At 50.5% G+C, this 72089-nt stretch overlaps 1 protein-coding gene across 1 annotated transcript; it reads left to right on the top strand.

Annotated features, from left to right (window-relative positions):
• The first annotated feature begins 11893 nt into the window (after positions 1-11893).
• Positions 11894-50605, top strand: GCH1 (GTP cyclohydrolase 1). Its single transcript, XM_040333755.1, has 6 exons — positions 11894-12766; positions 36978-37087; positions 40085-40140; positions 45515-45546; positions 48269-48353; positions 49777-50605. Exons 1-6 carry the CDS (start codon positions 12427-12429, stop codon positions 49901-49903), a joined length of 750 nt encoding a protein of 249 aa, XP_040189689.1. The 5' UTR covers positions 11894-12426; the 3' UTR covers positions 49904-50605.
• The last annotated feature ends 21484 nt before the right edge of the window (positions 50606-72089 follow it).

The raw sequence follows: 72089 nt of genomic DNA on the forward strand, positions 1-72089 counted from the left end.
GACCCCTTTACATTACACAGCACCCTGCACCCCCTTACATTACACAGAACCCTGCACCTCTGGACCCCTTTATATTACACAGCACCCTGCACCTCTGGGTCTCTTTACATTACACAGCACCCTGCACCTCTGGACCCCTTTACATTACACAGCACCCTGCACCTCTGGACCCCTTTACATTACACAGCACTCTGCACCTCTGGACCCTTACATAGCACCCTGCACCTCTAGACCCCTTACATTATACAGCACCCTGCACCTCTGGACCCCTTTACATTACACAGCACCCTGCACCTCTAGACCCCTTACATTATACAGCACCCTGCACCTCTGGACCCCTTTACATTACACAGCACCCTGCACCTCTAGACCCCTTACATTATACAGCACCCTGCACCTCTGGACCCCTTTACATTACACAGCACCCTGCACCTCTAGACCCCTTACATTACACAGCACCCTGCACCTCTGGACCCCTTTACATTACACAGCACCCTGCACCTCTAGACCCCTTACATTATACAGCACCCTGCACCTCTGGACCCCTTTACATTACACAGCACCCTGCACCTCTGGATCCCTTTACATTACACAGCACCCTGCACCTCTGGACCCTTACATAGCACCCTGCACCTCTAGACCCCTTACATTATACAGCACCCTGCACCCCTTTACATTACACAGCCCCCTGCACCTCTGGATCCCTTACATTACACAGCACCCTGCACCTCTGGGCCCCTTTACATTACACAGCACCCTGCACCTCTGGGCCCCTTTACATTACACAGCACCCTGCACCTCTGGGCCCCTTTACATTACACAGCACCCTGCACCTCTGGGCCCCTTTACATTACACAGCACCCTGCACCTCTGGGCCCCTTTACATTACACAGCACCCTGCACCTCTGGGCCCCTTTACATTACACAGCACCCTGCACCTCTGGGCTCCTTTACATTACACAGCACCCTGCACCTCTGGGCCCCTTTACATTACACAGCACCCTGCACCTCTGGGCCCCTTTACATTACACAGCACCTTGCACCTCTGGACCCCTTTACATTACACAGCACCCTGCACCTCTGGACCCCTTTACATTACACAACATCCTGCACCTCTGGACCCCTTTACATTACACAGCACCCTGCACCTCTGGGCCCCTTTACATTACACAGAACCCTGCACCTCTGGACCCCTTTACATTACACAGCACCCTGCACCTCTGGGTCCCTTTACATTACACAGCACCCTGCACCTCTGGGCCCCTTTACATTACACAGCACCCTGCACCGCTGGGCCCCTTTACATTACACAGCACCCTGCACCTCTGGGCCCCTTTACATTACACAGCACCCTGCACCTCTGGCCCCCTTTACATTACATAGCACCCTGCACCCCTTACATTACACAGCACCCTGCACCTCTGGACCCCTTTACATTACACAGCACCCTGCACCTCTGGACCCCTTTACATTACACAACATCCTGCACCTCTGGACCCCTTTACATTACACAGCACCCTGCACCTCTGGGCTCCTTTACATTACACAGCACCCTGCACCTCTGGACCCCTTTACATTACACAGCACCCTGCACCTCTGGACCCCTTTACATTACACAGCACCCTATACCTCTCTCGCTTTGATATGCAAGTGCTTTGGATTACGAGCGTTCTCCTGGAACGGATTATCCTCGTAATCGGAGGATCCCCTGTACTGGATACAAGAAGGGCAACCCAAGGTCAGGTGATGGGTTTATGGGGTGTCCCAGCCAATGGGAGGGGTTTTCTTGAATCCCTCGGCCTGCTGCTGGGAGAACCTTTATATTGGGGTGAGGTCAGGTGATCCCTGTTCTGGATGGACGGGTTTTGTAGGCCGATGATTAGACCAATCCCGGGGGCATCCGTCTGCCAGGCTGTCTGAGGGCCAATCCAGAAGAGCGGCGCGGGGACTGTGGCTTGCAGTCCAACCAGAAATGCCGGTTCTGCCCGATGGAGAATCTGTCAGAGTTCAGAGTTATAAAGACACAAGTTCATAACACTGGGAAGGAGAAACACCTGACAGAGGGTCTGACCCCCCCCCCCATAAGTCTCTATAACCCTGGGAAGGAGAAACACCTGACAGAGGGTCTGACCCCCCCCCCCATAAGTCTCTATAACACTGGACACAGGGATGGAGAAACACCTGACAGAGGGTCTGACCCCCCCCCCATAAGTCTATAACACCGGGAAGGAGAAACACCTGACAGAGGGTCTGACCCCCCCCCCCCCATAAGTCTCTATAACCCTGGGAAGGAGAAACACCTGACAGAGGATCTGACCCCCCCCCCATAAGTCTATAACACTGGGAAGGAGAAACACCTGACAGAGGGTCTGACCCCCCCCCCCATAAGTCTCTATAACCCTGGGAAGGAGAAACACCTGACAGAGGATCTGACCCCCCCCCCCATAAGTCTATAACACTGGGAAGGAGAAACACCTGACAGAGGGTCTGACCCCCCCCCATAAGTCTCTATAACACTGGGAAGGAGAAACACCTGACAGAGGATCTGACCCCCCCCATAAGTCTATAACACTGGGAAGGAGAAACACCTGACAGAGGGTCTGACCCCCCCCCCCCATAAGTCTCTATAACACTGGACACAGGGATGGAGAAACACCTGACAGAGGATCTGACCCCCCCCCATAAGTCTCTATAACACTGGACACTGGGAAGGAGAAACACCTGACAGAGGATCTGACCCCCCCATAAGTCTATAACACTGGGAAGGAGAAACACCTGACAGAGGGTCTGACCCCCCCCCCCCCATAAGTCTCTATAACACTGGACACCGGGAAGGAGAAACACCTGACAGAGGATCTGACCCCCCCCCCCATAAGTCTCTATAACCCTGGGAAGGAGAAACACCTGACAGAGGGTCTGACCCCCCCCATAAGTCTCTATAACACAGGGAAGGAGAAACACCTGACAGAGGGTCTGACCCCCCCCCCCATAAGTCTCTATAACACTGGGAAGGAGAAACACCTGACAGAGGGTCTGACCCCCCCCCCATAAGTCTCTATAACACTGGGAAGGAGAAACACCTGACAGAGGATCTGACCCCCCCCCCCATAAGTCTCTATAACACCGGGATGGAGAAACACCTGACAGAGGATCTGACCCCCCCCCCCATAAGTCTCTATAACACTGGACACTGGGAAGGAGAAACACCTGGCAGAGGATCTGACCCCCCCCCATAAGTCTATAACCCTGGGAAGGAGAAACACCTGACAGAGGATCTGACCCCCCCCCCATAAGTCTCTATAACACCGGGAAGGAGAAACACCTGACAGAGGATCTGACCCCCCCCCATAAGTCTCTATAACACTGGACACCGGGAAGGAGAAACACCTGGCAGAGGATCTGACCCCCCCCCATAAGTCTCTATAACACCGGGAAGGAGAAACACCTGACAGAGGATCTGACCCCCCCCCCCCATAAGTCTCTATAACACCGGGAAGGAGAAACACCTGACAGAGGATCTCACCCCCCCCCCCCCATAAGTCTATAATACTGGGAAGGAGAAACACCTGACAGAGGATCTGACCCCCCCCCCCATAAGTCTCTATAACACCGGGAAGGAGAAACACCTGACAGAGGGTCTGACCCCCCCCATAAGTCTCTATAACACTGGGAAGGAGAAACACCTGACAGAGGATCTCACCCCCCCCCCATAAGTCTCTATAACACTGGGAAGGAGAAACACCTGACAGAGGATCTGACCCCCCCCCCCATAAGTCTCTATAACACTGGGAAGGAGAAACACCTGACAGAGGATCTGACCCCCCCCCCCATAAGTCTCTATAACACCGGGAAGGAGAAACACCTGACAGAGGATCTGACCCCCCCCCCCCCCCCATAAGTCTCTATAACACTGGGAAGGAGAAACACCTGACAGAGGGTCTGACCCCCCCCCATAAGTCTCTATAACACTGGGAAGGAGAAACACCTGACAGAGGATCTCCCCCCCCCCCCCCATAAGTCTATAATACTGGGAAGGAGAAACACCTGACAGAGGGTCTGACCCCCCCCCCATAAGTCTCTATAACACTGGGAAGGAGAAACACCTGACAGAGGATCTCACCCCCCCCCCCCCATAAGTCTCTATAACACTGGGAAGGAGAAACACCTGACAGAGGGTCTGACCCCCCCCCATAAGTCTCTATAACACTGGGAAGGAGAAACACCTGACAGAGGATCTCACCCCCCCCCCCCATAAGTCTCTATAACACCGGGATGGAGAAACACCTGACAGAGGATCTGACCCCCCCCCCCATAAGTCTCTATAACACCGGGAAGGAGAAACACCTGACAGAGGGTCTGACCCCCCCCATAAGTCTCTATAACACTGGGAAGGAGAAACACCTGACAGAGGATCTGACCCCCCCCCATAAGGAAATCTCATCTTTATCAGTTCAGCACCCTGGACAGAGCAGAAGATTCCCAACCCCCCCCTACAGGGCCCTCCTAGGGGGACGGGCTGCAGACTATCACACAATGCTCCCCCCTCCTAGGGGGACGGGCTGCAGACTATCACACAGGTTTTCCCTCAGCAGGATGTACTGCAGACTATCACACAGACAGGAGTCAGAACGAAAACAGAAGCTTCCTTCTGCCCTCCAATCACACTGTACCCTCCCCTCCCCCTCCCATCATGGGGTTCCCCACATTGCACAACCGGCTGACACTCCCCCCCCCCCCACTCTGGTGATCTCTGAGGATTGGAAGGGATCTCTCTCCTCTCCAGGTATGGGGGGATCTCTCTCCTCTCCAGGTATGGGGGGGATCTCTCTCCTCTCCCAGTATAGGGGGGATCTCTCCTCTCCCGGTATGGGAGGGATCTCTCTCCTCTCCCAGTATAGGGGGGATCTCTCCTCTCCCGGTATGGGAGGGATCTCTCTCCTCTCCCAGTATAGGGGGGGATCTCTCTCCTCTCCCAGTATAGGGGGGATCTCTCTCCTCTCCCAGTATAGGGGGGGATCTCTCTCCTCTCCCAGTATAGGGGGATCTCTCTCCTCTCCCAGTATGGGGGGGATCTCTCTTCTCTCCAGGTATGGGGGGGATCTCTCTCCTCTCCCAGTATAGGGGGATCTCTCTTCTCTCCAGGTATGGGGGGGATCTCTCTCCTCTCCCAGTATAGGGGGATCTCTCTCCTCTCCAGGTATGGGGGGGATCTCTCTCCTCTCCCAGTATAGGGGGGATCTCTCCTCTCCCGGTATGGGAGGGATCTCTCTCCTCTCCCAGTATAGGGGGGGATCTCTCTCCTCTCCCAGTATAGGGGGATCTCTCTCCTCTCCCAGTATAGGGGGGGATCTCTCTCCTCTCCCAGTATAGGGGGGGATCTCTCTCCTCTCCCAGTATGGGGGGATATCTCTCCTCTCCCAGTATAGGGGGGATCTCTCTCCTCTCCCAGTATAGGGGGGGATCTCTCTCCTCTCCCAGTATAGGGGGATCTCTCTCCTCTCCCAGTATGGGGGGGATCTCTCTCCTCTCCCAGTATAGGGGGGATCTCTCTCCTCTCCCAGTATAGGGGGATCTCTCTCCTCTCCAGGTATGGGGGGAATCTCTCTCCTCTCCCAGTATAGGGGGGGGGGATCTCTCTCCTCTCCCAGTATAGGGGGGATCTCTCTCCTCTCCCAGTATAGGGGGGGGGATCTCTCTCCTCTCCAGGTATGGGGGGGGGATCTCTCTCCTCTCCCAGTATAGGGGGGAGGGGGTCTCTCCTCTCCCGGTATGGGGGGGATCTCTCTCCTCTCCAGGTATGGGGGGGATCTCTCCTCTCCCAGTATAGGGGGGGGATCTCTCTCCTCTCCAGGTATGGGGGGGGATCTCTCTCCTCTCCCAGTATAGGGGGGATCTATCCTCTCCCAGTATAGGGGGGGATCTCTCCTCTCCCAGTATAGGGGGGGGATCTCTCTCCTCTCCAGGTATGGGGGGGATCTCTCTCCTCTCCCAGTATAGGGGGGATCTCTCCTCTCCCAGTATAGGGGGATCTCTCTCTTCTCCCAGTATAAGGGGGATCTCTCTCCTCTCCAGGTATGGGGGGGGATCTCTCTCCTCTCCCAGTATAGGGGGATCTCTCTCTTCTCCCAGTATAGGGGGATCTCTCTCCTCTCCAGGTATGGGGGGGATCTCTCTCCTCTCCCAGTATAGGGGGATCTCTCTCTTCTCCCAGTATAGGGGGGATCTCTCTCCTCTCCCAGTATAGGGGGGGATCTCTCTCCTCTCCCAGTATAGGGGGGATCTCTCTCCTCTCCCAGTATAGGGGGGGATCTCTCTCCTCTCCCAGTATAGGGGGGATCTCTCTCCTCTCCAGGTATGGGGGGGGAATCTCTCTCCTCTCCAGGTATAGGGGGGATCTCTCTCCTCTCCAGGTATGGGGGGGAGGGGGTCTCTCCTCTCCAGGTATGGGGGGGGGATCTCTCTGCTCTCCAGGTATGGGGGGGGGATCTCTCTGCTCTCCAGGTATGGGGGGGATCTCTCTCCTCTCCCAGTATAGGGGGGGGATCTCTCTCCTCTCCAGGTATGGGGGGATCTCTCTCCTCTCCCAGTATAGGGGGGATCTCTCTCCTCTCCCAGTATAGGGGGATCTCTCTCCTCTCCCAGTATAGGGGGGATCTCTCTCCTCTCCAGGTATGGGGGGGGATCTCTCTCCTCTCCAGGTATGGGGGGATCTCTCTCCTCTCCCAGTATAGGGGGGATCTCTCTCCTCTCCCAGTATAGGGGAATCTCTCTCCTCTCCCGGTATGGGGGGGGGATCTCTCTCCTCTCCAGGTATGGGGGGGATCTCTCTCCTCTCCCAGTATGGGGGGGATCTCTCTCCTCTCCCAGTATGGGGGGGATCTCTCTCCTCTCCCAGTATGGGGGGGATCTCTCTCCTCTCCCGGTATGGGGGGGATCTCTCTCCTCTCCAGGTATGGGGGGGATCTCTCTCCTCTCCCAGTATAGGGGGGGATCTCTCTCCTCTCCCAGTATAGGGGGGGATCTCTCTCCTCTCCCAGTATAGGGGGGGGGGATCTCTCTGCTCTCCAGGTATGGGGGGATATCTCTCCTCTCCCAGTATAGGGGGGATCTCTCTCCTCTCCCAGTATAGGGGGGGATCTCTCTCCTCTCCCAGTATAGGGGGGGATCTCTCTCCTCTCCCAGTATGGGGGGATATCTCTCCTCTCCCAGTATAGGGGGGATCTCTCTCCTCTCCCAGTATAGGGGGGGATCTCTCTCCTCTCCCAGTATAGGGGGATCTCTCTCCTCTCCCAGTATGGGGGGGATCTCTCTCCTCTCCCAGTATAGGGGGGATCTCTCTCCTCTCCCAGTATAGGGGGATCTCTCTCCTCTCCAGGTATGGGGGGAATCTCTCTCCTCTCCCAGTATAGGGGGGGGGATCTCTCTCCTCTCCCAGTATAGGGGGGATCTCTCTCCTCTCCCAGTATAGGGGGGGGGGATCTCTCTCCTCTCCAGGTATGGGGGGGGGATCTCTCTCCTCTCCCAGTATAGGGGGGAGGGGGTCTCTCCTCTCCCGGTATGGGGGGGATCTCTCTCCTCTCCAGGTATGGGGGGGATCTCTCCTCTCCCAGTATAGGGGGGGGATCTCTCTCCTCTCCAGGTATGGGGGGGGATCTCTCTCCTCTCCCAGTATAGGGGGGATCTATCCTCTCCCAGTATAGGGGGGGATCTCTCCTCTCCCAGTATAGGGGGGGGATCTCTCTCCTCTCCAGGTATGGGGGGGATCTCTCTCCTCTCCCAGTATAGGGGGGATCTCTCCTCTCCCAGTATAGGGGGATCTCTCTCTTCTCCCAGTATAGGGGGATCTCTCTCCTCTCCAGGTATGGGGGGGGATCTCTCTCCTCTCCCAGTATAGGGGGATCTCTCTCTTCTCCCAGTATAGGGGGATCTCTCTCCTCTCCAGGTATGGGGGGGATCTCTCTCCTCTCCCAGTATAGGGGGATCTCTCTCTTCTCCCAGTATAGGGGGGATCTCTCTCCTCTCCCAGTATAGGGGGGGATCTCTCTCCTCTCCCAGTATAGGGGGGATCTCTCTCCTCTCCCAGTATAGGGGGGGATCTCTCTCCTCTCCCAGTATAGGGGGGATCTCTCTCCTCTCCAGGTATGGGGGGGGGAATCTCTCTCCTCTCCAGGTATAGGGGGGATCTCTCTCCTCTCCAGGTATGGGGGGGAGGGGGTCTCTCCTCTCCAGGTATGGGGGGGGGGATCTCTCTGCTCTCCAGGTATGGGGGGGGGATCTCTCTGCTCTCCAGGTATGGGGGGGATCTCTCTCCTCTCCCAGTATAGGGGGGGGATCTCTCTCCTCTCCAGGTATGGGGGGGATCTCTCTCCTCTCCCAGTATAGGGGGGATCTCTCTCCTCTCCCAGTATAGGGGGATCTCTCTCCTCTCCCAGTATAGGGGGGATCTCTCTCCTCTCCAGGTATGGGGGGGGATCTCTCTCCTCTCCAGGTATGGGGGGATCTCTCTCCTCTCCCAGTATAGGGGGGATCTCTCTCCTCTCCCAGTATAGGGGAATCTCTCTCCTCTCCCGGTATGGGGGGGGATCTCTCTCCTCTCCAGGTATGGGGGGGATCTCTCTCCTCTCCCAGTATGGGGGGGATCTCTCTCCTCTCCCAGTATGGGGGGGATCTCTCTCCTCTCCCAGTATGGGGGGGATCTCTCTCCTCTCCCGGTATGGGGGGGATCTCTCTCCTCTCCAGGTATGGGGGGGATCTCTCTCCTCTCCCAGTATAGGGGGGGATCTCTCTCCTCTCCCAGTATGGGGGGATCTCTCTCCTCTCCCAGTATAGGGGGATCTCTCTCCTCTCCAGGTATGGGGGGGATCTCTCTCCTCTCCAGGTATGGGGGGGATCTCTCTCCTCTCCAGGTATGGGGGGGATCTCTCTCCTCTCCCAGTATGGGGGGATCTCTCTCCTCTCCCAGTATGGGGGGATCTCTCCTCTCCCAGTATAGGGGGATCTCTCTCCTCTCCAGGTATGGGGGGGATCTCTCTCCTCTCCCGGTATAGGGGGGATCTCTCCTCTTCAGGTATGGGGGGGGGGATCTCTCTGCTCTCCAGGTATAGGGGGGGGATCTCTCTCCTCTCCCAGTATAGGGGGGATCTCTCTCCTCTCCCAGTATAGGGGGGGGGGGATCTCTCTCCTCTCCCAGTATGGGGGGATCTCTCTCCTCTCCCAGTATAGGGGGGATCTCTCTCCTCTCCAGGTATGGGGGGGATCTCTCTCCTCTCCAGGTATGGGGGGGATCTCTCTCCTCTCCCAGTATGGGGGGGATCTCTCTCCTCTCCCAGTATGGGGGGATCTCTCCTCTCCCAGTATAGGGGGATCTCTCTCCTCTCCAGGTATGGGGGGGGGGATCTCTCTCCTCTCCAGGTATGGGGGGGATCTCTCTCCTCTCCCGGTATGGGGGGGATCTCTCTCCTCTCCCAGTATGGGGGGATCTCTCTCCTCTCCCAGTATGGGGGGATCTCTATCCTCTCCAGGTATGGGGGGGGGGATCTCTCTCTTCTCCCAGTATAGGGGGGATCTCTATCCTCTCCAGGTATGGGGGGATCTCTCTCCTCTCCCGGTATAGGGGGGATCTCTCTCCTCTCCAGGTATGGGGGGGATCTCTCTCCTCTCCAGGTATGGGGGGGATCTCTCTTCTCTCCAGGTATGGGGGGGATCTCTCTCCTCTCCAGGTATGGGGGGATCTATCCTCTCCAGGTATGGGGGGATCTCTCTCCTCTCCAGGTATGGGGGGGGATCTCTCTTCTCTCCAGGTATAGGGGGGATCTCTCTCCTCTCCAGTATAGGGGGGGATCTCTCTCCTCTCCAGGTATGGGGGGGATCTCTCTCCTCTCCAGGTATGGGGGGGGATCTCTCTCCTCTCCAGGTATGGGGGGGATCTCTCTCCTCTCCCAGTATAGGGGGGGATCTCTCTCCTCTCCCAGTATAGGGGGGATCTCTCTCCTCTCCATGTATGGGGGGGATCTCTCTCCTCTCCAGGTATGGGGGGGGGATCTCTCTCCTCTCCAGGTATGGGGGGGGGATCTCTCTCCTCTCCAGGTATGGGGGGATCTCTCTCCTCTCCAGGTATGGGGGGGGGATCTCTCTCCTCTCCAGGTATGGGGGGGATCTCTCTCCTCTCCAGGTATGGGGGGATCTCTCTCCTCTCCCAGTATAGGGGGGATCTCTCCTCTCCCAGTATAGGGGGGATCTCTCTCCTCTCCAGGTATGCGGGGGGGATCTCTCTCCTCTCCAGGTATGGGGGGGATCTCTCTCCTCTCCCGGTATGGGGGGGGGGGTCTCTCTCCTCTTCCAGTATAGGGGGGATCTCTCTCCTCTCCCAGTATAGGGGGGATCTCTCTCCTCTCCCAGTATAGGGGGGATCTCTCTCCTCTCCCAGTATGGGGGGATCTCTCCTCTCCAGGAATGGGGGGGATCTCTCTCCTCTTCCAGTATAGGGGGGGGTCTCTCTCTTCTCCAGGTATGGGGGGGATCTCTCTCCTTTCCAGGTATGGGGGGGGTCTCTCTCCTCTCCAGGTATGGGGGGGTCTCTCTCCTCTCCAGGTATGGGGGGGATCTCTCTCCTCTCCAGGTATGGGGGGATCTCTCTCCTCTCCAGGTATGGGGGGATCTCTCTCCTCTCCAGGTATGGGGGGATCTCTCTCCTCTCCAGGTATGGGGGGATCTCTCTCCTCTCCAGGTATGGGGGGGATCTCTCTCTTCTCCAGGTATAGGGGGGGAGGGGGTCTCTCTCCTCTCCAGGTATGGGGGGGATCTCTCTCCTCTCCAGGTATGGGGGGATCTCTCTTCTCTCCCGGTATGGGGGGGGGTCTCTCCCGGTATAGGGGGGGGATCTCTTTCCTCTCCAGGTATTGGGGGGTCTCTCCCGGTATGGAAAGGATCTCTCCTCCCGGTATAGGGGGATGGGGGTCTCTCCCGGTATGAGGGAGGTCTCTCCCGGTATGGGGGGTGTGGGGGGTCTCCTCTCCCGCTATGGGGGGGGATCTCTCCTCCCGGTATAGGGGAGGGGGGGTCTCTCCCGGTATAGGGGGGGGGGGTCTCTCCCGGTATAGGGGGGGGGTCTCTCCCGGTATAGGGGGGGGGTCTCTCCCGGTATAGGGGGGGGGTCTCTCCCGGTATAGGGGATGGGGGTCTCTCCCGGTATGGGGGGGGGATCTCTCCTCCCGGTATAGGGGAGGGGGGGTCTCTCCCGGTATAGGGGAGGGGGGTCTCTCCCGGTATGGGGGGGGGATCTCTCCTCCCGGTATAGGGGATGGGGATCTCTCCTCTCCCAGTATAGGGGGGGATCTCTCCTCTCCCAGTATAGGGGGGGGGGGGGGGATCTCTCCTCTCCCAGTATAGGGGGGATCTCTCTCCTCTCCCAGTATAGGGGGGATCTCTCCTCCCGGTATAGGGGATGGGGGTCTCTCCCAGTATAGGGGGGTCTCTCCCGATATGGAAAGGATCTCTCTCCCGGTATGAGGGGGGCTCTCTCCCGGTATGAGGGGGGTGTGGGGGGGTCTCTCCCGGTATGAGGGGGGTCTCTCCCAGTATAGGGGGATGGGGGTCTCTCCCAGTATAGGGGATGGGGGTCTCTCCCAGTATAGGGGGGTCTCTCCTGGTATGGGGGGGTCTCTCCCAGTATAGGGGATGGGGGTCTCTCCCGGTATGAGGGGATCTCTCCCGGTATGGGGGGGTCTCTCCCGGTACGGAGCTTTCTTCTCGCACTTCGCTCCGCCCCGCCCCCGGACTCCTCCCCCTCCCTCCTCTCCGCTCTGATCCTCTTACAGACAGCGGGTGACGCACGGGACCCTCCAGCCAATGGGCGGCGTGTGACAGGTGGGCGGGCCGCTAAGCTACATAAAGTCGGTGATCCCGGCGGCGGAGAGGAGAGAAGAGAGCCGCTGGAGTGTCAGAGTCTCCGCTTCCCCTATCGCTGCCACTGCACCGGGCTCATCATCCAGGGAGGAGAACCTCAGAGGCTTGCACTCTATTCCAGGGACCTTCATCTCATTGGCAGGGAATTCCTTCCTGAGACCCAGGAGCTGGCAGTGCCCACCATGTCTGCCCAGGGTAAGCTTCTTGCCTAGACTCAGTGGGTGGTGAATGGGGACTGAGGTAGGTGGGCCAGGCTGGTGATTCTTCTCCACCAATCAGATAAGGGGTGACTCTTAGACTTTGCAGGTGAAGAGGGCACTTCCTCAGCCAATCCCATGCTGGCTTATTGGAAGTCCAATTTCTTGGCTGTAATGAACTTTGGAAACTTTTTGGAGTGACGTCATCACACTGCTGTAGGGAAAGTTTTTGGAGTGACGTCATCAGGCACACTGCTGTAGGAAAGTTTTTGGTTTTAGTTGGAGGGGCGCAGAGCAGCTTGGTGACCAAAAAACAAAAAAAAAAATGGATGGTGCCAAGACCAGGGCATTGCCCGAGAAGAAGGCAGCCAACTGTAATGGTTTTACCCCCCCAGAGGAGAAGAAGGGCTCCCCCACCGCCCTGAGCCGCGTAGACCACCGGGGGAGGTCGGGGGTCAGCACACCACCCTTGGAGAGTTGGAGGGAGGAAAGGACGAGAAGTGAAGAAGACAATGAACTCAACCTTCCTTCAATTGCAGCAGCCTACAGCACCATCCTGAGGGCGCTGGGAGAGGACCCTGGGAGGCAGGGGCTGCTGAAGACCCCTTGGAGGGCGGCTACGGCCATGCAGTTCTTCACCAAGGGCTACCAGGAGACCATATCAGGTGAGAGACCCCATATATTTTAGAGTTGTGTAGAGACACTAAACCAGGGGTCTTCAAACTACGACCCAACAGTTGTTCAGGAACTACAATTCCCATCATGCCTACTCATGTCTGTCAATGCCTCATGGGATGTAGAGTTCCGCAACAGCTGGAGGGCCGTAGTTTGAGGATCCCTGCACTAAAGCATTCATTGAACTAAAAGCCCCAGCAATGGTGAAACCTTCCAGAGTCTCAGGTGGTCCCGATATGCTCATGGGCAAAGGTTCAATGTGTGGCTCTCCGTCTCTTGTGTAGCTGCAGGTCCCAGCAGGCCAGAGTAGCTCCGGACATGCTTTGTTGGGTGCGTAGTCCACAACAGCTGGAGGGCCACAAGTTCCTTAACCAGGAAATAGTCGGAACTTTCCTTTTTACATTGTCTAAATTGTAGTGATGCCCCCGTTAAATGTTTGAGACTCTTTAGGACAGAAATTTTCCGATTTGAAAGTCATTCAGATGACAAATGGGCATCCAAAAGGTTGGTTCCACCATTGGTAGATGTTCACACCGTAGGTCTCCTAGTTCTATGGCAGTTGGACCTCCACAAGTTCCTTAACCAGGGAAGAGTCTAAACTTTTCATTTTACGTGGTCGAAAATGTGGTGCCACCAATGATGAATGTTTGAGACCCTTTGGCACAGCAGGTTTCCTAAATGAATGTCAGCTGGACAACAACCGGATATCCCAAAGTTCCGTGACAAGGGAATGGTTGTCCTACTGGAACTCTTCATTTCATGACATCTAAAGTTTTGGTTCCACCATTGGTCCATGTTCGAGAACCGGCGACACTGTAGGTCTCCAAGCTCTATGACAGCTGGACCTCCACTAGTTCCTTAACCAGGGAATAGTTGGAAATTTTTACGTTGTCTAAATTATGTTGTTACCCCCGTTAAATGTTCGAGACTCTTTAGGACAGAAAGTTTCCTAACTGGAAGTCAGTTAGATGACAAATTGGCATCCAAAAGGTTGGTTCCACCATTGTTAAATGTTCGAGAACCGTTGACACAGTAGGTCTCCAAGCTCTATGAAGCCCCATACACACTATCAGTTTTCCTGATGGTTTTCTCTTCAGGTTTACCAAAACCATGTGGTACAAGGACCTGCCTGATTGCATTCAAATTGAAACGCTTAAGGTTTGACCTCATATTAGATGGTTTTGGTAAACCTGAAGAGAAAACCATCAGGAAAACTGATAGTGTGTATGGGGCTTGACAGTTGGACATCCACAAGTTCCTTAAGCGGGGAATAGTTGGAACTTTTTATTTCACATTGTCTAAATTGTGGTACCACCAATGTTGAATTTGGGGTCTTCAACATTGGTGGCACCACAATAGCAGGTTTCCTAAATGAATGTCAGCTGGACAACAACCGGATATCCAAAAGTTCCGTAACAAGGGAATAGTTGTCCTACTGGAACTTTTCATTTCATGACATCTAAAGTTTTGGTTCCGCCATTGGTCAATGTTCGGGAACCGGTGACACAGTAGGTCTCCAAGCTCTATGACAGTTGGACATCCACAAGTTCCTTAACCGGGGAATAGTTGGAAATTTTTACATTGTCTAAATTATGTTGTTACCCCCGTTAAATGTTCGAGACTCTTTAGGACAGAAAGTTTCCGAACTGGAAGTCAGTTAGACGACAAATTGGCATCCAAAAGGTTGGTTCCACCATTGGTCAATGTTCGGGAACCGTTGACACAGTAGGTCTCCAAGCTCTATGACAGTTGGACCTCCACTAGTTTCTGAACAAGGAAATAGTTGGGACTTTTCATTTCACATTGTATAAATTGTGGTGACCCTAAAGGGTCTGAAACATTCAACATTGGTGGCACCACAATAGCAGGTTTCCTAAATGAATGTCAGCTGGACAACAACCGGATATCCCAATATTCCGTAACAAGGGAATAGTTGTCCTACTGGAACTTTTCATTTCATGACATCTAAGGCCCCATTCACACCTAGGCGTTTTTACGCCTGAAGCGCACTGCTCACAAACGCCAGAGGGGAGAATTAACATTATTCCCTATGGTGACTGTTCACACCTGAACGCCCAAACGCCTGTCGCGCGAAGCTCAAACAAGTCCCGGACCTTTTTTTGTCGTGCGGTTTGGGCGTATTTGAGCGTTTTTTTTTTTCCCATAGAAAGTAATGGGAAACGCGCGAATTGAGCGTATCGCGCGTCAACGGGCGTTTGCTACGGGCGTTTCGTCGCTTTAATAAATAGAACTTGTCGCCCATGCAGAAGATTAAAAAAATCTACCAACATAGCAACAAGTGATGAAAAGATGATCATTTTTCCTATTGGCTAAAATAAAAAACGCCGAAGTACAAAAACGTCGCACGACGCTGTATGCAAACGCGCGACAAAACGCCAGAAAAAAACGCCCAAAAAAACTACCGAACGACCGACGCTCAGGTGTGAATGCAGCCTAAAGCTTTTGGTTTCACCATTGGTAAATGTTCGAGAACCGGTGACACTGTAGGTCTCCAAGCTCTGACAGTTGGACATCCACTAGTTCTTTAACCAGGGAATAGTTGGAATTTTTCATTTTACGTTGTCTAATTGATGTCGCTATCTCTGCTAAATGTTTGAGACTCTTTATGACGGCAAGTTTCCTAACTGAAAGTCCGTTAGACGACAAATAGGCATCCAAAAGCTTGGTTCCACTGTTGGTTCCACCATTGTTAAATGTTCGAGAACCGTTGACACCGTAGGTCTCCAAGCTCTATGACAGTTGGACCTCCACAAGTTCCTTACCACGGGAATGGTTGGAACTTTTCATTTCATGTTGTATAAATTGTGGCGTGACTATAGTTAAACGTTTGAAACCCTTTGGCACAGCAGGTTTCCTAACTGAACGTCAGTTTGACAACAACTGAGCCTCCAAAAGTTCCTTGAGAAGGACAGATTTGTCCTACTGGGACTTTTCATACTATGAGGTCCAAATCTTGGCTCCACAACTGTTCAACATTTCAGACTCTTTGGCACAGTAGGTCTCCTAACTCTACGTCAGTTGAATAACAAAACGTTCCTTATCACGGGAATGGTTGTCTTGCTGGAACTTCTCATGCTACATTGTCTAAATTGTGGCACCGTCATTGTTTATCATTTGAAACCCTGTGGTGCAGGAGGTTTCCTAACTGAGAGTGTCAGTTGGACCAAAATAAATGTCCTGCTGGAACTTTCCATACCACATGGTCTATAACTTGGTTCCGCCATTGTTAAATGTTCACAAACTGTTGACACAGTAGGTCTCCAAGCTCTATGACAGTTGGACCTCCACAAGTTCCTTAGCAAGGGAATAGTTGGAACTTTTCATTTCATGTTTTCGAAATGGTGGTGCCACCGATCAGGGCTGGACTGGGACAGAAATTTGGCCCTGGACTTCATCCTGACTGCCCCACTTTGACAGATCTCTCCCATGGCGGCCGGACAACTCCCGCACCCCCCGGCCACCCAAGCCCCCTCTCCCCCTTCACTAGCCGTTCTACTTTATTAGAGTAGAACGGCTGGTACTGGTACTCTTATAGGCAGTACCAGTGGGAAAGCTAGACATTATTTCACCCGGGGCAAAGAATCAGTTCGGTGCTCCCCTTTATGGGACAAGATTGGGCAGAAGTGAGAAACTCCCAGGCCATAGCTGTTGAGTCAGCTGTCTGTCCTCTCCCCCATGCTCCTCTGTCGTCCCCCATGCTCCTCTGTCATCCCCCCTGCTCCTCTGGTCCTCCCCCTTGCTTCTTTGTTCCCCCCAGGTGAGCGCTGCGGGGAGGGAGAGACCGAGGAGCTGAGGGACGGCGGCATTCCGCTGTCACTGAAGCCGGCCCACTGAGCCATCGGCCCACCGGGAAACTCCCTGTAGTCCCAATGGCCAGTCCATCCCTGCCACCGATGTTTGAGACCCTTTGAAAGCACAGAAGGTTTCCTAACTGAAAGTCGGTTGGAAAAACAAATGGTCATCCAAAAGGTCCTCATTTGCATATTTGTCGCGTGTAAAAAAAACGAAACGCCACCTAGCGGCCGGCCTGGAATTGCAGCCTAAGATCCGACGGTGTAAGTCACTTACACCTGTCGGATCTAAGGCATATCTATGCGTAACTGATTCTATGAATCAGTCGCATAGATACGACGGCCGGCCTTAGAGATACGACGGCGTATCTGAATCCAGCCCAGTGACTTTAAACTAACAAACATGAACTGTCGCTAGAAACAGGAAATGTGAACTGTTGCTAAATGCAACGACTCTCTAAGTATGTGCAACACGAGCCTCCTTAACCATCTCCGCAGACCGGGAGCAGCGGAGGGCACAGTGAGACAGCGGAGGGCACAGTGAGACGGCGTGATTACACTGCTAAACATACCCCGCTTGCTTTATTGATTTTAATTGTAGGAGTCCAATTTTATGTTACATATTAAAATTTTACCGAAATTACTACACTATAGTAGTCTCCTCTCCTCCTTTTCGGTTGGAGCGACCCCCCACCGCCCCCCTCCCTACATTTCAGCTACCAGTCTCAGGACACCGGATCGTGGAGATCGGAGCGCCATACGTTTGGATAAATGCCTGGATGTGCCCAATACACAGATCCGTGAGGTGAGAGTTTTGTGAGACAGGTGGAGGATCACTAATATGGTTCAAATTTCCAGTCCGCCCGGTGGGCGGACTGGAAATTTGGACTGCCAGGAGGATTTACCCCCCCCTCTCATCCATGGGAATAACTTTATATTTGATTATCTTCAACCTTTTTTTGCATTATTGAAGCATTTTTTCATCACGGACATTGATGGTTAAGGAGGCTCGTGTTGCACATTCTCAGAGAGTCGTTGCATTTAGCAACAGTTCACGTTTCCTGTTTCTAGCGACAGTTCATGTTTGTTCGTTTAAAGTCACTGTTTGGCACAGGAGCACTTTATATTTATATTTATATATATATATTTATATCTATTTATATTTATATCTATTTATATTTATATCTATTTATATTTATATTTATATTTATCTACATATATTGTATTTTACACGTTTGTATTATATTGCCTGTGAAATTTATTAGCACTCTATCACACGGTGCTAGCACTATTTGTACGCATGTATTGACTTTAGCGCTAATCATTTATTTTATCTACATCATCATATCAAGCCGTTCAGAGTTCACATTATGAATTATATGGGACTCTGATTTACAATATAATTATCTCATGTAGATTTATTGATTCTTCTATTTATCACTTTATCCGTTTTTGGCATCTTTTACTCTACAAGATTTCCTCACTCCTATGGCAGCCGAAGAAACGCACATTGCCCAAGCGTGTCACAGAGGCAGCGATGATCAACCATTGGCCGTACTGTGACTTTTCACCGCCAACCAGACGAGTTCTCATTTAATTACTGATCACCAATGTAAGGGACATTCTTCTCACTGATCACCAATGTAAGGGACATTCTTCTCACTGATCACCAATGTAAGGGACATTCTTCTCACTGATCACCAATGTAAGGAACATTCTTCCCACTGATCACCAATGTAAGGGACATTCTTCTCACTGATCACCAATGTAAGGAGCATTCTTCTCACTGATCACCAATGTAAGGGACATTCTTCCCACTGATCACCAATGTAAGGGACATTCTTCTCACTGATCACCAATGTAAGGGACATTCTTCTCACTGATCACCAATGTAAGGGACATTCTTCTCACTGATCACCAATGTAAGGAACATTCTTCCCACTGATCACCAATGTAAGGAACATTCTTCCCACTGATCACCAATGTAAGGAACATTCTTCCCACTCATCACCAATGTAAGGGACATTCTTCTCACTGATCACCAATGTAAGGAACATTCTTCCCACTGATCACCAATGTAAGGGACATTCTTCCCACTGATCACCAATGTAAGGGACATTCTTCTCACTGATCACCAATGTAAGGGACATTCTTCCCACTGATCACCAATGTAAGGGACATTCTTCTCACTGATCACCAATGTAAGGACCATTCTTCTCACTGATCACCAATGTAAGGGACATTCTTCTCACTGATCACCAATGTAAGGGACATTCTTCTCACTGATCACCAATGTAAGGGACATTCTTCTCACTGATCACCAATGTAAAGGACATTCTTCTCACTGATCACCAATGTAAGGGACATTCTTCCCACTGATCACCAATGTAAAGGACATTCTTCTCACTGATCACCAATGTAAGGAACATTCTTCCCACTGATCACCAATGTAAGGGACATTCTTCTCACTGATCACCAATGTAAGGGACATTCTTCTCACTGATCACCAATGTAAGGGACATTCTTCCCACTGATCACCAATGTAAGGGACATTCTTCCCACTGATCACCAATGTAAGGGACATTCTTCCCACTGATCACCAATGTAAGGGACATTCTTCTCACTGATCACCAATGTAAGGGACATTCTTCCCACTGATCACCAATGTAAGGAACATTCTTCCCACTGATCACCAATGTAAGGGGCATTCTTCTCACTGATCACCAATGTAAGGGACATTCTTCCCACTGATCACCAATGTAAGGAATATTCTTCTCACTGATCACCAATGTAAGGGACATTCTTCTCACTGATCACCAATGTAAGGGACATTCTTCTCACTGATCACCAATGTAAGGGACATTCTTCCCACTGATCACCAATGTAAGGGACATTCTTCCCACTGATCCCCAATGTAAGGGACATTCTTCCCACTGATCCCCAATGTAAGGGACATTCTTCCCACTGATCCCCAATGTAAGGGACATTCTTCCCACTGATCCCCAATGTAAGGGACATTCTTCCCACTGATCACCAATGTAAGGGACATTCTTCCCACTGATCACCAATGTAAGGGACATTCTTCCCACTGATCACCAATGTAAGGGACATTCTTCTCACTGATCACCAATGTAAGGAACATTCTTCCCACTGATCACCAATGTAAGGGGCATTCTTCTCACTGATCACCAATGTAAGGGACATTCTTCTCACTGATCACCAATGTAAGGGACATTCTTCTCACTGATCACCAATGTAAGGGACATTCTTCTCACTGATCACCAATGTAAGGGACATTCTTCTCACTGATCACCAATGTAAGGGACATTCTTCTCACTGATCACCAATGTAAGGAACATTCTTCCCACTGATCACCAATGTAAGGGGCATTCTTCTCACTGATCACCAATGTAAGGGACATTCTTCTCACTGATCACCAATGTAAGGGACATTCTTCTCACTGATCACCAATGTAAGGGACATTCTTCTCACTGATCACCAATGTAAGGGACATTCTTCCCACTGATCACCAATGTAAGGGACATTCTTCCCACTGATCACCAATGTAAGGGACATTCTTCCCACTGATCACCAATGTAAGGGACATTCTTCTCACTGATCACCAATGTAAGGGACATTCTTCCCACTGATCACCAATGTAAGGACAATTCTTCTCACTGATCACCAATGTAAGGGACATTCTTCTCACTGATCACCAATGTAAGGGACATTCTTCCCACTGATCACCAATGTAAGGGACATTCTTCCCACTGATCACCAATGTAAGGGACATTCTTCTCACTGATCACCAATGTAAGGGACATTCTTCCCACTGATCACCAATGTAAGGACAATTCTTCCCACTGATCACCAATGTAAGGGACATTCTTCCCACTGATCACCAATGTAAGGGACATTCTTCCCACTGATCACCAATGTAAGGGACATTCTTCCCACTGATCACCAATGTAAGGAACATTCTTCTCACTGATCACCAATGTAAGGAACATTCTTCTCACTGATCACCAATGTAAGGAACATTCTTCTCACTGATCACCAATGTAAGGAACATTCTTCTCACTGATCACCAATGTAAGGAACATTCTTCTCACTGATCACCAATGTAAGGGACATTCTTCCCACTGATCACCAATGTAAGGGACATTCTTCTCACTGATCACCAATGTAAGGAACATTCTTCTCACTGATCACCAATGTAAGGAACATTCTTCTCACTGATCACCAATGTAAGGGACATTCTTCCCACTGATCACCAATGTAAGGGACATTCTTCTCACTGATCACCAATGTAAGGGACATTCTTCTCACTGATCACCAATGTAAGGGACATTCTTCTCACTGATCACCAATGTAAGGGACATTCTTCTCACTGATCACCAATGTAAGGGACATTCTTCTCACTGATCACCAATGTAAGGGACATTCTTCTCACTGATCACCAATGTAAGGGACATTCTTCTCACTGATCACCAATGTAAGGAACATTCTTCTCACTGATCACCAATGTAAGGGGCATTCTTCCCACTGATCACCAATGTAAGGGACATTCTTCCCACTGATCACCAATGTAAGGGACATTCTTCTCACTGATCACCAATGTAAGGGACATTCTTCCCACTGATCACCAATGTAAGGGACATTCTTCTCACTGATCACCAATGTAAGGGACATTCTTCTCACTGATCACCAATGTAAGGGACATTCTTCCCACTGATCACCAATGTAAGGGACATTCTTCTCACTGATCACCAATGTAAGGGACATTCTTCTCACTGATCACCAATGTAAGGGACATTCTTCTCACTGATCACCAATGTAAGGGACATTCTTCTCACTGATCACCAATGTAAGGGACATTCTTCTCACTGATCACCAATGTAAGGGACATTCTTCTCACTGATCACCAATGTAAGGGACATTCTTCTCACTGATCACCAATGTAAGGGACATTCTTCCCACTGATCACCAATGTAAGGGACATTCTTCCCACTGATCACCAATGTAAGGGACATTCTTCCCACTGATCACCAATGTAAGGGACATTCTTCCCACTGATCACCAATGTAAGGAACATTCTTCCCACTGATCACCAAGAGGGGGACTGGAGGAGGACGACGACACAGACGGGGACAGGAGGAGGACGACACAGACGGGGACAGGAGGAGGACGACACAGTGGGGGACCGGAGGAGGAGGACACAGTGGGGGACCGGAGGAGGAGGACACAGTGGGGGACCGGAGGACACAGTGGGGGACCGGAGGAGGAGGACACAGTGGGGGACCGGAGGAGGCCGAGGGGGACCGGAGGAGGACGACGACACAGAGGGGGGACCGGAGGAGGACGACACAGAGGGGGGACCGGAGGAGGACGACACAGAGGGGGGACCGGAGGAAGACAGAGGAGGACCAGGACACAGAGGGGGACCGGAGGAGGAGCAGGATACAGAGGTGGTTAACATTAAAAAAAAAATGATATTCAGATGACTTTTTTTTATTTGTATAGCGCCATAAATTGGCACATTGCTTTCCGTCGCTATTGTACTTTCACATCAGTCCCTTCCCCCGGGGAACGCACACAAACAATGTTCAGTTTGTTTTTATATCCTGAGCCGTCACCAAATATTGTCACAGATACTCCTTTTCTATTGGTTGAAAGAGGGGTGTGAGTAACCTATCACAGCATGCTAGTGCGACTAACAGATGTGATGTCACATGGGGCCACAGTCCGCCCCCCCGGGGGTATTGCTCAATTTGGTTAGAAAGAAACAGAGGAGATCCGCTGATATGGTGTGGCGCGGCAGATGACGCACACGGGGGCAATGACTGCAAATCAATAGAAGTTCGAGGAAATTTATAAACTGCATCACACAGAAGAGAAACCATTCAGAGCATCCGGGAAGTACTCACAGAGCTTCACTTTCCCCACATCTTGTTATGTTACAAATTCATTATTTTCCTCTAAAAACAATTCCCATAATGACAAAGTGACAAAAAATCCCCATGGACACAAGTATCGCAGGCCCCTCCCATGGACACAAGCATCGCAGGCCCCTCCCACGGACACAAGCATCGCAGGCCCCTCCCACGGACACAAGCATCGCAGGCCCCTCCCACGGACACAAGCATCGCAGGCCCCTCCCAAGGACACAAGCATCGCAGGCCCCTCCCACGGACACAAGCATCGCAGGCCCCTCCCACGGACACAAGCATCGCAGGCCCCTCCCACGGACACAAGCATCGCAGGCCCCTCCCACGGACACAAGCATCGCAGGCCCCTCCCACGGACACAAGCATCGCAGGCCCCTCCCACGGACACAAGCATCGCAGGCCCCTCCCACGGACACAAGCATCGCAGGCCCCTCCCACGGACACAAGCATCGCAGGCCCCTCCCACGGACACAAGCATCGCAGGCCCCTCCCATGTACAGTCTGGCCACAGACCCGGGGGGGGGGGGGATGCTCCAGTCCAAACCATCAGCCTGCCAGTTCTTCAGCCGGATTGCCATCTCACAACAGTCATTGGTTGCTAGGACCACCGGCCTCCTAGCAACCAATGATGTCATGTGTGCCCCACCCCCTGCAGCAGCAAGCCTCTCCTCCCAGCCCATGCCCAGTGCACCCTGATGTAAGGGGGCGCTCTGATGGGGATACCCCTGATGTAAGGGGGGCACTCTGATGGCGACAGCCCTAATGTAAGGGGGCACTTTGATGGCGACACCCCCGATGCAAGGGGGGCACTCTGATGGGGACACCCCCGATGCAAGGGGGGCACCCTGATGGCGACACCCCCGATGCAAGGGGGGCACTTTGATGGCGACACCCCCGATGCAAGGGGGGCACTCTGATGGCGACACCCCCGATGCAAGGGGGGCACTATGATGGCGACACCCCCGACGCAAGGGGGGCACTCTGATGGCGACACCACTAATGAAATGGGGGCACTCTGATGGCGACACCCCCGATGCAAGGGGGGCACTCTGATGGCGACACCACTAATGAAAGGGGGGCACTCTGATGGCGACACCCCCGATGCAAGGGGGGCACTCTGATGGCGACACCCCCGATGCAAGGGGGGCACTCTGATGGCGACACCTCCGATGCAAGGGGGGCACTCTGATGGCGACACCCCCGATGCAAGGGGGGCACTCTGATGGCGACACCCCCGATGCAAGGGGGGCACTCTGATGGCACAAACTTGAGATTTTTTTCCCTTATTGTATTTGTCTCAGACATATCCCCCCCCCCCTCCCCGCCCCTCCCCTCTCCTGTGTCTGAACGGATCTCTTCACCCCCCCCCCCCCCCCCCGGGCACACGAGGAGGCAGGAGATGCGACAGATCAGAGTAAACAGCGCAGACTCTTCATTGTCTCCATTCCCAGATCTCGTGTAACATTGTTGTGTCTGGTGAAGCTCCTTCATCAAACAGGTTCCAGGGCTTAAAGGGCCAGTCCACCCAGAAATGAGATTCTATTGCTTGGCAGACGCTGGAGGAGAGTTCCGCCGTCGTGCAAAAAAACAGACAATATTATTCCGATTGGTAAAAATATAAAAGATTGACAGGTTCTCTTTACTGAGACATTGGAGGTCTGTTGGGCTCCCAATGTCTTCCCTTCAGTGCAGCCAACCAACCACAGATCGTGCTTGATTAGCCGCATCATTGGTTACACTAGTTTAGGAAGGACAGCCGTGACCCCGGAAGTGACTTAATACACGTCTGATCTTTGGGGTCCGGAAGGGACGGGGGAGCCACCGGACATCACTCTGCTCTCTCCTCCTGTACTGTAATACGAGGAGTGAGCAGAGACAAGGTCCAAGATGCCAATGCCGCCCCCCCCTTAATGATGTGCGAGCTTAGGGGATCCCCCGCCCTCTCACTTGTCAAAAGCACTGTGCAGCTCAGTTTTAACACTGGGCACATACTTGTGTGTTGCTGGCTCTCTCCCCTGCTCCCCGCTCCCTTTCTCCTGCTCCCTCTCTCCTCCCACTCCTGCCTCTCACTCCCCACTGCCGCCTCTCTCCCCCCCCACTGCCGCCTCTCTCCCCCCCCCCACTGCCGCCTCTCTCCCCCCCCACTGCCGCTTCTCTCCCCCCCCCACTGCCGCCTCTCTCCCCCGCTCCCTTTCTCCTGCTCCCTGCTCTCACCCCACTCTCGGTTCTCTCCCGCCTCTCCCCCCTCCCACTCCCGCCTCTCTCCTCCCACTCCTGCCTGTCACTCCCCACTCCCGCCTCTCTCCTCCCCTTCCACTCCTGCCTCTCTCCTCCTCTCTCCCCCCCCCCCCCACTGCCGCCTCTCTCCTCCCACTCCCGCCTCTCTCCTCCCGCCTCTCTCCTCCCCTCCCACTCCTGCCTGTCACTCCCCACTCCCGCCTCACTTCTCTCCTCCCCTCCACTCCTGCCTCTCTCCTCCCCTTCCACTCCTGCCTCTCTCCTCCTCTCTCCCCCCCCCCACTGCCGCCTCTCTCCTCCCACTCCCGCCTCTCTCCTCCCACCTCTCTCCTCCCCTCCCACTCCCGCCTCTCTCCTCCCCTCCCACTCCTGCCTGTCACTCCCACTCCCGCCTCTCTCCTCCCACCTCTCTCCCACTTCTCTCCTCCCCTCCACTCCCGCCTCTCTCCTCCCCTTCCACTCCTGCCTCTCTCCTCCTCCTCCCCCCCCACTGCCGCCTCTCTCCTCCCACTCCCGCCTCTCTCCTCCCACCTCTCTCCTCCCCTTCCACTCCTGCCTCCCACTCCCGCCTCTCTCCTCCCCCTCCCATTCCCGCCTCTCTCCTCCCCCTCCCACTCCTGCCTGTCACTCCCCACTCCTGCCTCTCTCCCCCCCACTGCCGCCTCTCTCCTCCACTCTCCTCCCACTCCCGCCTCTCCCTCCCCTCCCACTCCTGCCTCTCTCCTCCTCTCTCCCCTCCCACTCCCGCCTCTCTCCTCCCCTCCCACTCCTGCCTGTCACTCCCCACTCCTGCCTCTCTCCCCCCACTGCCGCCTCTCTCCTCCTCTCTCCTCCCTTCCCACTCCTGCCTTTCACTCCCCACTCCTGCCTCTCTCCTCCTCCTCTCTCCCCTCCCACTCCCGCCTCTCTCCTCCCCTCCCACTCCCGCCTCTCTCCTCCCCTCCCACTCCTGCCTGTCACTCCCCACTCCTGCCTCTCTCCCCCCACTGCCGCCTCTCTCCTCCTCTCTCCTCCCCTCCCACTCCTGCCTTTCACTCCCCACTCCCGCCTCTCTCCTCCTCTCTCCCCCACTCCCGCCTCCTCTGGGCCCTTTAATTAATAATATTATATATATATATATATATATATATATATATATATATATATATATATATATATATATATATATATATATATATATATATAAATAAAAAATTAAAAAAGGAGGGGTTGCCATCCGGGGCCCTAGGGCCCTCCCGGCCCCCCCCCCCCAAAAAAAAATCCCTCCTCTGCTCCCATCTCCTGGGCCCCTCTCTTCAGGGCCGCCATCAGGCGGTACAGGCAGTACACCTGTAAGGGACCCGAAGGGTCAAATTTTGTTTATATATATATATATATATATATATATAAAAAGTTGCCATCTGGGGCCCTGGGCCCTTTAATAAAAGCAAAAAAATAAAATAAAAAAATTATGTATAAAAAAAAAAAATAACATTAAAAAATAATTAAAAAAAGAGGGGGGCTGCCATCCGGGGCCCTGGTGACCCCCTTAGAAAAAAAAAGGACCCTCCGGGCCCCTTACAGGTGTACTGCACTGCCTGTACCTCTTTTATTCTTGGCGGCGTGTAAGGTTAATGACAGGTCCACTTTAAGGCGATTTTAGAATTGCGTTTTTTTTCCTTTTTGCAGAAGGGAGACTTCCAGATTTTATTGCTGTTCCGTATTTCCTGTGTACAGAAGAGCGTTACTATAGCGATAGATTTAATTTCCTCATCAGAACACCCAGCCTTGCTCTCCGCTCCCCCTCTCCATTCATCCTCCCGTCCCTCTTCAATCCCAGATAATGAAAGGTTTTGTCGGCGCTCGTCTCCAGCGCCAGGTGTTGGGCGGCGGCCACTTTACGGATTTGTGTGAACGCCGGAGCCATGTTATCACCTTCTAATATCTGTATACAGCATGGGGGGGGGGGGGGGGTAGTGCAATGTAAAGGGGGGTCCACAGCATAGGGGGCGTGTCATAAAATAACCGCCGGCGTCAGTCTGCGTCCTTCACCGCCGGTTACCGTTATCACCGATCATAGACGATCATCCGCGGACTTTCACCTTCTCCAGATAAGAGTTTGCTGATTCCACATCCCTCTGATCTCTATACAGAGAATACAATGTAACCAAAGAACAATGTTACATAGTCACTTCTTATTACACAATCTGACAAAAGTAAGTACACCCCTTTTCATGTGACGGCACTGAAGAAATGACACTTTGTATCTACAATGTTGTGTAGTGAGGGTACACGGGGGGGGGGGGTGTACACAGGGGGGAGGGGTTGTGTAGTGAGTGTACGGGGGGAGGGGTGTACACAGGGGGGGGAGGAGTGTACAGAGGGGAGGGGTGTACAGCTTGTATAACAAATAACAACGCACAGCCATTAATGTCTAAACCGCTGGCAACAAAAGTCAGGACACCCCTAAGTGAAAATCTCCAAATTGGGCCCAATCAGCCATTTTCCCTCCCCCGGTGTCATGTGACTGGTTAGTGTTACAAGGTCTCAGGTGTGATAAATTTGGTGTTATCGCTCTCACTCTCTCATACTGGTCACTGGAAGGACAACATGGCCCCTCATGGCAAAGAACTCTCTGAAGATCTGATATAAAGAATTGTGTCTCTACATAAAGATGGCCGAGGATAGAAGAAGATCGCCGAGACCCTGAGACTGATCTGCAGCACGGGGGCCGGGACCATCCAGCGGGATAACAGGATGGGTTCCCCTCCCCCGCCTCGCCATGGTCCATCAGAGAAGATGAGGTCACGTGATCAGCGTCATATCCAGAGGTCGTCTTTGGGAAATAGACGTATGAGTGCTGCCAGCATTGCTGGGGGAGGGGTCAGCCTGTCAGTGCTCAGACCATACGCCGCACACTGCATCAAATTGGTCTCCAGAAGGAAGCCTCTTCTAAAGATGAGGCACAAGAAAGAGCCGCAAACAGTTTGCTGCAGACTAAGGACATGGATTACTGGAACCGTGTCCTGTGGTCTGATGAGACAAGATAAAGGTATTTGGTGTCAGGCGTGTGTGGGGGGGAGGGGCCAGATGAGGAGGACAAAGACAAGCGAGTCTTCCCTACAGTCAGGCATGGTGGGGGGAGGGTCATAGTCTGGGGGCTGCATGAGTGCTGCCGGCACTGGGGGGCTACAGATCATTGAGGGGACCATGAATGCCGACATGTCCTGTGACCTACTGAAGCAGAGCATGATCCCGTCCCTTCAGAGACTGGGCCGCAGGGTAGTATTCCAACATGATAACCACCCCAAACACACCTCCAAGACCACCACTGCCTTGCTATAGAAGCTGAGGGTGAAGGTGATGGACGGGCCAATCATGTCTCCAGACCTAAACCCTACTGATCATCTGTGGGGGGGGGGGGGGGGGGAAGGGGGAGGAGCGCAAGGTCTCAACATCCACCAGCTCTGTGATGTCATCATGGGGGAGGGGAAGAGGACTCCAGTGACAACCTGTGAAGCTCTGGTGACCTCCATGCCCAAGAGGGTTAAAAATAATGGCGGCCACACAAAATATTGACCCTTTGGGGCCCAATTTGGACATTTTCACTTAGGGGTGTCCTGACTTTTGTTGCCAGCGGTTTAGACATGAATGGCTGTGTGTTGAGTTATTTGTTATACAAGCTGTACACTCACTATAATAAGAGTCTGAGATATAAAAATGATGGAAACCCAACAATGTCTCAGAATCCACATTTTAAAAGGAGAAAAAGAAAATTCACTTTTTTTCCATCATTTGCCGCATTTCAGAGCCGCTGATCTCTTGTGGCGTCTTTTCAGCCACTTCCTGTGACGGGGTGACAACGCAGAAGGAGAGTTGGGGGGAGGAGCAGAGTGATGTCACCCTATAACAGGAAGTGGCTGTACAAGGGCCTCAATGGCGGGATCTCCGGGGAATATATTCTAATGAAAGCTGCAAGTTTAAAAAGATTAAGAATTCAGTTTTGCAACATTATTTCAAAAGTCATATAATAATAATAAATTTACCAACAACAACAACAGTACAGAAGTGTGACATCCTCCCCCGCCCCCCCCTCTGGGGTGATCCTGGCGCCAGCTGCACGTCATTCAGATCCCGCCACTCCGGACGCAATAAGCGACAAAACGAGATCAAAGCGCATTCAAAGTGCGATTATAACTTAATGAAAGGTGGAAAATGACGCAGGTTTGCGTTTCCACGGTTACCGGCACGAGGCGGAACAGGACACAGGAAATTAAAACGTCGTCCTTATCACATCGCGTTCCCTTCAGAGAGACGGCGAGGAAACCGGCCGCCGGGAAACATCACCAAAGCCCAATAATATGCCACCACATGGCGACAAATCCCAACTACAGAAACTGCGATCGTTGTGGAGGATCGGGGATATAGAATAGTATACTGGAATATACACTGATATAATATACACCAACATACTATAACATGATATACCGTATATACTCTATACACTCTCTATATACCATATATACTCTATACACTCTCTATATACCGTATATACTCTATACACTCTCTATATACCGTATATACTCTATACACTCTCTATATACTCTATACACTCTCTATATACCGTATATACTCTATACACTCTCTATATACCGTATATACTCTATACACTCTCTATATACCGTATATACTCTATACACTCTCTATATACCGTATACACTCTCTATATACCGTATATACTCTATACACTCTCTATATACCGTATATACTCTATACACTCTCTCTATATACCGTATATACTCTATACACTCTCTATATACCGTATATATACTCTATACACTCTCTATATACCGTATACACTCTCTATACACCATATACACTCTCTATACACCGTATACACTCTCTATATACCGTATACACTCTCTATATACCGTATATACTCTATACACTCTCTATATACCGTATATACTCTATACACTCTCTATATACCGTATACACTCTCTATATACCGTATATACTCTATACACTCTCTATATACTCTATACACTCTCTATATACCGTATATACTCTATACACTCTCTATATACCGTATATACTCTATACACTCTCTATATACCGTATACACTCTCTATATACCGTATACACTCTCTATATACCGTATATACTCTATACACTCTCTATATACCATATATACTCTATACACTCTCTATATACCGTATATACTCTATATACCGTATACACTCTCTATATACCGTATATACTCTATACACTCTCTATATACCATATATACTCTATACACTCTCTATACCATATATACTCTATACACTCTCTATATACCGTATATACTCTATACACTCTCTATATACCGTATATACTCTATACACTCTCTATATACCGTATACACTCTCTATATACCGTATATACTCTATACACTCTCTATATACCGTATATACTCTATACACTCTCTCTATATACCGTATATACTCTATACACTATATACCGTATATATACTCTATACACTCTCTATATACCGTATACACTCTCTATACACCATATACACTCTCTATACACCGTATACACTCTCTATATACCGTATACACTCTCTATATACCGTATATACTCTATACACTCTCTATATACCGTATATACTCTATACACTCTCTATATACCGTATATACTCTATACACTCTCTATATACCGTATATACTCTATACACTCTCTATATACCGTATACACTCTCTATATACCGTATACACTCTCTATATACCGTATATACTCTATACACCGTATATACTCTATACACTCTCTATATACCATATATACTCTATACACTCTCTATATACCGTATATACTCTATATACCGTATACACTCTCTATATACCGTATATACTCTATACACTCTCTATATACCATATATACTCTATACACTCTCTATACCATATATACTCTATACACTCTCTATATACCGTATATACTCTATACACTCTCTATATACCGTATATACTCTATACACTCTCTATATACCCTATACACTCTCTATATACCATATATACTCTCTACACTCTCTATATACCGTATATACTCTATACACTCTCTATATACCGTATATACTCTATACACTCTCTATATACCGTATATACTCTATACACTCTCTATATACCGTATATACTCTATACACTCTCTATATACCGTATACACTCTATACACTCTCTATATACCGTATATACTCTATACACTCTCTATATACCATATATACTCTCTACACTCTCTATATACCGTATATACTCTATACACTCTCTATATACCGTATACACTCTATACACTCTCTATATACCGTATTTACTCTATACACTCTCTATATACCGTATATACTCTATACACTCTCTATATACCGTATATACTCGATACACTCTCTATATACCGTATACACTCTCTATATACCGTATACACTCTCTATATACCGTATATACTCTACACTCTCTATATACCGTATATACTCTATACACTCTATATATACCGTATATACTCTATACACTCTCTATATACCGTATATACTCTATACACTCTCTATATACCGTATATACTCTATACACTCTCTATATACCGTATACACTCTCTATATACCGTATACACTCTCTATATACCGTATACACTCTCTATATACCGTATATACTCTATACACTCTCTATATACCATATATACTCTATACACTCTCTATATACCGTATATACTCTATACACTCTCTATACCATATATACTCTATACACTCTCTATATACTCTCTATATACCGTATATACTCTATACACTCTCTATATACCCTATACACTCTCTATATACCATATATACTCTATACACTCTCTATATACCGTATATACTCTATACACTCTCTATATACCGTATACACTCTCTATATACCCTATACACTCTCTATATACCATATATACTCTCTACACTCTCTATATACCGTATATACTCTATACACTCTCTATATACCGTATATACTCTATACACTCTCTATATACCGTATACACTCTATACACTCTCTATATACCCTATACACTCTCTATATACCATATATACTCTCTACACTCTCTATATACCGTATATACTCTATACACTCTCTATATACCCTATACACTCTCTATATACCATATATACTCTCTACACTCTCTATATACCGTATATACTCTATACACTCTCTATATACCGTATACACTCTATACACTCTCTATATACCGTATACACTCTATACACTCTCTATATACTCTATACACTCTCTATATACCCTATACACTCTCTATATACCATATATACTCTCTACACTCTCTATATACCATATATACTCTCTACACTCTCTATATACCGTATATACTCTATACACTCTCTATATACCGTATACACTCTATACACTCTCTATATACCGTATACACTCTATACACTCTCTATATACCGTATATACTCTATACACTCTCTATATACCGTATATACTCTATACACTCTCTATATACCGTATACACTCTCTATATACTCTATACACTCTCTATATACCGTATACACTCTCTATATACTCTATACACTCTCTATATACCGTATATACTCGATACACTCTCTATATACCGTATATACTCTATACACTCTCTATATACCGTATATACTCTATACACTCTCTATATACCGTATATACTCTATACACTCTCTATATACCGTATATACTCTATACACTCTCTATATACCGTATATACTCTATACACTCTCTATATACTCTCTATATACCGTATATACTCTATACACTCTCTATATACCCTATACACTCTCTATATACCATATATACTCTATACACTCTCTATATACCGTATATACTCTATACACTCTCTATATACCCTATACACTCTCTATATACCATATATACTCTATACACTCTCTATATACCGTATACACTCTATACACTCTCTATATACCGTATATACTCCTCTATACACTCTCTATATACCCTATACACTCTATACACTCTCTATATACCGTATATACTCTATACACTCTCTATATACCGTATATACTCTATACACTCTCTATATACCGTATATACTCTATACACTCTCTATATACCGTATATACTCTATACACTCTCTATATACCGTATATACTCTATACACACTCTATATACCCTATATACTCTATACACTCTCTATATACCGTATATACTCTATACACACTCTATATACCCTATACACTCTCTATATACCGTATATACTCTATACACTCTCTATATACCGTATATACTCGAGTATAAGCCGAGTTTTTCAGCACATTTTTTGGTGCTAAAAATGCCCCCCTCGGCTTATACTCGAGTCACCTTTTTGCGCCTGATCTCCCGGACTTTGGGGACCCGGAACCTGGACCCCAAACTTGGCACACATGAAGCCCCACTCTTCCTCTACAAGTGTGCAAAGTTTGCTGTCCGGGGGACCTACGGCCGGGGAGCACCGATTTTTCAAACCCGGGCACCCCTTCCATAGACTCCCATGTCCTGGCTGCTACATCCCACCGTCTCCCGTGCACGCCTGGACTCCTCAGGAGGGTGGAGCCAAGGGCCACACACACACCAGAACAATCAGTGTGCAGGTGAATCCTAAAACCCGGACCCAGGACTCGGGATTTCATCCCACCCGGATCTCTAAGACCCCTTTCACACTGAGGGCGTATTGCAGGCCCTATAGCGTTAAAAATAGCGCCTGCAATCTTCCCTCTAGACCCCTTTCACACTGAGGGAGTATTGCAGGCCCTATAGCGTTAAAAATAGCGACTGCAATCTGCCCTTAGACCCCTGAAGCGTTTTATCGTTGAAAAAAAGCTATTAAAATGCTCATAAAACGCTCTCCATGCATCTCAATGGACCCTTTCACACTGAGTCCTGCAAGCAACATCTTTGGAGCAGCTTTTGGGCGCTGGAAAAAAAAACGCTCCAAAACGCCCCTCTCCATTGAAATGAATTGAAAGCGCTGTAAAAACGCCTCACCCTTTCACACTGAGGCGCTGCAGTAACGCCCCCCTCCCGCCGCCATCTGGTGCTTCTCCGGGCTCTCTCGTGCCATCGGAGGCCCGGAGAGCGAATCGGTCGGCGCTGCCTGGAAACCATAGAGATGACTGGTGACCAGATGGTCACCAGTCATCTCTATGACCGTCGGAGGCCCGGGCGCGAAGTTATGACGTCACGCCCGGTACCCGGAAGTAAACAAAGCCGCAATTGCGGCTGTCGGCATGAGATCAGTGATTTTTTTTTTTCACCCACTTCATGCTTGTAAGCCTGGAGGAGAGATGTGGGGGGGAGGGGGAGGTCTTATTGACCCCGCCTCTCTCCATAAAGAGGACCTGTCACACTGATTCCTATTACAAGGGATGTTTGCATACCTTGTAATAGGAATAAAAGTGATAAAAATAAAAAAAATTAAGTTACCGTATTTATCGGCGTATACCGCGCACTTTTTTGCCCTGAAAATCAGGGCAAAATCGTGGGTATACGCCGATACCCGCTTTCCCGCGCCGAGTTTTGAATACTGCGCCGACATATACCGAGCGCAGTACACTCAGGTATAGTCGGGCAGTCTCGGCTCCTTCTGCGCTCACGTCCTGGACGTACAGGACGTCAGCGCGGGTAGCCGAGCATTGCCGACAATACACGAGTGTACTGCGCTCTGTATATGTCGGCGCAGTATTCAAACTTGGCGCGGGAAACGAGCGGGGAGGACGCCGCAGAAAGACGCCGGACCCGCCGAAGAGGACACCGGACCCACCGCAGAAGGACACCCGAAGCCGCAGACGAACGCCGGACCCGACGAGGCCGCCGATAGACGCCGCGCAAGACACCAAAACTAAGTACAAAAAAAACGTTTTTCCACAGTATTCGGGTCAACTTTGGGGTTCGCGGTATACGCGGGAGCGCGTTATACCGCGATAAATACGGAAAATAAAATATAAAAAAAAACGCCCCTGTCCCCGTTATCTCTCGCACAGAAGCGAACACACATGCAGGTCCCGCCCACATATGTAAACGCCACTCAAACCTCCTCTGTAACTCGAAAATAGTAACCTGTGAAAAATGTTAAAGCGTCACCTATGGAGATTTTTAGGTACAGAAGTTTGGCGCCATTCCACGAGTGGGCGCCATTCCACGAGTGGGCGCAATTTTAAAGCATGACATGTTAGGTATCTATTTACTCGGCATAACTTCATCTTTCATATTATACAAAAAAATTGGGCTAACTTTACTGTTTTGTTATTTTTTAATTCATGAAACCGTTTTTTTCCCCCAAAAAAAGGCGTTAGAAAAACTATTGCGCAAATACTGTGCGAGATAAAAAGTTGCAATGTTCGCCATTTTATTCCCTAGGGTGTCTGCTAAAAAAAATATAAATTGTGGATCACTATAGAGCAACAAATGTGCCCAGTACCGTTAGATAGGGCAATATGGTGCTATTCTGCGTTACCCCTTACAATTAAAACTCACCCAACGATAGGACCAACTTTATGGATTGGAAATAAAATATGTCATAATCCGAATTTCTCAACGAATAATTCCCCCCTCTACCCAATAATAGGAAATCCAGAATTCCAGCCTGGTTTGGAATCCCATATACTCAAGAAATTAAAAGAAAAGGGTAGATTTCAAGTCTCCCACTTTCTGGGTGAAAGGGGGTGGATGACAATAGGAGAAATAGCACAAAGGGGAGGGAGCGGTGAGATACCGATATGGCAAGCGCGACAGGTACGACACTTTCTGGAGACTCTGGATGGTGCAGAAAAGTATAAACGGGCACTCACAAAGTTTGAGGAGTACTGTGGAGGAAAGGAACCACTAGCCCATATGGTCTCTAAAATGTATATATTATTGACTGCACCACCAGAAGACTTTAGAATGTCGAGCCTAGTAAAATGGGAGAGAGATTTAGGCCAAGTTTTTTCCCCAATACAAAGCCAAAATATTATAAATTTAGCATTAAATTCTTCAAGATGCACGAAAATACAAGAATTAAATTATAAAATATTAACAAGATGGTACTATACGCCAGCGCGTTTAAACACATTTTTTCCTGAAATGTCAGATAGATGTTGGAGAGGCTGTGGGGAGAAAGGGACAATGCTACATACATTTTGGGGATGTCCAATAATACAACAATTCTGGGAAACAGTACGGAGAATTACACAAGTATTTACGGAATATCATATTCCAGATGACCCCTCGTTTTTTCTACTACATCATGCTGAAATATATCCGGTGAGATATAAGGGATCAATGATGTGTCATTTGATAAATGCGGCGAAAAGTTGCATTGCAACAAAATGGAAAGACCCCGAGGCACCTCCAATATCTATGTGGCTGAAAAAAGTAAGGAAAATAGGGATAATGGAGAAACTCCTCCCAAAAACAATAGATAAGAAACAGCAAATTAAAATGATATGGGCACCTTGGGAATTATTTTTACAGTCGGAGGAAGGTAAAAAGCTAATAGGAGAATAAGATAAAGGGTAGTAGATGGAAGAAAGAAGGAAAATAGGAGAGAGAACATTTTGCGCACGGTTGGAGGACAGCGGAGGAGGGGAGGGGTGTATTGTATTGTCTTATTAAGAATTTTTTTTTTTTTTTTTTTTTTTTTTCTCTTCTCCTAATTCTTCTCTCCGGCCTGAGGATAGACGGCTGGAGGAGGGGAATGGGGGAAGAAGGGGGTCTAGAGGTAGGGATAAGGGGGGAAGGAAAGGGGGGATAAAATGAGGAAGGAAGTGCTGCGGGAATAAGGAGGGAATTAGTACTTTAGATAAAGAATAAATGGATATTTAGTGGGAGATGGAATACTCGGGTAGTCTGAAATTTAGTTTAGAAGTAGAAAGTATTTGGTCTATTATAGAGGAATGGATTGAAACTAGTAGTGATACAGATATTATGAATAGTAAATAGAGTTGAAGAGAGAGAATAAATATAATTTCCATATATATGTTGATGTATAGGACTATGCTCAGTCCTCTTCTTATGTTTCCTGTATCACTTTCTTGCTTTTTGTTTTCTTGGAAAAGAAACGAAATAAAAAGGAAAACTAAAAAAACATATATACAAAACAATTGTGATTTTTTTACATGAAGGAGAGAAGTGCCAGAATTGCGCGGTGGTAAAGTGGTTACGATTTTTTTTATTGATCTCGGTTTCTATTAATTGGGTGAAATGTCTTTTCAGACGTCCTGAATGACGCCATCTTCGATGAGGATCACGACGAGATGGTGATCGTGAAGGACATCGACATGTTCTCCATGTGTGAGCACCACTTGGTCCCCTTCATCGGAAAGGTAATTCCGCCACTTAAGTCTGTTTTGTTTCGCCAATTCCAGCCGTTCTTCCTGAACGCTCGTCTGACGGCCGCGGTTTCGCGCTCGGAGACGTCTTGCGATAATGGCGCGGTCCTTTCAGGCTGCCGGGTGTCATGATGTCATTTGCCAGCGAAAAAAAAAAATCAATATTGAAAAAATCAATTCGCGTGAATAAAAAGTGAAATGACACGGCGAGGGCGGCAAAAAAACGAGCGCAGCGCGCCCTGAAAGGATTAATCCGATTGTGGCCCGCGTGTAAAGAGGAACTCCGGGGCAGAGACACAGATCAGTGCAGCTCTGCATTTATCAATACATGGCTGCAGGGCCGCCATCAGGAATTATGGGGCCCCTTACACAGCTTCAGGCCTCTTTCACACGGAGCGGACCGTTTCTGTGTCCGCTGGCTCAGCGGGGATCATCCGTAATCCCCGCTGAGCTGTCGGCGGATAGGGCGGTTACCCGCACACTGTGAAGAGACCGCCCTGTCTCTCCTCTGCTCTCCCCTATGGAGAATCGGATGCAGACGGACCGTATGTCCGTCTTCTTCCGATCCGTTCCGCCGGACGGAAGATAAATAGGGTTTTCTTCCGTCCGCAAAAGCGGATCCTGATGGACGCGGATGGTTGCGGACGTTAGCGGATGCTCCAACCGCTAACGGACGCGATCCCATAGGGATTCATTACAAGTCCGTAAACGGACTTGTAATAAGCGGACGAACGGTCCGCTAGTGTGAAAGAGGCCTCAGGCGTGGGCCCCCTGGAGCAGAGAACAAGAGGAGGGTGCTGCCGCCTGACGTACAAAAAAAAGAAAGGGGGGGGGTTGCCCCTTAAATAAAAAAAAAAATATATATAAAAAGAAAAATTAAAAACTATATATATATATATATATAGAAAAAAAGGGGGGGAAAATCATCCGGGGTCCTGAGGGGACCTCTGGGCCCTTTAGTAAAAAGGAAAAAAAAAAAGAAATAAAAAAAATATATATATAATGATTTTAAAAAATTTAATAAAAAAAAAAGGGGGAGGGGGGGTTGCCATCTGGGGTCCTGGGGACCTCTGGGCCCTTTAATAAAAAGAAAAAATGAAAAAAAAAAATGAAATAAAAAAATATATATAAAAAGAAAAATTAAAAACTTTTAATAAAAAAAAAGGAAGGGGGAGGGGGGTAGCCAACTGGGGTGCTGGGGACCTCTGGGCCCTTTAATAATAATAAAAAAATAATAATTATATATATATAAAAATTAAACAATTTTTAATAAAAAAAAGGGGGGGGGTGTTGCCATCCAAGGTCCTGGGGACCTCTGGGCCCTTTAATAAAAAGAAAAATGGGGGGGTTGCCATCCGGGCCCCTTACTCAATCCCCCCCGCCCCCCCCCGATGGCGGCCCTGCATGTCTGTTGTGGAAGCTGCAAATCACTGTTAGAGCCGGAGCTGCGCTGATGGCGACGGACTAACGGGAGCCGCGTTAAGCTCCTCCTCTGCAGTAACCACTGGGTGTCGCTCACTTGGCGTGGCCGACCATTTACAGAATTTATGCCCCAAAATAGATTGTTACTATTATTAAATGATTTGTATTTTTCATATTTATAGCCGTTTTATATGTGGAAAGAAAGATGTACAGCGGAACCTCGGATTGCGAGTAACGCGGTTAACGAGCATTTTTAAAAATCTTGACTTGGTTTGCGAGTGTTGTCTCGCAGGATTCAGGCCAAAGTGGTGTGCAGTACCACGTTTGGCCTGAGGTGGGGGGGGGGGGGGGGCGCCGTAGCCGAGCAGAGCCGTTTGGAAAACCTCGGAAATACTGCGTTTCCGAGTTCAGCCAAGCTGTCCTCTGCGCTTTCCGGGTGCTTCCAAGGCTCTCCGGCGCCCCCCCACCTCTGGCCACATGCGGTATTGCATGCCATTGAAGTCAATGCAGAACAAATTATCTTTGTTTCCATTGACTTCTATGGGGAAACTCGCTTTGATATGCAAGTGCTTTGGATTACGAGCATTCTCCTGGAACCGATTCTACTTGTAATCTGAGGTTCCACTGTATTAGGAAACCTCTTTATATTTATAGGGTAGGGAGTATGTTGATGGAATGTACAGTTGTGCTCATAAGTTTACACACCCCGGCAGAATGTGAAAAGATTTACAGGGGAACCTCGGATTGCGAGTAACATGGTTAACGAGCGTTTCGCAATACGAGCGCTGTATTTTTTTTTAAATCCTGACTCGGTTTGCGAGCGTTGTCTCGCAAAACAAGCAGGATTCAGGCCAAAGCGGGTGCAGTACCGCGTTTGGCCTGAAGTGGGGGGGGGGCGCCAGAGCCATTCGGAAAACCTCGGAAATACTGCGTTCGCGAGCCTTTCCGAGTCCAGTCGAGCTGTCCTCTCCTCGGCCCTTTCCGGGTGTTTCCTAGGCTCCCCGGCTCCTCCCCTGGTAGCCACGTCGCACGACCGCGCAATTGTCAGTTAAAGCGACGCAGTGCTGAATCGCAAAAAATGCTCTGGTCTTTGGGCAGCCAAATGGTCCGGTGCTGAAGTGGTTAAAGGGGGGGGGGGGGCAATACACGGGTATGTAAACTTTTGATCATTTGGGGAGTTTCTGTTGCGATATGAAAAGAGGAAACACAGGTGATCGATAATAAAGGACTTCAGCCGATCGCTGACCATGAGAGAGAGGAAAGATTTTCTCATTTCATATTCTCTGAGAAATGGCCAAGAAATCCTCAATTCTCCCGGGGTATGTAAACTTATGAGCACAGCGGTATGTAAACATTTTGCCCTGAGATACAGTGACAGAAATATGGAACAGCAAAGAGTGGCGATCACATGAAATGTTACAATGATACTTCTGCTCTTGCAGTGAAATGCTCCTGGGTGTGCGGGGAGCCTCGGGGCCCCATCGGGCTCTTCACATCTGCTGTTGTGTAATTATTTGCTCGCCGCACACACTCACCCCCTCCCCTCCCCCCCTCCTCTGCTCCCTGCAGGTGCACATAGGTTATCTACCCAACAAACAAGTGCTGGGGCTCAGCAAGCTGGCCAGGTAAGTGCAGATCGATTTTTTTTTATTCATTTATTTGGGGAATTCTATAGCGAGCGGCGCCGTGACGTCATCCATTCATCCGAGGCGCCTGTGTAAATAGCGAGTGATGATGGGGCACATGGCGGGGGATGGGATCTACAGTGAGCAGACGTTGGTTTTTACGGGAAACGTGGAGGATGGAGAGAATTATCGTCCATGGCGGTCATTGTGCGCAACGCGTCAATGGGGGGGGGGGGGGGGGAGGGGACAGGAGAGGGGAGGGGGTCTCCTATCAGGGAAGATGTTGTATCAAACCGGCAGGATGAAATGGGAGGATTAGTGCCCCATCATTGGTATCAGTGGGAGGAATAGTGTCCCATCATTGGTGTCAGTGGGAGGAATAGTGTCCCATCATTGGTGTCAGTGGGGGGAATAGTGTCCCATCATTGGTGTCGGTGGGGGGAATAGTGTCCCATCATGGTGTCAGTGGGGGGGAATAGTGTCCCATCATTGGTGTCAGTGGGGGGAATAGTGTCCCATCATTGGTGTCAGTGGGGGGAATAGTGTCCCATCATTGGTGTCAGTGGGGGGAATAGTGTCCCATCATTGGTGTCAGTGGGGGAATAGTGTCCATCATTGGTGTCAGTGGAAGGAATAGTGTCCCATCATTGGTGTCAGTGGGGGGAATAGTGTCCCATCATTGGTGTCAGTGGGGGGAATAGTGTCCCATCATTGGTGTCAGTGGGGGGAATAGTGCCCCATCATTGGTGTCAGTGGAAGGAATAGTGTCCCATCATTGGTGTCAGTGGGAGGAATAGTGTCCCATCATTGGTATCAGTGGGAGGAATAGTGTCCCATCATTGGTGTCAGTGGGAGGAATAGTGTCCCATCATTGGTATCAGTGGGAGGAATAGTGTCCCATCATTGGTATCAGTGGGGGGAATAGTGTCCCATCATTGGTGTCAGTGGGGGGAATAGTGTCCCATCATTGGTGTCAGTGGGGGGGAATAGTGTCCCATCATTGGTGTCAGTGGGAGGAATAGTGTCCCATCAGGTCGGAATTTATTCCTGGATTCGGACCAGAAGACGCACGGGGCCTTTCTGTATGCGGAGCACGGCCGCCCATTACCATGGAGATGCTCTCTCACTCTCCTTCCCATATATGTGAACCCGTCCTTCGCTCTTTCTATCGTAGTTCCCGTTTAAGAAATTGTGTGACACCAACTAGAGACCCCCCCCAGAGTCCCCCTTCTCCGGAGTCCTCCCCTCCCCCGCACAGCGCTGTTCAGGGGATTATTTGCAGAAGATTTGGAATTTATCTTCCTCCAGCATTTTGAAGACGCAGCGCTGACTTTTTTTCCAATTAAATTTGACATTTGGGAGAGCGAAGGATCGCGGCCGGAGGAGGGGAAGACAAACGTTACAAGGATTAACCAGAAATACGCAGACAGAAAATTCACCTTTTTTTTTTACTTGAACTGTATGAAATGTCCGGCGTGGGGGGAGTTCCCACCATACCTGTGCTGAGTTCCCGGGTCTGTACACCCGCTGTGCCCATTATGAGGGGTTCCCACCATCCCTGTGCTGAGTTCCTGGGTCTGTACACCCGCTGTGCCCATTATGAGGGGTTCCCACCATCCCTGTGCTGAGTTCCCCGGTCTGTACACCCGCTGTGCCCATTATGAGGGGTTCCCACCATCCCTGTGCTGAGTTCCCCGGTCTGTACACCCGCTGTGCCCATTATGAGGGGTTCCCACCATCCCTGTGCTGAGTTCCCGGGTCTGTACACCCCGCTGTGCCCCATTATGAGGGGTTCCCACCATCCCTGTGCTGAGTTCCCGGGTCTGTACACCCGCTGTGCCCATTATGAGGGGTTCCCACCATCCCTGTGCTGAGTTCCCGGGTCTGTACACCCGCTGTGCCCCATTATGAGGGGTTCCCACCATCCCTGTGCTGAGTTCCCGGGTCTGTTACCCCCGCTGTACCCATTATGAGGGGTTCCCACCATCCCTGTGCTGAGTTCCCGGGTCTGTACACCCGCTGTGCCCCATTATGAGGGGTTCCCACCATCCCTGTGCTGAGTTCCTGGGTCTGTACACCCGCTGTGCCCCATTATGAGGGGTTCCCACCATCCCTGTGCTGAGTTCCCGGGTCTGTACACCCGCTGTGCCCCATTATGAGGGGTTCCCACCATCCCTGTGCTGAGTTCCCGGGTCTGTACCCCCCGCTGTGCCCATTATGAGGGGTTCCCACCATCCCTGTGCTGAGTTCCCGGGTCTGTACACCCGCTGTGCCCCATTATGAGGGGTTCCCACCATCCCTGTGCTGAGTTCCCGGGTCTGTACCCCCGCTGTGCCCCATTATGAGGGGTTCCCACCATCCCTGTGCTGAGTTCCCGGGTCTGTACACCCGCTGTGCCCATTATGAGGGGTTCCCACCATCCCTGTGCTGAGTTCCCGGGTCTGTACCCCCCGCTGTGCCCCATTATGAGGGGTTCCCACCATCCCTGTGCTGAGTTCCCGGGTCTGTACACCCGCTGTGCCCATTATGAGGGGTTCCCACCATCCCTGTGCCGAGTTCCCGGGTCTGTACACCCGCTGTGCCCCATTATGAGGGGTTCCCACCATCCCTGTGCTGAGTTCCCGGGTCTGTACACCCGCTGTGCCCATTATGAGGGGTTCCCACCATCCCTGTGCTGAGTTCCCGGGTCTGTACACCCGCTGTGCCCATTATGAGGGGTTCCCACCATCCCTGTGCTGAGTTCCCGGGTCTGTACACCCGCTGTGCCCATTATGAGGGGTTCCCACCATCCCTGTGCTGAGTTCCCGGGTCTGTACACCCGCTGTGCCCATTATGAGGGGTTCCCACCATCCCTGTGCTGAGTTCCCGGGTCTGTACACCCGCTGTGTCCATTATGAGGGGTTCCCACCATCCCTGTGCCGAGTTCCCGGGTCTGTACACCCGCTGTGCCCCATTATGAGGGGTTCCCACCATCCCTGTGCTGAGTTCCCGGGTCTGTACACCCGCTGTGCCCATTATGAGGGGTTCCCACCATCCCTGTGCTGAGTTCCCGGGTCTGTACACCCGCTGTGCCCATTATGAGGGGTTCCCACCATCCCTGTGCTGAGTTCCCGGGTCTGTACACCCGCTGTGCCCATTATGAGGGGTTCCCACCATCCCTGTGCTGAGTTCCCGGGTCTGTACACCCGCTGTGCCCATTATGAGGGGTTCCCACCATCCCTGTGCTGAGTTCCCGGGTCTGTACACCCGCTGTGCCCATTATGAGGGGTTCCCACCATCCCTGTGCTGAGTTCCTGGGTCTGTACACCCGCTGTGCCCATTATGAGGGGTTCCCACCATCCCTGTGCTGAGTTCCCCGGTCTGTACACCCGCTGTGCCCATTATGAGGGGTTCCCACCATCCCTGTGCTGAGTTCCCCGGTCTGTACACCCGCTGTGCCCCATTATGAGGGGTTCCCACCATCCCTGTGCTGAGTTCCCGGTCTGTACACCCGCTGTGCCCCATTATGAGGGGTTCTCACCATCCCTGTGCTGAGTTCCCGGGTCTGTACACCCGCTGTGCCCCATTATGAGGGGTTCCCACCATCCCTGTGCTGAGTTCCTGGGTCTGTACACCCGCTGTGCCCCATTATGAGGGGTTCCCACCATCCCTGTGCTGAGTTCCCGGGTCTGTACACCCGCTGTGCCCCATTATGAGGGGTTCCCACCATCCCTGTGCTGAGTTCCCGGGTCTGTACCCCCCGCTGTGCCCATTATGAGGGGTTCCCACCATCCCTGTGCTGAGTTCCCGGGTCTGTACACCCGCTGTGCCCCATTATGAGGGGTTCCCACCATCCCTGTGCTGAGTTCCCGGGTCTGTACCCCCGCTGTGCCCCATTATGAGGGGTTCCCACCATCCCTGTGCTGAGTTCCCGGGTCTGTACACCCGCTGTGCCCATTATGAGGGGTTCCCACCATCCCTGTGCTGAGTTCCCGGGTCTGTACCCCCCGCTGTGCCCCATTATGAGGGGTTCCCACCATCCCTGTGCTGAGTTCCCGGGTCTGTACACCCGCTGTGCCCATTATGAGGGGTTCCCACCATCCCTGTGCCGAGTTCCCGGGTCTGTACACCCGCTGTGCCCCATTATGAGGGGTTCCCACCATCCCTGTGCTGAGTTCCCGGGTCTGTACACCCGCTGTGCCCATTATGAGGGGTTCCCACCATCCCTGTGCTGAGTTCCCGGGTCTGTACACCCGCTGTGCCCATTATGAGGGGTTCCCACCATCCCTGTGCTGAGTTCCCGGGTCTGTACACCCGCTGTGCCCATTATGAGGGGTTCCCACCATCCCTGTGCTGAGTTCCCGGTCTGTACACCCGCTGTGCCCATTATGAGGGGTTCCCACCATCCCTGTGCTGAGTTCCCGGGTCTGTACACCCGCTGTGTCCATTATGAGGGGTTCCCACCATCCCTGTGCCGAGTTCCCGGGTCTGTACACCCGCTGTGCCCCATTATGAGGGGTTCCCCCCATCCCTGTGCTGAGTTCCCGGTCTGTACACCCGCTGTGCCCATTATGAGGGGTTCCCACCATCCCTGTGCTGAGTTCCCGGGTCTGTACACCCGCTTGTGCCCATTATGAGGTGTTCCCACCATCCTGTGCTGAGTTCCCGGGTCTGTACACCCGCTGTGCCCCATTATGAGGGGTTCCCTCCATCCCTGTGCTGAGTTCCCGGGTCTGTACACCCGCTGTGCCCATTATGAGGGGTTCCCACCATCCCTGTGCTGAGTTCCCGGGTCTGTACACCCGCTGTGTCCATTATGAGGGGTTCCCACCATCCCTGTGCTGAGTTCCCGGGTCTGTACACCCGCTGTGCCCATTATGAGGGGTTCCCACCATCCCTGTGCTGAGTTCCCGGGTCTGTACACCCGCTGTGCCCATTATGAGGGGTTCCCACCATCCCTGTGCTGAGTTCCCGGGTCTGTACACCCGCCGTGCCCATTATGAGGGGTTCCCACCATCCCTGTGCTGAGTTCCCGGGTCTGTACACCCGCTGTGCCCATTATGAGGGGTTCCCACCATCCCTGTGCTGAGTTCCCGGGTCTGTACACCCGCTGTGCCCATTATGAGGGGTTCCCACCATCCCTGTGCTGAGTTCCCGGGTCTGTACACCCGCTGTGCCCATTATGAGGAAGGTTTACAGAATTGAAGGGGCTTTGGCTGGGTGGGTGTTACCACAGTGGCAATGTCCAATGAGAAGACAGGAGGCGGGGCAGTGAGTCTCAGGAGCTGTATAAAGTGGGGTGATGTGTGAATTATATTCGGGATAAATGTATCGGATTGAAGATTCTTTTCTCGCTGCAACAAAGTAACAAAAACTATCATTTATTTTCTTTTAGGATTGTGGAAATCTACAGCAGGAGACTACAAGGTGAGCAGTGATGTCATCAAGTGTAACCAGAGCACGTGTCCCCATCAGAGGGACCCCATAGACCAAGTGTCCCCATCAGAGGGACCCCATAGACCAAGTGTCCCCATCAGAGGGACCCCATAGACCAAGTGTCCCCATCAGAGTGACCCCCATAGAGCAGGTGTCCCCATCAGAGTGACCCCCATAGAGCAGGTGTCTCCATCAGAGTGACCCCTATAGAGCAGGTGACCCCATCAGAGTTGTGAACCTTCACAAGTTAGAAAAGTGTACCTGATGAAGAAGTCCAGCCAGGCAGGCGGGGGGCAGCAGAGGGCAGGCGGGGGGCAGCAGAGGGCAGGCGGGGGGCAGCTTGAGGAAGCAACGTTCTGCTGGGTGGAGGAATTTGCTGAAGAGAGCCAGGCGCACAGGTGGCGTCATTGGTTGCTAGGAGTACGGCGGCGGTCCTAGCAACCAATGACGGTAGTGCAGCAGGGATCTAGCGCCACAGACTGGCGGGTCGCTGTACAGGAATGGAGTGCGGCCAGCAGACAGATCCTGGAGACGGCGCCGATCTTCGCACCAGGGGGGGGGGGCTACTGGAGGGACCGACATCCCCAATCACAGCCCTAAATGATGGAAGAAGATGACCCCCCCATCCCCCCTTGTCTGTGCAAGTGGCCGGGGATTTTACCAGCCACCCTCTCCCCCATCCCCCATCCCGGCATCATGAGGCAGCTGCCTAAGCCGCCTTATTGTATCGCCGCCCCCCGGATCTAACAGAAAATCCTGCGCTTCCTTCAAAAGTGCCGACCCCCCCCCCCCAAAAAAAACACCCCCATGAGCTGCATTGTAAGTAAATGAAACCGATCTCCAATGTTGGCCCCTCCCCCCCGACATAAATCCATTCATACCCGTCAATATATAAAGAATTCAAATTAAGACACATAAAAAAAAAAACCCACAGCGAGTCGGGAATGACGATCGGGAGTCGGGAATGACGATCGGGAGTCGGGAATGACGATCGGGAGTCGGGAATGACGATCGGGAGTCGGGAATGACGATCGCCGGTCACGCGGACTTCCTTTTATGTATTTATTTCTATTTGACGCGGACGATCGATTCGTATAGAACGTACGCCGCCGGTGACACCGCGGATCACCCAATTGTCACTTTGTATCCTGAATAGTGGAGAGTCTGATGAGTAGTTGGGGGAGGGGTCACGGCGGCGATTGTACGGCGGATGGCCTCGCAGGGCGCCCAGCGCGGAGAGCTAAGCGCGGCGGCTTGTATTGCCCTTTATGGGGAAATGAATTGTTCTGACAGCTGCACTTTAACGACGCGCGCGGTGACGTCACACGGAGGTGACCGGTCATCATGGGAGGAGATTTTTGGATACATTCAGGTTTTCTGTCCGACGGCCCGGCGCTGAAATATACGATTTATTATTATATCCGCATTCTGAGAGGGGGGGGGGGGGGGGACAAACGGCGGACGCCAAAAAAATAAAAAAGAGTGAGAAGGGGGGCTGCATTGTGAGCCCAGGGCAGCAGCTGACCCCTCCCCCCTCCTTGTTTACTTGGCAGTCCCGTGTATGACCCCCCCCCCAAATATTGGTGTCACCCCCCCTGGGAGGGGCAGATAACTAGATGAAGAGAAAATAAAAAAAAGGTAATAATCCAAGAAAAATACATTGGGACACGGGAGCCGACGCGTTTCAGACACGGGAGCCAACGCGTTTCAGACACGGGAGCCAACGCGTTTCAGACTTTCAAAAAGTGCTTATTCATAGGGGCAGATATCTGGGGCTCCCAAATCCCTCCCCTCTGTTAATTTACTATTACCCCCACCTCATTTTTGGGGGAACAGTTTTCCCCCAATATTCAGATTTAGGCATTTTGGGAGGAAGGGGGGGGGGGGGGGGAGGGGGGGTCTGGGACAAAGCATGGAAACCCCACAATGTTGAAAGGCAGGTGGCCTGGTATGGTACAGGAAGGGGGGGGGGAGGGGATGTTCACTGCTATATATAATAAACATACACACACCGTTACCAAAAGTATTGGGACGCCTGCCTTTACACGCACATGACACTTTGTATCTACAATGTTGTGTAGTGAGTGTACACGGGGGGGGGAGGAGTGTACATGGAGGGGGGAGGGGTGTACACAGGGGGGAGGGGTGTACAGCTTGTATAACAAATAACTCAACACACAGCCATTAATGTCTAAACCCGCTGGCAACAAAAGTCAGGACACCCCTAGGTGAAAATTTCCAAATTGGGCTCCAATTAGCCATTTTCCCCTCCCCCGGTGTCATGTGACTTGTTAGTGTTACAAAGTCTCAGGTGTGATAAATTTGGTGTTATCGCTCTCACTCTCTCATACTGGTCACTGGAAGGACAACATGGCCCCTCATGGCAAAGAACTCTCTGAGGATCTATGAAAAAAGCAACAAAAGTGAGTACACCCCTTAGTGAAAATGTTCAAATTGGGCCCAATGAGGGGTGTACTCACTTTTGTGAGATACTGTATATATAAATAAATACAACTCTACTGCTTGAAGTAAAGGGAAGCCGCGAGAACGGACGCAGCCAATCACAGAATGTACGGAATTCCTGCGTTGTATGGATTGGGATTGTCGCCGATCGGTGGAGCGTCACTTTCAGCGCGCCGCGTTGTGCGGTATAGAGGAGGAGGAGCAGGACGATCGTAGTGACATTTCATTGTCTTTCTATATTTTCCCGCAGTTCAAGAACGCCTTACCAAACAGATCGCCATCGCGATTACAGAAGCCTTACAGCCCGCCGGTGTGGGCGTGGTCATAGAAGCGAGGTGAGTGCTTCTCTCTTCTTCCCGAAACCCCCAAATGTATCCGTCCGATCCGGAACATTTCACAAACTTCTCTTACCTGTTGTTGTTGTAATGCAGCTTTGACTAAGGCCCCATACACACGCTAGAATCCATCCGCTGAAAAAATGGGTTTCAGCGGATAGATCCTATGGTGTGTACAATCCAGCGGATCTGTTTCCGCGGATATTTATCCCCTGGGATGGATTTCCAGCGGATAAATATTTGCTGACATGCTATCAAATCTATCCGCTGGAGTCCATCCCAATGGATGGATCCGCTGGTCTGTACAGACTCACCGGATCCATCCATCCGAAGGGATCCCCCGCATGCGTCGTAATGATTCGACGCATGCGTGGAATTCCTTATATGACAGCGTCGCGCACGTCGCCGCGTCATAATCGCGGCGACGGCGCGACACGTCATCGCCAGAGGATTTCGGCGCGGATTTAGATTCGATGGTGAGTACACGCCATCGGATGGAAATCCGCGGAAATCCTCGAGAGGATTTATCCGTGGAAACGGTCCGCTGGATAAATCCTCCCGTGTGTATGGGGGCCTAAGAGTCGGGGGGGGGGGAGCCAACACTGAAGGGGGGGGGGGGGGGCGCACAACATTTGCACCGCCCCCGCAAATAAGCCCAGAAATGCGTCTAATATGTTTATTTTTCTATCATCGGCAGCACCATATAGTGGTCTTAAAGCGGCGGTCCGCCGAATACATTTTTAAAAAAAAAATGTTTTAACCACTTAAGACCCGGACCTTTAGGCAGGTAAAGGACCCGGCCAGTTTATGCGATTCGGCACGGCGTCGCTTTAACAGACAATTGCGCGGTCGTGCGGCGTGGCTCCCAAACAAAATTGGCGTCCTTTTTTCCCCACAAATAGAGCTTTCTTTTGGTGGTATTTGATAACCTCTGCGGATTTTATTTTTTGCGCCATAAACAAAAATAGAGCGACAATTTTGAATTTTTTTTTATATTTTTTACTTTTTTCTATAATAAAAATCCCCCAAAAATATATAAAAAAAAAAAATTTTTTCCTCAGTTTAGGCCGATACGTATTCTTCTACATATTCCTTTTATCTATATATATATATTTTGGGGATATTTATTATAGCAAAAAGTAAAAAAAAAATTGAATTTTTTTTTTCAAAATTTTCGCTCTTTTTTTTTTTTTTTATTTATAGCGCAAACAAAAATAAAAACCTGCAGAGGTGATCAAATGCCACCAAAATAAAGCCCCCTGTGGTTCTGTTTTTTGCCCCCGTGGTTCTGTTTTTTTGCCCCCTTTGTTCTGTTTTTTGCCCCCCCCCCCCCCCCGGTTCTGTTTTTTTTGCCCCCTTTGTTCTGTTTTTTGCCCCCCCCGTTCTGTTTTTTGCTCACATGGTGTGTTTTATGTTTCTCCAGCCACATGTGTATGGTAATGAGAGGGGTCCAGAAAATGAACAGCAAGACGGTAACGAGCACCATGCTGGGCGTCTTCAGGGAGGATCCGAAAACCCGAGAAGAGTTCCTGACCCTCATCAAGAGCTGATCCCCGAGCCGACCCCCCCGTGATGTGTACTGTAGAGCCGACCCCCCGTGATGTGTACTGTAGAGCCGACCCCCCGTGATGTGTACTGTAGAGCCGACCCCCCGTGATGTGTACTGTAGAGCCGACCCCCCGTGATGTGTACTGTAGAGCTTGTGCTCCTGGTGGGTTCTGTCCGCCTGCGTCTCGTTATATCGTCTCGTCTATATCCACTGTTCAGATGACGTCTCAGAGAAGCCGCCGCCCGTGGTCCGTCCCGTGATTCCCGTATTCATATCTGACGGACAATACCCATCACCTGACCCCTCTCTGGGGTCACAGGCAGAAATAAACACCTGGCTGAGGTTCTAATCCCTCACCATGCCATCCAAATCTTAAGCTTTAAAGAGAAATATGGGTGAAGGCACCATTGCTGATCTCTGAAAATGCTAGCTGCCTGGCTGTCCCTGTGTGCCTCCTATATACATTCCAGTCTCATGTCGGTGACAGCCAGGAAACACGCATTTTCTAGGGATGCACCGGCACTGGTATTGGTGCCGATCGCGATTATCATTACTCGCCCCAAAGGCTCCCGATACTTTGCAGGGCGATGTGCGTCAATGCAAACTGAAGTGGTGCGAATCGCACTGTAAAGAAATCGCATGCAATGCTTGTGTGTGTAAATGGGAAGAGCGCCATCTAGCGGCCAGTTACATTTTTTTTTTATAACAGTACGTCTCTAGCCACATCCAAAATATTCTACATAGGAGTCCCGGTCCGCCGATGACAGCGAATCGGAGCCGCCGGAGGGCTGGAGAAGTTCCGGGACCCCGCGGGTATAGGGTGGAATTGATGTCGGCTTGGGGGGCGGACCTTCTCTATAATCTCCTCCCAGCCTGAGGCCGTGATTAGCCATCATCGGCGGACCGGGACACCTATGCACAATAATCTACACTGGAGGTGCTCAGGCTGGGAGGAGCTATAGAGAAGGTCCGCCCCCCAAGCTGACATCAATTCCACCCAATACCCACTGGGTCCCGGAACTTCTCCAGCCCTGTGAGCACCTCCTGAGGCCGCGATTAGCCATCATCGGCGGACCGGGACACCTATGTCGATTATTGTGCATAGGTGTCCCCAGGCCTCGACAAAATCCGGGCGCCAGGTCGCAATTGCAACAAGAAATTGTGACCTGGCGCCCGCGCCCGCCGGTAATTGAGGCTGCGGCATTGTGGCCTAGAAGGATCCTGTGTCTCCGTGTGCCCCATCTCCACGCGATCGCGGCGGGCCCGCGGCGGCCGGTAATTTAGGCCGCGGCTTTGCAGCCTTGTGAAGGCCCAAGCTGCCTTCTGTGACCTGGCGCCATCTGGTGGTGGCCGTTGGCATTACAAGTAAAACAGCAGTTCTAATGTGTGTTTTTTTACTCTTTTCACTGCCATCTCCATCCCTCGAATTAGAACCCCCAAACATTATGTATATTTTTTTTTATTCCAACACCCTAGAGAATAAAATGGCGATCGTTGCAATACTTTCTGTCACGCCAAATTTGCGCAGCGGTCTTTCAAGCGCACTTTTTTGGGAAAAGATTACACTTTTTTTAATTAAAAAAATAAGACAACGGTAAAGTTATCCCCATTTTTTTTAATATTGTGAAAGATAATGTTACGCCGAGTAAATTGATACCCAACACGTCACGCTTCAAAATTGCGTCCGCTCGTGGAATGCCGACAAACTTTTACCCTTTAAAATCTCCATAGGCGACGTTTAAAAAAATTCTACAGGTTGCATGTTTTGAGTAACAGAGGAGGTCTAGGGCTAGAATTATTGCTCTCGCTCTAACGATCGCGGCGATACCTCACATGTGTGGTTTGAATACCGTTTACATATGCGGGCGCCGCTCACGTATGTGTTCGCTTCTGCGCGCAAGCTCGTCGGGACGGGGCGCGTTTTCTGGCTCCTAACTTTTTTAGCTGGCTCCTAGATTCCAAGCACATTTCTCAAACCCTGGTTTACTATGGAACACGTTCACAGCAATGCTTTTTTGTGCCTCTGCGTTTTTGGAAAGGGGCGGGGACTTTTTTTCCCCGCAAAAAGCTGCGTTTTGCATGTAATCGAATTCAATGGACCCGCATCCAACACACAAGTACTGCGTTTTTACCGCGATTTGCAGTTTTTTTTTTTTACCTGTTTATAGCTGGTTGTTAAAGGAAATGTAAAAAAAAAATTAAAATAATAAAAAAAAAAAAATGCAAATCGCAGTCAAAACGTGTGTCGAAAAACGCAGCAAGCACCGCAAAAAGCACTGCAAAAAAGCTCAAAAGCAACGTGCATAGCTGCGAGTCGAGCCTAAATGTGTCGTCTGTTTTATAGGTGGATTCAGAGAGAGTTAGGCCGGCGTATCAGTAGATTATCAGTAGATACGCCAACCTAACTCGGAATCTGCGCCGTCCTAAGTTTAAGTGTATTCTCAAACTGAGATACACTTAAACCTATCTAAGATACGTCGTATCTTAGGGTGCAATATTTAGGCTGGCCGCTAGGTGGCGCTTCTATTGAGTTCGGCATAGAATATGTAAATCACTAGATACGCCTATTCACGAACGTACCTGCGCCTGTCGCAGTAAAGATACGCCGTTTACGTAAGGCATTTTCAGGCGTAAAGTTATTCCATCAAATAGCTGGACTAGTAATGTTAAGTATGGCCGTCGTTCCCGCGTCGAAATTTTAAAATTTTACGTCGTTTGCGTAAGTCGTCCGTGAATGGCGCTGGACGTAATTTACGTCCACGTCGACACCAATACGTCCTGGCGGCGTACTTTGCCGCAATGCACACTGGGATAGGTACACGGACGGCGCATGCGCCGTTCGTAAAAAAACGTCAATCACGTCAGGTCACCCCCCATTAACATAAAACACGCCCCCTCAGCCTAATTTGAATTAGGCTCGCTTACGCCTGCCCCATTTACGCTACGCCGCCGTAACTTAGCAGGCAAGTTCTTTGTGAATACTGCACTTGCCTAGCTAACTTACGGCGGCGTAGTGTAAATACGATACGCTACGCCGCCGCAAAGATGCGGCAATGTACCTGAATCCAGCTAATAATCTGGAGAATTCTTTTCTCATCTGCAGTGCCGTCTGTGAAATTTCTAGTATTTATTTGCGCTTAAGTTTCATAATTATCTCAGCCAGGAGCTGCGGGGAGCGACGGCGACACTGTGCGTTTTCTATTGCGATGGTGTGAGCGGGTCCTTTAAAGCAAAGCTTCTCAGTCGCTTGATGCATTTTTACACTTAGTGGCGCTTATGTTCACAATTTCTTTTCTTTTTTTAAGTTATATTTTTATTTCTTAAAATTCCAAAATGTTTTCTGTCAGATAGAAATGTAAGCTGCAAAGTGAGACCGCGCGTTCCATGCTGAGGAATAGTCAGGCCAGGTTACTGTGAGCGAGGATGAGCAGATACAATGTACTGTATATACTGGGGGATGGATACAATGTACTGTATATACCGGGGGGATGGATACAATGTACTGTATATACCGGGGGAATGGATACAATGTAATGGATATGACATATATACAGAGGGAAGGATACAATGTATATACAGTATTGTCCTCGGGTGGACGTTGTACCGGGATGATAGAGAATCCAGAATTATTCTATGAATTGTGTTTCTATCTCTGCCTGTCCATGTTCTTCTAATAAAGCACAGTGACTACCGCTATTGTCTCCTGATATTCTGTGAGAAATAAATCATCACTTTCAAAGTAATCGCACCTTTTAAGAGAATTTCTCCAAAAGTGGATACATTTCTTTTTATAAATAATGGCCTGGTCATTAAGGGGCTGAGAATTTTTCCAAAAGCAGATAAAAAAATATATATATATATATCACGTGAGATCTTTACTATATAAAGTGCCGTAAAAAAAAGTAACCCCCCCCCCCTTATTAAATCTTGAATGGACTGATTAACTACTTTTTTTTGGAAAGTGGAGTTCACTTGCCACACCCAGTCCCGATTACTGCCAGAAATAAATGGCGCAGTGCATTACCCAATAAATATGTATTAAAAAAATGGTACAGGAGGTAATAAAATGCGCTCATAAGGCCACAACATTTGGCTGAACACTCCCAGACTGGAACCCCCGGGGGGGGGGGGGGGGACCTAGCCTTGGTTGACGCGTTTCACAGGAAAGTCCTTCTCCAGGGCTCTATAGGAGACCTTCCTCAGTCTGTCATCGCTCAGTGATAGAATGAGGAGCCCGTCACATGCTGGGGGCCCCCGGGGGACATTTGTCTTCCTGTCATCCTTCCAGCAGGTGACTCTCATCCATATGGATGAGATTGTGTTCTCTCCCCCCCCCCCCCTCAAAATGAGCACCACAGGGACCGGCCACATTTTTCGGTGGCCAAATTTCTTATTTCTCAGCCAAAGCGGAATCTCCCAAATTTTACTAAATTTGCTTGGGGGAAAAAAAAAATCTTCTTGTTTCTATTGAGAGTTTCTGTGTATTTAGGGCTCATTCTCAGTTCCACGTTGCCGTGCACCACAACGCATGTTAGTTATTGTTATTCACCTGTGGGGGGTGAAGGGACACCCACGGAGCTTGTCCCCCAGACTGTGGTGGGGGGCACTGTAGTAGGGGGGCTGGGTGTGCTGGGGGCATTGTGGTGGGGGGCACTGTAGTAGAGGGCTGGGATTGCTAGGGGCGCTGTGGTGGGGGCACTGTAGTAGGGGGGCTGGGTGTGCTGGGGGCATTGTGGTGGGGGGCACTGTAGTAGGGGGGCTGGGTGTGCTGGGGGCATTGTGGTGGGGGGCACTGTAGTAGGGGGGCTGGGTGTGCTGGGGGCATTGTGGTGGGGGGCACTGTAGTAGGGGGGCTGGGATTGCTGGGGGCATTGTGGTGGGGGCACTGTAGTAGGGGGCTGGGATTGCTGGGGACGCTGTGGTGGGGGGCAGTGTAGTAGGGGGGCTGGGATTGCTGGGGACGCTGTGGAGGGGGGCACTGTAGTAGGGGGGCTGGGATTGCTGGGGACGCTGTGGAGGGGGGCACTGTAGTAGGGGGGCTGGGATTGTTGGGGACGCTGTGGTGGGGGGCAGTGTAGTAGGGGGGCTGGGATTGCTGGGGACGCTGTGGAGGGGGGCACTGTAGTAGGGGGGCTGGGATTGCTGGGGACGCTGTGGAGGGGGGCACTGTAGTAGGGGGGCTGGGATTGCTGGGGACGCTGTGGAGGGGGGCACTGTAGTAGAGGACTGGGATTGCTAGGGGCGCTGTGGTGGGGGCACTGTAGTAGGGGGCTGGGATTGCTGGGGGCATTGTGGTGGGGGGTACTTTAGTAGGGGGGCTGGGATTGCTGGGGACGTTGTGGTGGGGGGGGCAGTGTAGTAGGGGGGGCTGGGGGCGCTGTGGTGGGGGGCAGTGTAGTAGGGGGGGATGGGATTGCTTGGGACATTGTGGTGGGGTGCTGCCCTCTAGGGGGCACTGTAATCATTGCGGTGCCCCTTTGTGTCGCAGTGTGAGGGACCGGCTCCCTGGGTGTCCCATCGCCCCCCCCCCCCCAATGGGTGAATGACAATAACATGTGTCACCATGCGTTGTGGTGCAATGCAACTGAGAATGCGCCTTAAATCCGCACAACAAACCCAGAAACTCTCAATAGAAACATTTCTCTCAGAGAGGGGAATTGGGAAATTCGCTTTGGCTGAGAAATCTATAATTTGGGCCCCGAGAAACGTGTCCGGGCCCCGCAGGCAGGGGGGGGGGGGGGGGGGGGGGGACACAATCTCATTCATATGGATGAGAGTCACCTGCTGGAAGGATGACAGGAAGACAAATGTCCCCCGGGGGCCCCCAGCATGTGACGGGCTCCTCGTTCTATCACTGAGCGATCTCCTTCACCGCGCCTTCGATCATGCGTTTCGCAGGTAGCCATGGTAACAACGGATGGCGGCAGGTGACATGTATGCAGCAAAATAAATCAAACTAACAGGCAGAATATAGAACTACCCCGGGGGGGGGGGGGGGAATGTAAGGAAGGGCCCCGTCCATACACAGCGCAGGGCAATGCACCTCCTCTAGGGGCGCTGTGATGTCATACATTGGAAATGGATCCCCAACACATTGTACAGCCCAACCCCCAACCCACAACAATGCATCGTATATGTGCTGCACAGAGAGGAGGGTCATGTCTGTTTTCACGCCTTAGCAGCCCATTCATAATAAACGGACGGCCTTAAACCTCAGACATGAAGGGAGAGCTTCGGAAATATTCGGGGACAGCGCTGCGGATCTCGGAAACCCTCGGAAAGGTTCGGAAACACTTAGGAACAGAGTATTTACGAGCTTCAAACTGTTCCGAGTGTCACCGGCGCCCCCCGGACCTCAGGCCAAATGCGGTACTGCACACCCCATTAGCTTGAATTCTGCTTGCCTCCAAACCAAGTCGCTCGTTATCCAAACGCTCGTTTACCGGCTGTAGTTTGGCGCCCCCGTGTGGCAGCGCACCGCCATGCATCAGCGTGTTGGAAATTTATAAAAAAAAATTGTTTCAAATCTGATTTGTGGAATATTTTGATACATTGTGTCAGCCGATTATTATTGCCGGTGGGCGGAGTCAACATTATTCACAGAACTGCTCTCTATAAAATGTATGGGGGCCATAAAAATGCGGCTCAGGAAAGTCAGAAGTCCAAGAAGCTGATGCCAGAGGACTGGGGGTTCTTCCTTCTGAAAATGCCACTCCCCTGGCTGTCTGAGCCTCCATGTGTCACTTTTCATAACGCCATATCGGCGCTCATCTATAGAGAATTCTCAATCATAACAAAACATTTCATTGGTTGTCGGAGGCAACAGCCAGAGACACAAATCCCAACTTACCGATTTCCTGGAAAGGTCTCCTCCACCCTCCGAGAGCCATCTGCCCCATCCCCCACCCTCTGATCTGCCCCCCTCCCATCTGTCCCCCTTCCCTCCATCCCCCCACCCACTGATCTGCCCCATTCCCTCCATCCCCCACCCTCTGATCTGCCCCCTTCCCTCCCCCCACTGATCTGCCCCAGTCCATCTCTCCCCCCACCCACTGATCTGCCCCATCCCCTCCATCCCCCACCCTCTGATCTGCCCCATCCCCCACCCACTGATCTGCCCCATCCCCCACCCTCCGAGAGCCATCTGCCCCCTTCCCTCCCTCTATCCCCCCACCCTGTCTGCTCATTATCCTCACTCATCTCCATCAGCTGTGATCTGGACTTTGCTGCTCCCCCATCGCCATCTACAGGACATTGCAGACATTGCAGATAACGACAAAACCTGGGGAATGCCCCGGGAAAAACCTGCCCACTTACCGACCGGCCCGCAGAGCAGCCAAAAATCCCCCGTCTAACAGTGTGCGCTAAAAACAGGGGCCCCCGTCCACACGCATCTGCAAACGCATGCGTGAGCCGCAGAGCCGCGCCAAGGCACCCTGTAATCTGTGGTCCCCACAGTGGAGCCGCATGCATACAGGACACAGCAGACATCGCAGCCCAGAGATTTGCAGCAAGCGGCCCTAAAATCAGATATCTACACACAGTATCTGACAAAAGTAAGTACACCCCTCGGTCACATTCCTTGTATATTTTCATGTGACAATACTGAAGAAATGACACTTTGTATCTCCAATGTTGTGTAGTGAGTGTACACAGGGGGGGGAGGGGTGTTCAAATTGGGCCCAATTAGCCATCCCCCCCCGGTGTCATGTGACTGGTTAGTGTTACAAGGTCTCAGGTGTGATAAATTTGGTGTTATCGCTCTCACTCTCTCATACTGGTCACTGGAAGGACAACATGGCCCCTCATGGCAAAGATCTCTCTGAGGATCTGATATAAAGAATTGTGTCTCTACATAAAGATGGCCGAGGATATAAGAAGATCGCCGAGACCCTGAAACTGATCTGCAGCTCGGGGGCCGGGACCATCCAGCGGTATAACAGGACGGGTTCCCCTCCCCCGCCTCGCCATGATCCTCTGTGGAAGGTGAGGTCACGTGATCAGCGTCATATCCAGAGGTTGTCTTTGGGAAATAGATGTATGAGTGCTGCCAGCATTGCTGGGGGAGGGGTCAGCATGTCAGTGCTCAGACCATACGCCGCACACTGCATCAAATTAGTCTCCAGAAGGAAGCCTCTTCTAAAGATGATGCACAAGAAAGAGCCGCAAACAGTTTGCTGAAGACAAGCAGACTAAGGACATGGATTACTGGAACCGTGTCCTGTGGTCTGATGAGACAAGATAAAGGTATTTGGTGTCAGATGGTGTCAGGCGTGTGTGGGGGAGGGGCCAGGTGAGGAGGACAAAGACAAGTGTGTCTTCCCTAAAGTCAGGCATGGTGGGGGAGGGGGCATGGTCTGGGGCTGCATGAGTGCTGCCGGCACTGGGGGGCTACAGATCATTGAGGGGACCATGAATGCCGACATGTACTGTGACATACTGAAGCAGAGCATGATCCCCTCCCTTCAGAGACTGGGCCGCAGGGTAGTATTCCAACATAATGACCCCAAACACACCTCCAAGACCACCACTGCCTTGCTAAAGAAGCTGAGGGTAAAGGTGATGGACTGGCCAAGCATGTCTCCAGACCTAAACCCAATTCATCATCTGTGGGGGATCCTCAAACGGAGGGAGGCAGAAACCCAGGGGAGCAGAGGCTCTCATGCACATCGCTGGATCGCGATCAGGTTCAGGTAAATGTGCGGGGGGGGGGGGGTGAAGTTTTTTTTTCACCTTCATGTATAGAATGCAAAACGTCCCCATTTACAATCACTTTAGCGGCTCAGATGATGGAGGGGCGGGGCGGCTCTCGGACGACGTCATATGATGTCCTTCCAGAACGGCCGCAAAGGGGCACACAGCGCGGCGATCGCGGCCCGTGTTTCTAGAACGCGGTGCGAAACCAATCCCTGCAAAGAGCCACGCCTCTCTAACTATGTGATCTGCTGTGTCCAATCACAGCCGGTCACATGTAAACACGGAAATGCCGGTGATCGGCTCTCATCGCCTCACACTGAAAGAGACGATCAGCGGCATCTCCTCAAAGGGGACATTGAGACGTGTGTAGCGGGGGGAGGGGTGTGTAGCGGGGGGGGGGGGTGTGTAGTGGGGGTGTGTGTAGCGGGGGGTGTGTGTAGCGGGGGGTGTGTGTGTAGTGAGGGGGGGTGTAGCGGGGGGGGGGGGGGGTGTAGCGGGGGGTGTGTGTGTAGTGGGGGTATGTGTAGGGGGGGTGTGTGTGTAGCGGGGGGGGGTGGTGTGTGTAGCGGGGGGGGGGGGGGGTGGTGTGTGTAGCGAGGTTTTTTTTTTTCCTAGCGGGGGTGTGTTTGTAGCGGGGGGGTGTAGCGGGGGGAGTGTGTAGCGCCGGTCTCCCAACGAGTCGGGCACTATTGTAAATTTAGGGGTGTCTGGGCCATAGTTGGGCTCAGACTCTGTTAATTGGCCTCTGTTCTGGCCCACGTTGGTCCGAGGCTGTGCTCCTATCAAGTAGGCCCAACTATGCTGGCTGGGGCCTGTGGTTCTACAAGGGGATCCCAAGCTGTCCATCCAAGCGGGGGAAGCTTCTTAGTGAAGGAAACCGGGGGAGGAGCCGCCCTGGAGGTGACAAGCAAGGCAAGCTGATGTCTCGGGATGGGCCTGGTGACCTCGTTATAAAAGGGATCCAATACACAAATTGTCTTACAGTCCGCCCGATTGGCTTAAAGGATCTTTGGCTGTAAGGCAGGAAGTTCAGGACTCAAATCCTGTGGCAGAGGATTCCTGGCGATCCATCTTTTTGTTCTCAGATGGTCCAGTGGCGGCTGGTGCTCAAAATTTTTGGGGGGGCGCAAACGAAAAAAAAAATTGCAGCCTCACTGTGCCCTTCAAACGCAGCCACTGTGCCATCAATTGTCACCACTGTGCCATGCCATCAAACGCAGCCACTGTGCCATGCCATCATCAATTCGCACCACTGTGCCATGCCATCAATTGTCACCACTGTGCCATGCCATCAAACGCAGCCACTGTTCCATGCCATCAAACGCAGCCACTGTGCCATCAATTGCCACCACTGTGCCATCAATTGCCACCACTGTGCCATGCCATCAAACGCAGCCACTGTGCCATCAATTGCCACCACTGTGCCATCAATTGCCACCACTGTGCCATGCCATCAAACGCAGCCACTGTGCCATGCCATCATCAATTCGCACCACTGTGCCATCAATTGTCACCACTGTGCCATGCCATCAAACGCAGCTACTGTGCCATCAATTGCCACCACTGTGCCATGCCATCAAACGCAGCCACTGTGCCATGCCATCATCAATTCGCACCACTGTGCCACGCCATCAAATGCAGCTACTGTGCCATCAATTGTCACCACTGTGCCATGCCAACAAACGCAGCCACTGTGCCATCAATTGCCACCACTGTGCCATGCCATCAAACGCAGCCACTGTGCCATGCCATCATCAATTCGCACCACTGTGCCACGCCATCAAACGCAGCCACTGTGCCATCAATTGCCACCACTGTGCCATGCCATCAAACGCAGCCACTGTGCCATGCCATCATAAACTATAAATGCCCTCTATATTCTATAAATGCCCTCTATATTCTATAAATGCCATTAATATTCTATAAACAATAAATACCATTTATATAGTATAAATGCCCAGGAGCCGCACACACAACACGGGGGGAGCCCACTGGCACAACCCACGTGCAGTAGTACAAAGCACGGATGCTGGAAGCTGGTGGTGTGAATGCTCAGCCCTGTGTGCGATCAGACAAAGACACAATACCTGGGCGGTGGTGGCGGCGGCGGTGTGGTGTCACTGGCGGCGTCGGCTGTGTGTGTCCCGGGCGGTTTAGCCAATCAGGTTACCGATAGCCAGAAGCGGTCAACCTGATTGGCTGAGACGCCTGTCAGTCTTATCCAAGGAACGCACCACCGGTACGTTTCCTGGATAAGCATCCGGAAGGCTGAGGGCTGGACTCGGCTGGCTCTGATGGGCACTTCCGTACAGCCAACCATTGAATCAATGTTATTAGTCAGTGGTGTGTGCTCCAGCGCCCTCTATGGATGAACCGCCACTGAGATGGTCTGTGGTAGAGACTGTCCCTATACTGTCTGTGCTTCACTCCGGCTGCTAGGCCATGTGAGAGGGAACTATCCGGGTGAGAGGGGCCTCTCCGGGTGAGAGGGGTCTATCCGGGTGAGAGGGGAACTATCCGGGTGAGAGGGGAACTATCCGGGTGAGAGGGGTCTATCTGGGTGAGAGGGGAACTATCCGGGTGAGAGGGGAACTATCCGGGTGAGAGGGGAACTATCCGGGTGAGAGGGGCCTATCCGGGTGAGAGGGGAACTATCCGGGTGAGAGGGGTCTATCTGGGTGAGAGGGGAACTATCCGGGTGAGAGGGGCCTCTCCGGGTGAGAGGGGTCTATCCGGGTGAGAGGGGCCTATCCGGGTGAGAGGGGAACTATCCGGGTGAGAGGGGAACTATCCGGGTGAGAGGGGAACTATCCGGGTGAGAGGGGAACTATCCGGGTGAGAGGGGCCTATCCGGGTGAGAGGGGAACTATCCGGGTGAGAGGGGAACTATCCGGGTGAGAGGGGAACTATCCGGGTGAGAGGGGCCTATCCGGGTGAGAGGGGAACTATCGGGGTGAGAGGGGCCTATCCGGGTGAGAGGGGACTATCCGGGTGAGAGGGGACTATCCGGGTGAGAGGGGACTATCCGGGTGAGAGGGGCCTATCCGGGTGGGAGGGGCCTATCCGGGTGAGAGGGGTCTATCCGGGTGAGAGGGGTCTATCCGGGTGAGAGGGGCCTATCCGGGTGAGAGGGGCCTATCCGGGTGAGAGGGGCCTATCCGGGTGAGAGGGGCCTATCCGGGTGAGAGGGGACTATCCGGGTGAGAGGGGCCTATCCGGGTGAGAGGGGCCTATCTGTAAAATTACCAAAACAGCTGATAAGGATTTTTTTATCCTGCGCAGGCCGTAGCGGCTGAACTCAAAGCACAGTAATGCTTTATTGAATTCCCCAATGATGTATGGGGGGGGGGGGGGCTCTAAATAAACTGATGATCATTTTAACAATTGATGAAAAGTTAAAAAAATGTCCCCGCCCCCCCCCCCCGGCACAAAGTAGTTAGCATGTTACAGATTCTATTATATGAAGTTCAGGTTTGAGATCCATTTTTGTATTTGTAGATTGGCCACTAGAGGGCGACCTCACAACACAACTGATTTGCTTTTCTCCTGATAGCCGATATCAGATCCAATAGTCAGCAGGATCATTATATAGGATGTATAGAGGAGTCACCGGGATCAATATTTAAGATTCAGTGGGATCATTGACTTGTGTATAGAAGTCAGCAGGACCATTATATAGGATGTATGTAGGAGTCAGAGGATCATTGACTTGTATATAGGAGTCAGTGGGATCATCATATAGGAGTCAGAGGATCATTATATAGGATGTATATAGGAGTCAGTGGGATCATTATATAGGAGTCAGTGGGATCATTATATAGGATGTATATAGGAGTCAGTGGGATCATTATATAGGATGTATATAGGAGTCAGAGGGATCATTATATAGGATGTATATAGGAGTCAGAGGGATCATTATATAGGATGTATAGAGGAGTCAGAGGATTATTATATAGGATGTATATAGGAGTCAGAGGATCATTGACTTGTATATAGGAGTCAGTGGGATCATTATATAGGAGTCAGTGGGATCATTATATAGGATGTATATAGGAGTCAGAGGGATCATTGACTTGTATATAGGAGTCAGAGGGATCATTGACTTGTATAGCGGATATATATAGGCGGTCATACAGGCCATGGCGGGGGAGGGCGTTACTTATTGTGTACCTGACAATTCCAGGTCTTTCTGAAGATCTCCACAAGGGGTCCTCGGCTCTTGGACTTCTCTTCTGATAATTCTTCTCACTCCTCTGTCAGAAATCCTGGGAGGAGCGCGCTGGTCGTGGCCGGTTTATGGTGAAATTACGTTCTTGCCACTTCCAGATTATTGCCCCAACAGCGCTCACTGGAACATTCAGAAGTTTAGAAATCCTTCTGTAACCAATGCCATCCGTATTATTTGCAGCAATAAGGTTGGGAAGGTCTGGAGATCAGTTTCTTGTGTGACACCTCGGTGATGAGACGCCTTTTTATAGGCCATGAGGTGAGACTGAACCGGCTGATATTAATTTGCCCTGACAAGGGGGCGGGACTGATTTCTAATTACTGATTGGTTTCAGTCGGTGTCCTCCCATCAGCAAGCTTCTTATCAGCACACTCATCGATTGGCTCCTTGTGATTCCCATGTAGTACTTGTTTTCTCCCACTAGGTGTCCTCAGTCTGATGCTGAACATCATTCTACCCGGGTTGTTCTGGACCCACCCTCAGCCTGTGATTGGACAGTAAAAGAAGAAGCAGCACATGGCGTAGCTCATCTGTCACTCTGCTCTTTCCTCCTATCAGTAAGCTTCCGGTCAGCACCATCTATCGATTGGCTCTTTGTACCGATTGTCCCGTCCACGCTCCAGTCCTGCTGTACAGAGACTGTAAGAGGCGGATACCGGATCACGCTCAGTTATTTTTACACGTACCATGGAACCTCGGATTACATAATCCCTTCCAGGAGAACGCTTGTAATCCAAAGCACTCGTATATCAAAGCGAGTTTCCCCATAGAAGTCAATGGAAAACAAAGATAATTTGTTCTGCATTGACTTCTATGGCACGCAATACCGCATGTGGCCAGAGGGGGGGGGGGCCGGAGGACACCTCAGTAAACCTTGGAAAGGCTCTGGAACTGAGTATTTCTGAGCATTTCTGAACGGCTCCGAATGGCACGATCGGCTGGGATTGGCGCCGTTCAGCTCCAGCGCCCCCTCCCCACCTCAGGCCAAATGCGGTACTGCACACCACTTTGGCCTGAATCCTGCTAGTTTTGCGAGACAACGCCGAGTCTGGATTACAGCGCTTGTATTGCGAAACGATCGTTAACCGCGTTTCTCGCAATCCGAGGTTCCCCCGTGTATATATGTATATATATATATATATGGCACCTTTACCAATAGATTTACCTAGAAAAATGGTGACGGGTTCAATACTTCTTTTACCCGCTGAATATTGTACAACGATACAGAATATGTCAGCGCTATATTGATTAACAAGTGATTAAAAGTGAGCCGACGGCGACGGGCGGGGGTTGGGATTTATTTATTTTTTCTAGAAGGAGATGAGAGGGATTTTAGGGACGGTCGAGATGGAGTCATTATTCCTCGCTGAAGGATAGGACCGCGCTCTCACTCTAGCTCTCTCACTCCCACTCGCTCTCTCGCACTCTCTCTCATGCTCTCGCACTCCCTCGCTCTGTCTCTCGCACTCCCTCGCTCTGTCTCTCGCACTCCCTCTGTCTCTCGCACTCCCTCGCTCTGTTTCTCGCACTCCCTCACTCTCTCGCACTCCCTCTGTCTCTCGCACTCCCTCGCTCTGTCTCTCGCACTCCCTCGCTCTGTCTCTCGCACTCCCTCACTCCCTCTGTCTCTCGCACTCCCTCACTCTGTCTCTCGCACTCCTTCACTCTGTCTCTCTCACTCCCTCGCTCTGTCTCTCTCACTCCCTCGCTCTGTCTCACTCACGCTCTCTCACTCTGTCTCTCGTGCTCTTTCTCGCTCCCTCTCTTGCTCTCTCCCTTTCTCTTTCTATATCCATCTCTCTCCCCCTCTCTCTCACCCTCCGTCTCTCTCTCGCGCCCTCTCTTTCGCGCTCCCGCTCCCTCTTTGTCTCCCTCTGTCTCTCTCTCCCTCTCCTTCTGTCTCTCTCTTGCACTCTCGTGCTCTTCCTCTCGCACTCTCCCTCTCTCGCGCTCTTCCTCTCTCTGTCACGCTCTCTCTCTTGCACGTGTAGCGCTACCCCCGAAGGAGCCGCTGATTTGTTGTTGGGATCGGCTTATTGAGTTACCTTGGTGTGGTCTAGGGGTGCGGTTGGAGAACAAAGTAGTGAGCGAATGTCCAGACAGTGAATAAAGGGTTTTCCAATGCTTTATTTCCAGGTCAACATCAACATTAACATCAAGTGGGAAGAAAAGGTTGATGAAGAAAAAAGGAAGAACATTGCAGTATCAGGCCTGGATATGAACCGGGCAGTCCTGCTCTCAGTAGTACCAAATTATGGTTCGCCACCACTCCAGCCAGAGCGGGTGAAGTGCCCCCGGACAGAGCGGGTGAAGTGCCCCCCGGACAGAGCGGGTGAAGTGCCCCCCGGACAGAGCGGGTGAAGTGCCCCCGGACAGAGCGGGTCAAGTGCCCCCCGGACAGAGCGGGTGAAGTGCCCCCCGGACAGAGCGGGTGAAGTGCCCCCGGACAGAGCGGGTGAAGTGCCCCCGGACAGATCGGGTGAAGTGCCCCCGGACAGATCGGGTGAAGTGCCCCCGGACAGACCTCTCTCACAAGCCTGGCAGCCGAGGTGTCACCCCAGATTGCCGGGAGGAACAGATCTCTCTCACAGGCCCGGCTCTAGAGCCTCTGCCACAGGCCAATCACTTTAGGTGAGATAGATGGATGATCGGAGCGAATCCTCCCAGTAGATTTCAGCATAGGTCACCGGATGACAGCAAAGTGTACCTGTCATCATCCCGGTCACCAGATCCCTGATCGGCTCGCTCAGGCCCTGTTGGACAACCTGCGTCCGGGTTCTTCTCAAGCCGACCCCCCAATCGAATGGCACCCAGCCTGGGATCCTCTCCATAAAACTGGAGACCCAGCAAGTCACTGGGGTCCCTTTTTACCTCCGGATGAGGCTCTGTGTAGCCTGCAATTTTGGCCAGGTGGGCCGCGCCGGCGGGGTCCATGGATGCCGCACCCTGAAGGTGGATGCCGCACCTGGAACCGGGACCCCGCAAATAATTTTGAGCACATGACACTGTCACAGATATACCCTCCCCCAGCATGCCCCGCGAGGGAAAAACTCCTCTGATTGGCTGCTGGGGAAAACTTACTCTGCCAGAACCCCTCTGGTGCCAACTGCTAGCCAGGGATGGTACCACATCCCTGGAGTACCGACTGACCCAGTGGACATTTCTAGAGCGACAGAAGTCCCAATCTAGCAAATTGTGAATGGGAGCCAAATAATTCTCCCATTCCCACTAACTTTAGCGTAGTGCCCATACTGAAAGTAAGGGGGCGCAACACACTCTTCCTCTGTCGCGCTCTCTTGCGCTCTTCCTCTCTCATGCGCGCACGCTCTGTCGCACTCCCTCTCCTGCACTCTCGTGCTCTTCCTCTCTCGCTCTGTCGCGCTCTCTCTCTCTTCCTCTCTCGCTCTTCCTCGCTCTCTCTCACGCTCCCTCTCTTGCTCTTCCTCTCTCTCTCTTGCGCTCTCTCTCGCGCTCCCTCTCTTGCTCTTCCTCTCTCTCTTCCTCTCTCTCTTGCGCTCTCTCTCACTCCCTCTCTCTCTTCCTCTCTCGCACTCTCTCTCTCTTGCGCGCTTCCTCTCTCTCGCTCTCCCTTGCGCTCTCTCTCACTCGCTCTCTCTCTTCCTCTCTCGCTCCCTCTCTCTCTTCCTCTCTCGCTCTCTCTCTTCCTCTCTCGCTCCTTCTCTCTCCTTCTCTCTCGCACTCTCTCTCTCTCACGCTCTCTCTCACTCTCTCTTGCGCTCTCTCTCTTCCTCTCTCTCTCTTCCTCTCTCTCTTTCTTCCTCTCTCTCGCTCTCTCTTCCTCTCTCGCTCCTTCTCTCTCGCACTCTCCCTCTCTCTCACTCTCTCTCTCTTCCTCTCTCTCTCTCGCTCTCTGTCTCTCGCGCTCTCTCTCTCTCTTCCTCTCTCGCGCTCTCTCTCTCTCTCGGCCCCTCCGCAGGAATGTATTTTTTTATTTTCGCCTCCAAAAAGGAAGTTCAGCGTTTTCCAGCTCACAGCTGGACCCGAGTCAGCGATGGAGTCATCGGGGGAGGGGGGGAATTCTTTCGGGGTGATTCATCGATCCGCATTATTCAGAGCGGCTGAAAACGTTACGCTACGGAAACTTTTACCGAAACAATAAAAAATGAACCCACCGGGGGGCGCCGCCGCAGGGGGAGGGGAGGGGGACGCCTCTGTACTGCAACTTAGGAATCCTATGATGTAATATCTGGGTGTGGCCACACTGCATGTTTTCCAATACGTTCCCCTTTATAGAGCCCCCCCAGATAGAGCACCAATTTTTCCTGCAGCCCCCCCACCCCTTTTCCTAAAGCAGAACTCCAATCACAAAAATAACTAAAAAAGAAGGATGGGCCCATTAAGAGATAAAAAAAACAAAAAAAAAAAAAACGTCTTGTGCTGCAATATTCACCTTCAATCCGGAGATTTCCCATGCAGTTCTTGTTTTCTGCCACTAGGTGTCCTCACAGTCTGATGGGTCAATCATCATTCAACCCGTGTCCACCGCCCACCCAGCCTGTGATTGGACAGTAAAAAGAAGAAGCGGCACACATTTCACTCGGGTCTCTCCTCCTATCAGCGAGCTTCTTTTCAGCACGTTCATTGATTCAGGGCCGGGACAAGGGGGGTGGGCAGGAGGGACCGCTGCCCTGGGCACTGTGGTATCATGTTAGGTGGAGGGAGGGGGGGGTCACAAGAAGATTGGGGGAAGGGGATTTGTGCTGGGAGAGAGGATCTGCCCCCTTGTTTTCTGCCACTAGATGTCCTCAATCTGGTCAGCATCGTTCAACCTGGGTCATTCTGGACCCACCCCCAGCCTGTGATTGGACAGTAAAAGAAAAAAGCAGCATACGGAGGAGCTCATTGGTCACTCTGCTCTCTCCTCCTATCAGTGAGCTTCTGGTCAGCACATCTATCGATTGGCTCCTTGTACCGCTTATCCCGTTCACGCTCCAGCCCTGCTGTACAGGGAATGTAAGAGGCGGATACCAGATCACGTTCAGTTATTTATGCTGCTTGCAATATAAAAAAAGTAACTGTAATAATGATGTAATACTTATAACTTACATCTGCCCAGAGCTCAGCCAAATCTTTATTAGCTTTGAATGGATTGGGAAAGGATTAGAACCCCGGGCAGATTTTTACTGGAGCTCTGCTGGAGAGACTTCCCCTCACTTCCTGTCATTGGCTCCTCCTCCAAACACGGCAAGTTGAGTTGATGCCAAAGATCTCGATTTTGGTCTCCTCTGACCACAACCCCTCCCCCAGTTCATTGAGATGTTCATTATCAGACGGGCTGTACATGTGATTTCCTGATCAGGGGGACCTTGCGGGGGCAGCAGGATTTCAGTCCTTCCCGGTGGTGTGTGTTACCGATTGTTTTCTTGGTGACGATGGTCCCAGCTGAGATCAGTGACAAGATTCTCCCGTGTAGTTCTGGGCGGATTCCTCGCCGTTCTCATGATCATTGAACCTCCACGAGGGGAGATCTTGTATGGAGCCCCAGACTGAGTAGGGTTGTCACCTCATCCCTTTAAATCCGATCACCTCCATTTCTTCATAAATGTTTGGTTAGTTCAATAGCTCCACCTCTTTGGGGACCAAAGAATTCAAGTGGGGGGAGAATGTAGCCCTGAAGTACACAGGTTCTGAGGCAGATTAAGGTGGTGATTAAACGCATATATATATATATATATATATATATATATATAAAATTATGTGCGTTATATATTTATATTTATTTATATTTATATTATTTTAATATTTAAATAAATTATATATAAATAGTTATATTTTTGTTTTTTTATTTCCTCAATTTTTTACTTGCTGGCCAAACCATATAAAGTAAAAAAATATATTTTTATATATAATTTATTTAATACATATTTTATATATTAAATAAAAAAACATACATCGAGATTATATATATATATATATATATATATATATATATATATATATATATATATATATATATATATATATATATATATATATATATATATATATATATATATATATATATATATATATATATATATATATATATATTTATATATATTTTTATTATGTTATATTATATTTATAATAATATATTATATAAAATGTATAATGTTATAATAATATATTTATATAAAATGTTATATTATATAATACAATATATATTTTTTCTATTTTATTTATTATTATAATATACAATTTAAATAAAAAAAAACTATTTTTATTTAATATATAAAATATATATTATAAATATTTCCTTTATTTTTTACTTGCTGGCCAAACCATATAAAGTAAAAAAATACAAACAAAATATATATATATATATATATATATATATATATTTATTTATTTATTTATATTTTTATGGGTATTTCTGTTGTTATTCTATCTCTCACTGTTATAATAAACCGGCCATTAAAGCTATAGACATGCTAATCACATGTACAGCCCGTCTGATAATGAACATCTCAATGATTCCGAGGAGAACTGGGGGAGGGGTTGTGGTCAGAAGAGCTCAAAATCGAGATCTTTGGCATCAACTCAACTCGCCGTGTTTGGAGGAAGAGGAGGAGCCAATGACAGGAAGTGAGGGGAAGTCTCTCCAGCAGAGCTCCAGTAAAAAAAATAATATTATAGGAAAAAAATAATATTTTTTCTCCTTGAGAGCTACAAAAAATAAAAAATGGCGCAGGTGCGAATGGGGCCGCAATGAAAGAAAAGGGAGCGCTTTGTTTGGAATTCAGCAAATAATAAGACACACACACACACGACAGTGTTACAAAATCTTGTATTAATCATCTCCCTTCACTTCCAATAGTATGCCGATAGGAAATATAGCAATGATTTGTAGTAACGGGAGAAAAAAACAAAAAAAAGCATAATAAATACATTGTAGCAAGAAGTTGAAATATAATAATACGGGAGTCTCACCGTTCACAACATGTGAAAACTTTACACTAAGCAAAGAACAGCATTTCCAAACATGTCTTCCAACTTCTTTTTTTGTTCTTTTCTTATATATCGTAGAAGCTTAAATACACAAAACGTGCGAATTTCATAAAAGACGACGTTTAAAAAATAGGCATTGCATGGCAACATTTAAACTAGCCAAAAATATTTTTGTGCACTATTTTATACAAGAAAAAAAAATAAAATAAAATAATAAACAAAAAATAAAAAACACAGGACTGGCATGCAGTGACGACAGAGGTTTGCATTCCGGAAACGATAAGCGATCGGGAGGACATAAATACACGTCTTCTATCAATACGGGGAGGAAGAATTCCGATCAATACGATTAACAATCTGTCATTTCTCTTCATTCCTCCCAGAGGAATATACAAATTACAGGATGTTTAACCCCCTCCCCCGAATCGCCTGGGGAGAAAAAAAAATAATAATGGCGCCAGGCGACGGGGAAAAAAAAGGGGGTTAAAGCAAAAGAAATACGAAAAAATAAAAAACTCGCTTTGCAATCTCAATGAGTTCTAGAAAAATTAAACTTTTTATTTTTTTGTGTTAAAACTACAACTAGAGCCGCGTGCAAATTCATGAGAATCAATAGAGACTTTGTCAGGCACGTTTAATGGAGAGAAAATAAAAAATAGGCCTCACCGTCGTACTACGCCCCGCCCCCAACCCCCACCCTTCCCGCATTGGACGGGACTGAACTTCCATTACCAGATTTGCTCCCCCCATGCAACTGCGCAGGCTCTTGAAGAGCCCACTAGGGCTGACGTAGTTCTAATAAAGTGTTGTGTTCTAGACATGTACATCAGTCCCGTCTGTGTCCGATAGGGGGCGCTAGGGAAGGTCAGGACCGCGTCGGAGTCCTCTTATGTCTCCATGACACAAGATTTACAGCCTGGCTCAGACTGAGTAAAGCTTTATGGGATGAAGAAGGTTCAAATATATATCTCTATAAGTAGGTCTGTGCAAGTCTAAATAGTCAGACAGCTGCATGAAAGCAGTTGGGACAGGTTCTCTTTAACGGCATCTTTTGTCTCACCAAGAAAAGGGGGTGGTCAGGGACTGAGCCCCCCTCAATAACATTACTGCACCGCCTCCAACCTGCCCTGACCCCACCGTGATCTCCACCCTGCCAAGACTCCACCGAGATCTCCGACCTGCCAAGACCCCACAGAGATCTCCGACCTGCCAAGACCCCACAGAGATCTCCGACCTGCCAAGACCCCACAGAGATCTCCGACCTGCCAAGACCCCACAGAGATCTCCGACCTGCCAAGACCCCACAGAGATCTCCGACCTGCCAAGACCCCACAGAGATCTCCGACCTGCCAAGACCCCACAGAGATCTCCGACCTGCCAAGACCCCACCGAGATCTCCGACCTGCCAAGACCCCACCGAGATCTCCGACCTGCCAAGGCCCCACCGAGATCTCCGACCTGCCAAGGCCCCACCGAGATCTCCGACCTGCCAAGGCCCCACCGAGATCTCCGACCTGCCAAGGCCCCACCGAGATCTCCGACCTGCCAAGACCCCACCGAGATCTCCGACCTGCCAAGACCCCACCGAGATCTCCGACCTGCCAAGACCCCACCGAGATCTCCGACCTGCCAAGACCCCACCGAGATCTCCGACCTGCCAAGACCCCACCGAGATCTCCGACCTGCCAAGACCCCACCGAGATCTCCGACCTGCCAAGACCCCACCGAGATCTCCGACCTGCCAAGACCCCACCGAGATCTCCGACCTGCCAAGACCCCACCGAGATCTCCGACCTGCCAAGACCCCACCGAGATCTCCGACCTGCCAAGACCCCACCGAGATCTCCGACCTGCCAAGACCCCACCGAGATCTCCGACCTGCCAAGACCCCACCGAGATCTCCGACCTGCCAAGACCCCACCGAGATCTCCGACCTGCCAAGACCCCACCGAGATCTCCACCCTGCCAAGGCCCCACCGAGATCTCCACCCTGCCAAGGCCCCATCCTTTTCATTTAGGTGCGGATAGTCTGAGGCGAAGGGACAGTCTCTACATTGGTGGTGGTATTGTGTCACCTTAGGTGCTTCCTTTTCACCTGCCCACATCCGTGTCACCGGAGTTCTTATTGGCTTATGAACGGTCTTCGATAGCCTTTTTTTTTTAGGGAATAGAATATTGCGCTGCACCAATATAATATTCTGGATCTGGAAATGTAGCTGAAGATCATAGGAAATAAATGCATCTTCGTTCTCTAGAATTGTTACATTGTATCTTTTCCTTATTAGGATGTAGAAATGGCGTCAATCCCTCTTAC

The sequence above is a fragment of the Rana temporaria genome, chromosome 13, assembly GCF_905171775.1.
Source record: "Rana temporaria chromosome 13, aRanTem1.1, whole genome shotgun sequence".
NCBI lineage: Eukaryota > Metazoa > Chordata > Amphibia > Anura > Ranidae > Rana > Rana temporaria.

Excerpts from the sequence above, each read along its gene's own strand:
- GCH1 (XM_040333755.1), top strand. The coding sequence starts at position 12,427 with ATGGATGGTGCCAAGACCAGGGCATTGCCCGAGAAGAAGGCAGCCAAC. Across the intron at positions 12,767-36,977 it reads CTACCAGGAGACCATATCAG|ACGTCCTGAATGACGCCATC; the intron begins GTGAGAGACCCC and ends ATGTCTTTTCAG. Across the intron at positions 37,088-40,084 it reads TGGTCCCCTTCATCGGAAAG|GTGCACATAGGTTATCTACC; the intron begins GTAATTCCGCCA and ends TGCTCCCTGCAG.